Genomic DNA, 72,089 nt, shown 5'->3' on the forward strand with positions numbered 1-72,089 from the left:
TTTCAGGTCTTGTTTGCATAGACCTGGTTGCTTGTTTCTCTCGCAAAACCTGGCGACACAGTAAAAAGGCTAGTAACTAGCTAGGCGGCTTCCACCTCTTCTTCCACGTGGATGGACGCTGTTTTACTCCAGACCGTAGATGTATATATTGCTGTTATATTACCTCTTTGAGGTAGACCTCGATATGAATCGAGAGGTGTAAATGGATTACCTCGATCCCATAATCAATTGTTGCCTGACATATGCTGCTTCTTCGGCCCGTCGACAGACAGTGACGTGAGCCTCTGTAATACGAGCTAACAGTGGTGGAAAAAGTACTCGCATAAAAGAGTAAAAGTACAATATTTGCCCTTTGAGATGTAGTGGAGTAAAAGTACTGAAAACTGGAAACAAAAAGTAAAAAATACCTCAATTGTACTTAAGTACAGTACACCACTGGTAGCTAGCCTAGTTAGCCTCTATCCCCTTGTCTAATATGTGATTTTAACTCCACAAATGTAGCCCTGCCCTACTGGACCCTTTGCCGCATTTGTACCCTCTCAGAGTTGCAGATCAGTTACTGTAACACCGAGAATTTGGAGCGGTTGTTTAATGTAAAGTTTTGTAGGGATGTAAAGCACAATGGACATTGAAATATATAACTAGAATTCTCTCTTTGCAGGTCAGTTACCTTCTCCAAAAGAAACAATCAAAGGAAATATCAAAACCATTACTGAGTATAAAATAGATGAAGATGGAAAGAAGTTCAAGGTAATTATCATTTTGTAAATCCCATCAAATCAAAGTAGAATGTCAAGAACGGTTTTGTTATGATGCACTGAAAAATGTCCATGTATTTGACCGCACGTATTTCCTGTTTTCTAGATTGTCCGGACCTTCAAGATTGAGAATAGGAAAGCTTCAAAAGCTGTTGCCAGGAGAAAGGTCTGCTTCCTGACATTCATAGTAGCAGCACTGAGTTTGCGATTGGCTTACTTGTGATTTTGTCTGTTGGTGACATTTAGCTATTTTGGCTATTTATTAGACATCTCACTTGAACTTCATGTAATTTCAGAATTGGAAGAAATTTGGCAACTCCGAGTATGATGCAGCAGGTCCTAATACCACTACCACCACTGTCAGTGATGACGTCTTCATGACTTTCATCTCCAGCAAAGAGGTGAGGATCTGTGGCATAATGTGCTCCTACTAGGGCTGTCACGATTATGACATTTTACATGACTATTAATTGTCACACAAATAATTGCGATTAACGATTTCATTGTGTTTTTGTCGTTGAATAAAAATCACTACTTGGCATTTAGGCTTTGAAGTTGAACAGGGCAGATATGACAAATCACCTAAATATTCAAAGACATTTCTGATATATTTAATAACTATATTTAAAAAAATAAATAAATGTGGAAATAGCCGATCTACAAGCTCACAACGTGTCGCGGCGCGTTGTGAGCTTGTAGACCTGCTATTCCACTATATTATTATTATTATTGTGATTATGTAATAATTGTGACATGCCTACCCCACCCCCTGCGATTTCTTTTAATGATGTATACTAGCAATGTCGACTGATTGTTCCTGATTCAGTCCAAACCTTTGGTTTGTCAATATCCTTCTCTATGCCGTTCCAGGACTTGAATGCCACAGACGCAGATGAAGATCCCATGAACAAACTCAAGGGACAGAAGATTGTGTCTTGTCGTATCTGCAAAGGTGACCATTGGACCACCCGCTGCCCTTACAAGGACACCCTGGGTCCCATGCAGAAAGAGTTGGCTGAACAGCTTGGGCTTACAACTGGAGATACGACCAAGACTGCTGGCTCAGGTACAGTGACGGTCATAACTCTGATCAAAGGCACTTTGGTGTTATTGATTTTTTTATTTTTTTAAAAACAATGGATTCATGTTGCATTCATCCCTTCGTTCACCAGGAGAACCAGAGCCTGCAGCGCCTGCAGCAGGAAGCAAGACTGGGAAATATGTTCCACCCAGCTTGAGGGATGGAAGCACGCGTAGAGGAGAGTCCATGCAGCCCAACCGCAGAGGTGACGGTTAGGTCTCCATTTTCTTCTTAGTGTGTCCATGCTTTCCTATACATTGTAAAACCCTGAGTTGTCCATTTCTTTTTCACAATCCTAGTTAAATTAATTCAAGATTTTACATTGTGGCAGTATGGGTATTGGAAGTAAAGCTTGAATAACTTGGTCATGGTGTCTCAAAATAAATCAATTTCCCGGGACAGCTGATGACAACGCCACCATCCGTGTGACCAATCTCTCCGAGGACACTCGTGAGACAGATCTTCAGGAGCTCTTCAGGCCATTTGGCTCCATTTCCAGGATTTACCTGGCCAAGGACAAGAATACTGGACAGTCCAAGGTCAGTGTTGGACTGGGATCAATTGGCTTTGCAGGTTTTTGATCCGGTCTGGGTAGTTGTGTGCAAATTACCAGATATAATAATGTGAGCGCTAGACCGGATCAGTTAATTCAGAATATAAACCAGGCTTTCCATAGGTACTGCAGAAAACCTGGTGACATGATGTTAGGCCAGTGTTCATCTCAGTGTTTGTCTCTAGCATTTTTTTCAGCTGCAGGTTCCAATTCTGGTTTGCATTTGTTTCTGCCAGGGCTTCGCCTTTATCAGCTTTCATCGTCGGGAGGACGCAGCAAGGGCCATTGCAGGAGTGTCAGGATTTGGATATGATCACCTAATTCTCAATGTTGAATGGGCCAAGTAAGTAGTACTTTGGAATACAGGAACTAGTCATTCATATGAATTAGCCTGTACTTTTAATGTGTAACCTTTTGAAACCCCTTCTTTGTCTTTACAGGCCATCAAACAACTGAGCACCATTCCAGGGGGATGGCTGAAGTACAATTTGGCGATTATATAAATAAAGCAGTGATGAGAAACTGGTTGTCATAATTCAGCTTTTTTTATGTACCATGAAAGTAACCTTCACATTGATAGTTGGCATGTAGTTATATCCCATAAAGGTATGGCTGAAATAAACCTTCTAAAAACATCTAGCTGTTGTCTGAAATGACCTGAAAAGGCATTTTAAGTAGCAGTATGTTTCTAATATTGCAAAATACTGAAAAGGAGCACTAATTTTGCAGACAGACTTGAAAGAAGCTGTACAAGAATGACTAACTGCTTAGCTGTAAATTGACTTTCAGGTGTTCTCGGATATAAATGTATGGTAACACTATAATACGTATTTACGTTATGTTCATGTAATGTGTTAAATGAAGGGCAAAAGTTATTTTTTGGACCTTGACCTTTCTATATACATTAAAAACAATGTTCACAATTTCAACTGCAGTGTTTCTTTGGTATGATATAGCACTCAGAACAGGAAATGGGTGGAATAAGGTCATGGTACAAAAACATTTAGCCCAACATCAAAAACTTGATCGTAGTAGTTGGGTGACAAGAGGACTGGTGTAGATGTTTCTAGTACCGATGTCAGAATAACAGCTTGTTTGTGATCTAAGGCAGTGGTTCTCAACCTTGGAGTTGAGGCATTACATTTTGTTGACTGTTCCACAGGGTTCCAACGATAAATAGTGAAAATAGCACATCTACAAGCTCACAATGCCTTGCAAACGTGAGCTGTTGTGAATTTGTAGATTGGCCCTTTTTATAGTATAGTTTGCTTTTGATGAGTAAATGGTATTTTTAGGCACAAGGTCTCGAGTCCTTAAATTGTCACTTCATTTGTCACGGTCCTCTGCGGACCCCAGATTGAGAACCACTGAACTAGGCATAGTTTTTGCATAACCAAACCCATTTATAAGGGATAGTTCCCAGGTTTCAAATTAGTTCATGATCTGCAGACATCTTGCACTGAATGTACCTATACAGTAATCTGAACCAGAGCTGTTGCATTTCTGGACCACGTTGAAGATGACAACTTGGTCACTCATTATCTTTGGGTATAGAATGTGGGCAATTATACAGTTCTGTGTAAATCGCTTCTGCCAGTGCAGCCGTTACCCATTGAAAAGTGAGCAACTGAATAGACAATGCAGCTTCATTACCACAGCCGCCCGACTGCTTGTCATGGGTAAAAGGCAGTTTGAAATAGTTCAAATATGCATGGTGCACAACTCCACTAATCAAACCAACTATAGAAATTGGGGGAGTTATCATTGGGGTACAAGCCATCTTCATGTCGTTTGTTTATACATTTGATGGATATCAATTGGAAAAAAACAGCAGATGCATTGTTTACAGTGTATGTAGCACGAGTGCTAATTTTCAACACTTGTCCACAGGAAGCTTTTCTAAAATGGAGTAACCCCAATCAGGTGCAACAAAAATATATATATACACACTCTAATTAACATCACCAAAATCAGACCCATTAACTAGTGAAAACAGGACTCAATCATGAGCAGTTGATTTGATTGCAACCATAATTTGAGTCCTCTAAACACATTACCATCCGTCTCTAGTTTTAGAACCGTAGGCAAAGAGTTCCAAAGCTTTACCCCCTTAACTGAGAAGGCAGACTGTCCTGTCCGTATAAGTTCTTGCTTATGGGAACGATGCAGTCATTTGTTGATGCTTGTGTAGTTACTCTACCAACCAGTCCAGAGAACAGAGGTGAAACATGATTATGTTTAATTACACTTCACTCACAATTTCTGTTGAGATCATGATATTAACCAGAGCTGAGGCAAGGATCCATTTGATAAGAGCTTTATTTGAAATATTACAACATATAAAAACTACATACAATTTATTCCACATTGTGTGAAAATTTCCAAATACACTTAAAACCACATTTAGAAACTCAAGCATGGAATGGTACTGCACAGAATGTCCAACAAGGTTCAAAGCCATCTCATTAAAAATTATTTCCTGACGCTTCAGCATCAGGTTGCGGATTCGATTCTTACTGGAAAGGGAACAAGGCCTAATCCAAGACCTCCATCTCCTGCTTCACGATTTCTGTTGGGGAAAGGTGGTACTCATTAATATGTATGTTTACATGTAACCACTGAAGAGAATGAATTAGGCGTAGAAATTATTTAACATGTAATCAGCATGCTAAACATTTATGGGCTCACCTGAGGCACTCTCTTCTTTAATCCTCTCCAAGATGCATCTCCTGATCTCTAGTCCTATGGCTCTGGAAAGCGGTGGAGGCACAGCATTTCCCACCTTCGAAAGTGACAAAAAAAATAAAAAAGGCTATGAGTAGTCCGTGGCTGAGTCCATGGCAACAGTTGGGAGTGATTATTTGAAATGTTTAAATATAAGAATTACAGGAATAGCAAGAGAGACACGTAGTGGAAAACCTGTCATTAGTTAAAACAAACAATTACAAATCATATGATTTAAACATCTCCATAATATACAAAAAGGTGCCACTGAACACAGTTGACATATTAAAAACTATCGATTATAATTAATTATAATCTAATCATCTTAAAATCATGCTTTTAACTGTCAAATGCGCTCTACTGTCGATTATAATTAAAATGATCTTAAAATCATGCTTGTAAATGTCAAATGCGCTCTACTACCATTGAAAAATATTTATGTTCTCAAAAATGAGATCAGTGGACCGACGGTACCTGTCTGTGTTTGTCAAGAACGTTCCCAAAGAAGCGGTAGGTATCAGGGAATCCCTGAGAGCGTGCACACTCCCTCACACTAACCACTCTGTGCTGCTCAGGATGCAGAACACGGCCCTGGAATCAACACCACATGTTTAGTCAACTCTGCCAAGCAGAGGGATCCCTAACACACCGACTAGGGATACAGAATCAGTGACACTGTACAAGCTTACAAACTAGGACTTATCTTAGTTATTAACAGAATTTCGTAACTGGCACTATCACACTTATACGATAGACTGCTGTTGCTGTTTTTTGGAGAATGTGCTGTTATCAGCAAAGGACAGATTTGTCTGAACTGTAGAATCAATTTTAAAATACAAAAGCAGCTTTACCTGCATGTAGCATCTCTTAAATACTTTTAAATGTCTTCAAGAAATTTGCTTCGCATCAGCATTGTAAGAAAAACATGCTAAATAGGACACACATACCTGCTTGCCCATGGGCTCAGGGTTGGTGACAGTGGTGCTGAAGAACCCATCCCATTCCAGACGACCGTAGAGTCCAGCCCAGTGATTGTGGCGGTTCCCAGTATGAGGCAGACACCATGGGATCAGGGTGCCGAACTGCCTGTCTGCAGCGTCACATGGCACCCCTGAAACGATACATAAAAAACAACTTCATCACCATCTTTCGCTCATTCAATCACTGCAATGTCATAGTTCATCAGGGAGACTAATTTCCATACCTCCCGAACAGGTGCAAACACCCCTCAGTGCACCAGTGCTGCTGCGTCCATTCTTTTTATCAGGATGCGAGAAACGAAGCTTCTTTGTCATGGTGCCATCTTTGAGCCGAACCTCAAGGTTGGGCAGGTCCCTCCAGTCAGAGCCAGGGGCCAAGGGGATGTGCCGCATGCGGCCCTCAACCAGAGAACTCATGTCCTGAGAACACAGAGCGTCAGTCATTACCCTCTCAATAAAAGCACATTTGCACTACTTGTACCTTGGCGGAGTGGGAGGACGCCAACCTTGCAGATGTGGTCTCGGAGGATGGGTTGGTACTGTGTTCCTCTGATTTGCCTCTGGAACCAAGACTGCGGCTCCCCGTTGTAGGAGATCTCCAAGGAAGCTGCTCCGTTGCGGATCTCGGGCAGGTCTGACATTGTGTCTCGGACGGTGATGGTTCTGTATGGTCCTCCATTGCCACTGTAGAAGGACAGATGATTTATGAACCACTTGAACAACTAGTGGCCCCTTCTGGGGCAAACAGTCAGCAAAAATAGCATTTTTATATTATACAGTAAAATCCAGGTAGATATTGGTTACCGTGTAACGTTGCTGAAGTATTTCTTGTCATCCACTACTACGTTCAAAGAGCAGGCTCTGGGAGCAAACACATGCAGAGGCTCGGGGTAAAGAGGAAGCTTCTCCCCAGGAGCTGCAGCCAGGAAGATGGCCCTGCGGCGGGTCTGGGCTACTCCGTATTGACCAGCCTGAGGGGACGACAAGAGTTAATCATATTGGTATGGGCTAGTAGTGCCTGTTGCAATAATAGAAATACAATTCAGGCATGATTTAGCAGATGCTCTTACACAGAACCACCTATAAAGTAAAACCTGGTATGAAGTGAATGGCATGAACCTAGTCAAGACCGTAAATTTGTTACGTAAATATTAATACAGTGCAAAGAAAACAATCAAGTGCTATGAATTAACTAGGATATTAGGCAGACATTGAACCCAACAACTGTCGTATACCATCTAAAAAAATACTTCAATGTATGTCGTTTACTTGTCCAATGTCCACAGATGCCATCAAAATAATAAGTGTACAAGCAACCAACATACATCTGGATAACACAACTAGTGTTTCTCGATAGGCATCAACTACTGATATAAAAGAATACAGACTGCTGGGGGATGAGGTAGTGTCAAGAGTTTTGAGTCTGAGGAGGGAGCTCATTCCACAGCTTGGGAGCCAGGAAGGGTCTAGGATGCTTGGAGCATTGGCCAGGGTGTCATAGGGAAGGAAGGGCCAGATGTCTTGCGTTTTCTAATCAGTTTTGGAGAAGGTTGGTAGGTACTTGTCACCACCAGGAGGTGTATAATTCAGACCCACCTGAAGGACACCAAATGTACACTGGTAACCCATGGCCACCAGACAGCGTAGGGTAAGCTTCAAGACCATGGAGCTTTTGAAGGAGACAAAGTTCCTCACGTTCTCAAGCAGGAAGAACTTGGGTCTGTAGTAGTCACAATAACTGCAAGAAAGAGGAAACTTAGCATGGCATGCCGTTTTTTGCTAAACGCTTTCAGACTAAGTGACTATAGTCACTGTTGGGTGGAATCCTTGCATGTCCTAAACCGTTACTTTTCAGCAAATGGAAAAACAATGTGTGTTCCAGTGGCTCCAATGTAGTCATTTCATCACAAGTTCATTAATACTTTATTGGTTAAGTATTTATAAAACCCACAGCCAGACAGATTTAATCACCTGGCGTATACAAGCTGAGCATTTAGTTAATATCCAATAGCATATTATGCAATTTTTGCTACTTTGTGTGACACAATCATTAATCGTATTAATTGATAGTTTTTTTAAAAAAAAGGGATTACTAATTGAAATTATAAAAACAAAAAAAATGATCTACAAGTTTTCTGCCCAACAGCGAAGATATAAATTTGACGATATATTCTTGTGACTTAAATCCATGTTCTAGCAACAAACCTCAGATAGGACACCACCAGGGAGTTCTTGAACATTGAGTAAGTGCGCGAGTTGAAACGGTTCATTCCACTGAAGCCCTGGCATGGGGGGCCTCCACAAAGCATCTCCACTTCTCCCTTCTGAGGCAGCTTCTGGCCCAGAGAGTTGGTCTTCTCCCCAGACATGACCAACTTGAGCAGGACGTTGCAGTCCTCAGTGAACACTGTGGTGCCGGGGTTGTTGAGCCTGAAGGCCTGCGCTGCAGGCTCCCACATCTCTATGGCCCACAAAGTCTCAGAGATACCTGAGGGCAGATAGCATTCATCATTACACATGCCAAAGATGGTATTTCTTTTTAAGACGCTACGTTGCAGCCACTCTGATAGAAATTTTGGAGTAGGTGTGCAAGAGGTTAGAGCTCTGCGTTCTTTTATTTCTGCACGCCCACCCCTATCTCAATATTTTGATCCAGGGACCGCCAGAAGCAAAGATTTCAGTAAAAAAATTTAGCTTTAAAATATATATTCAAAGATTTGCACACATTTAAAAACTAGAAAAAGGTGCTTCTCGGAGACCCCTAGTGGTTGAAATATGAATGGCCGGACTTCGCATGACGTGTGTGCAGAGGAAAAGAGGGACAGACCGACCGACCCCTTGGGTCTGGCAACAAAAAGAAAAAAAGCAGATCTACAAGCTCGTAGCGCGGCACATGAGCTTGTATATCTGCTATTTTTGAATAGCCAAAGTGTAAAATAAAGATTTTTAGCTAAAAAAAAAATTACCGATGCGTTCCCGGTCTTAACACATTGCCTGCCAGAATTATTTCAGATTTTTTGCAGTTTTATGCCAGAGATTTTTCATTGAGAAAAAAAGTACTCAGGAGCCGAGATACAGAATTTTTAAGTTAACAAGGAAGTGGATAGGAGTCTAGATCTTTGAAAAATCTCCTTGGTCTTTGGGTCAAAAAAAACAAAACAAAGTAAGATCCGAGGCAAGCGTGGTTACCTCTGCCAAATACGGGGTCAAATATTGGGTCTGCGGCCAAATACATATCATTTTGGGGGTCCTTGACATGAAAAAGGTTTGAGAACCACTGAATCACATACTCAATTCATGGAGTGTGCGTTAAGCTCAGGATTTCCGTTAAAATCAGGTGTTCAGAAACACGGGAAAATGGAAGATCATCATCGCTCGACTAGGCTGACGTTATCTTTATTATTAAAGCAACATACGCTTTTTCAAAAGGTAAGAAAATCGAAAAATCGCTGACAGTGGGTGCACGCAGCCAGAAATAAGTCTGGCAGTGAAAGAGTTAATGGGTTAAGTGTCTTTTGCCAGAAGAGGAGCACTCACCAGCTTGGTGGAAGCCTTCAGACAGCCCGCCACAGCCTGAGAACACATCCAGCGTGCGATACTTAGGCACTTTAGGTGTCTGTGATTCTTGAGCATCTGGTTTCTCCAGTGCAGCAGAGGACTTTCCTTTGCCTTTACCTGATAGGCAACAGTTTGATTAACATTTCAGGAAGCAAAACAGTTTGACATTTCAGGACACTTGACGACAAAACCAATACTTTTTTTTTTTTCCTTTACCTTTTCCCTTGCCCTTCCCTTTGCCCTTTTGAACAGCTGAGCGGGCATGGTTTGGTGGGTCTTCAAAGTTCTTGGTCTTGGCATTGTAAGCCTGTGGGTGATCGACAACTTAATTGACCGAAGGAAATATTTGAATAGTGCCATCTTCCAGGTATTTAACTTTCATATCATTGATATGGTGTAGCTACTTATTTTAAACCATCTACCAAAATTCACTTTGGAATACAGTCAATTCCTCTGCAATTCAAGACACATTGTCCGCAAAAGCATACATGCACTCAGACCACCTAACAGCGAAGAAACCCGATTAAAATATCATACAACACGTTATCACTGGAGAGCCGGATCCTTACCTCAAGGAAGTAGAATCGGTCAGGTCCACCGCTGGAGAAGTCCTGGACGGACTCATTGAGGTCCTCTGCATACTCGACATGACAGCGGCCCAGCAGATCCGACATGTTGACGGTCACCTCCTCATCGCTCCAGTATAGCTGGTTGATGTCAGTGTGATAACCGGCTTTCACGCCTTTGTGAGTGTTCTCAGGCCTGGAAGTAAGACGACACAATCGGCAAGGTTCAATTTGCATATATGATCATCCAAAAAAATTATGTGTGACATTTTGTAGTGGCATAATAAATTGTGAGCCGATTACTAAAGTGGAGAAACTTGCCTGTAAAACTTGTAGAGTCGCAGTTTGACCTCCGACGTGTCAGACTTGCCATTGCTGCGTCTGTGACAGAAGATCTCCTTGATGCGACCGATGCGGAAGGGCTCTGGAGCGTCCTGGTTGGATCCCTTTATGTAGTCTGAGGACTTCCTGTAGTACTCTGGATACAACTCTTCATCCACATCCTCCTTCCTGTGAGTACGCTTCACTGGACTAGCTGCTTTCACACTGGAAAAATGCATCAATACGTTCAATTACACTGTTGCAGAAACAGCCAATAATTAATTGATCCCCACCCATGGGGAGATGTGTCCCATTCTAACTATTAAGAGGAGTAGGCAGTGGTTCTGTCACCCGAGGACCAGCTCCAGCTGAAATGCCAGTGCTTTAGACAAGGGCATCTCCCCAACATGCATGTCTTCACAGGGACAACCTGCAAACTTAACAAAGCCCCCCCAGTCTAGTTTAGAACTAAATTCTAATCTACCATTTAAAAAAACACTGATGTCTGCCCCACTCACCTGAAATTAAAGGCCTCGGGAGGCAGGTACACACTGTCTCCCTTCCTGAACTGATGTCCTTTAAAGAGGGCCAGGGCATACAGAGCCTTGGAGTCACTGTCATTGTCGTCCAAGGGTTCAAATGCACGAGGAGTCTCCTGTTCTTCCTTTTCCCTCGTTTTAATACAGCTGCCACAGAATCTAATAAAGAAAGAACATAAACTGATACACGTCGCCACCAAAAAGACCAATGTGAACAGCAAAGCTGATAAGTTCAACAGTGACAGAACAACACTGATGCTCACTTGAACTTGGACTCTTCGGATGGCGTGTAAGTGGGCGGAGTCTCAAAACGGGAACACACTGGCTCATACCAGAACTGGTAGAAGAAGCTCTTGCCATCGTCCTCGGTCACCTTCAGGTCCTCCTCCACTCCCCCCTGTCGAAAACAAACTCAATATAAGGCTTGGTATACAGGTCAAATGCAGGTCTTCAATAAGTCATGAAACACATTTCTTAAATAGTCATGCAACCACGTTGCTCGACAAAAGTTTGTGCGTTGAAAAACAGTCGTACTACAGAGTATAAATTAGGCTTCACAAGCGCTCAGCCTTCAGTGCACCCGTACCTCCATGAACCAGTTGTTGGACGGAGCCTTGTACACGACACTGACTTTGCTCATCACATAGCTGAGCTGCATGTCTTCACATTCCTCCACAAGCATCAGCTCCAGTGGATCAGAGGACTCTCCGAGCACAGTGTCAGTACCACGAAGGAACCAGTGGGCGTGGAACATCTTGCCGTTGTTATCCTCCCACAAGGAAGAGATTCTACAACCAACAGACTTAGTTAGAAATGTACACACACACACAACCTCAAGACACAAATTAGCCTAACCACTTTCAATCTGGTGTCCATATTTGGGGCATGTAATTATAGGTGAACATAGGGAAAATTCTAAACTATCGAAAATAGCTGATCTACGACGTGCTGTGAGCTTGTGACGTACGACTAAGTATAGAATAGGGCTTACGTGGTTAATCATGGAGACATTTCTGAAAAATTAACATACCGTGCCAGGTAGAGGGGAATGGTTGGGTCCTCTGAAGAGACTGAGACGCAGTCACCCACCGCCAACACCTCATCATTCAGACGCACTTTGTTGTAATACCGTGTCTTCCCCTCAGTCTAAGGGACCAAAAGGGGGAGATATTTATTATACCAGATTCCTGGACAAAGCAGGGAAATTTGTTGCAAACCAAAACTGAGGAAACTAAGCCATTACCTCAACCGGCTCTCCAATCCATGCTAGCTTGCTCTGGGTCTGCTTCTTTCTCTTGGACTGGGACACCTTTTTCTTTGGGGCTTTTAATATGGGCACGTCCTCTTCCTCAATGTTCTCATCATCCTCAGCCTCCTTCACAGCAAGGTTAGGACATCTACACACAGGGGGGGGGAAACAGTCTTTACTTGCTCCAAGCCACAGATAACCCCATCTTGAGAAGGTATGGTCTGAGAGATTGTCTAACCTTCTCTGCCGACAAGCCTGCTTGCTTTTCCCACCTCCTCCAAATTTGATCATGTCCTTGCAAGCTGTACACTTGCCACAGTCAGGAGCTTGGCAAACCTTAATAGCACAAAAGAGATGAACAGGACTTTTCCCCCTCCACTTGCAGTCAAATCTTTTAAAAAGTGGCTAAAAGGTTGCTTTAGTGGTTAATCAGGCTAATTGATTTGGTGTGTCGATTCATTGATATAAGAAAAAGTGCTTCTCGATTAGCTGACAAACAACAAACGGAACTAATTATGGCACTTACCTCACAGACGCCACAGCGTTGCCTCTTAATGCCTCCACCCTCTTTCTCATCAATCTGATCAGAGAAGAAGGTGTCAAAGATCTGGCGGACCAGTTTAGTGGTGGTGGCTCTAGTGGGCCCTTTGGCGTCCTTCTCTATCTTGGTCGGGTGGCGAATAGCCTGTCTCCTTGCAGCTCTCCTGTAGGGGTAAATAAAAGGAGGCGGTTTAAAGAACGAGCCAATTTGGCTCATAATATTTGAGGGTGGTCCAAGTTACGGCTATTATGGAGCCCCTCACCCTAAACAAGCCACATCAGCTGATGGAGCCATGCAACATGAGTAACAAGCAGACAAAACAAGACAAAGTACAAATGTATACAATACAGAGTTCGCGTTAGAAGTCGACTGACAGTTCGACACCAAAAACAAAAGAACCCACACAAAAGACGCTGAAAAATAACTCACTGTTGAGTACCATTACAGTGGAGGAAGAGCATATGCAAATGTTATCAGTTTATGAACCATTTGATAAAATATTTAATACAATGCATGTATCAGGGAGACCAAGTAATGAATTTGAGAACTCAAGAATTGCCCAGCCATCTCAATAACTTGAGAAAAAATAATCTTACCTTCCTTTCCCATTTACTTTTAATTGAGATTATCTTCCGAACAGAGGTATGTGCTGGTTTATCTTTTAATCCATGGGTCATTACAACCCGTTCACACCATCTGATTATAGTGTACTATAGTTTCTAATGAGATTTCTGATCATAATAAATTTCATTACAATATTGGTGTGCAATGTAAATGTATTTTTTTTTATGGTCAGTCTACTGAAATCCAACACAAACAGTAATAATGATGTGCATAAAATAGATACATCTTTTTAAGTTCTAGCACGAACTCTGTAGAAATGTTCCTATTTGACTAGACAACCTAAACTTTCACACTTAAAAACACAACCACAAACAAGTTGAGGATGCATTCGCAGTGAGGCCTACCTACCAGTACAACAGCATGCTGCATTAGGAAATGTTAGAGGAATGTTAGACGTTAGGGAGAACAAGAAACAAGCATCAGGAATACATGTACAGAAAGAAAAAAAAACTAAACGAAACTACATTCGAAACCCTGAAGCAACAGTGTTGCCAAAAGAAGTGTCACTGGATAGAGTGGCTAGTTGTTTCTGTCAGAGTTAACTACATACACTGCTAGTGATTTGAGCAAAGTATGATGATGATGACCAACACAGAATTTCATTTTCTGGTGCAATTTCTAACCATCAAGAGTTTAGATCTTTTCTAGGCCACATCTCATTGGAGGGAAAAATCTCAAGGTGGTCAATGTTAGGGAGGGACAGGGAGTGCTTTTACATGCACACCAATCCTGATTAAGGAAAATACTATTGCTATTCAGATGGTCATGTTAACGCTGTCCGTTATCCGATTTCCCCTAAAAGAAAATTAGAAGTTTTTTACTTAGGGTAAGCAAACCCCATCTTATTTGGCCACATCTTAAACACCTTCAGATTTCTTTCAGGTTTCATGTGCATGTCTGGATATGAAGTCATATGTAACAACTTATCAAAATATGAAGTTAAGAGTAAATTTATGTAAACCAGGAGTCATAACCGTAATTGCACTAGGCATGTTAACATAAAATTTCTGATCTGATTATTTTCCGCACTATAAGGCGCACTCCCTTATAGTGCGGATGCGCCTTATAATCCGATGCGCCTTATATATATGTATCAATATTGGTTCCCTTGGTTTTCGCACTATAAGCCGCACCTTCAGTGCGCCTTATAGTGCGGATGCGCCTTATAATGCGGTGCGCCCTATATATGAAAATAATAAATTTATTGAAGGTGCGCCTTATACTCAGATGCGCCTTATAGTGCGGAAAATACGGTACACATTTTGTACACAGTTGTGTATGCCACCCTAATATCCATGAGCCCCACCTCTTGCCAAGAGTGACTCCAGCCAGCTTGATCAGATCTCTCATGCAGGGGGTAACGATGACAGGCTGCTCATCCGAGTCTCCAGCCTCGTCATAACTCTCCACCTGCTCCACCACAAACTGGGCATGGCGCAGCAGCGTGTCTTCAGTGAAGCGGTTGAAGTTGAGCCCTGCGGGGGGCACTGTGGTCTGTAGGCAAGAGGAGATCAGAGTTTGGTCAGTGCTGTGGCTGAGCTAACATCAAGTTTGACAGTTGTATTATTCTGACCAATCCTAGTCTCGTGAGCCAGACTGTTGCCTCCCACAATTTTCAAATGCTTCAGTCATACAGTATGGAGCACGGAAGCTCTGAAAATGATCAAGCGATAAAGATGCCTCCTCCCCACTTCCGTTTTGTCTTTACAGTTGCGCAAATTTATCTGCCTTTAAATCAAAATCATCTAAGCATATATAGCTTGCTTAGAAATGAAAAAGATATATTTTCATGAACGGAAATGAGGACCAGATGACTGCTTCCTCTCCCGGATTTCGGGAGGTGTAGTTCCAGACTATATACCATTCGGGGGTTGTGCTACGCCAGGATAGATCAATCCTAACCTCAATCTTGTTAAGGAGGTCCTCATAAGAAACATCAGGGTTCTTCTGCAGGAATTCTACCACAATCTTGCTCATGTAGATCTTTTCCTGCATCAGTGCAAAGATGGAGGAATACTCCTCACTGGACTGCATCAGGATGTAGTCGGCAAAGGCTGTGGAGGACAAGTATTGGCACATCAGACACAGAAAGGCCAACATAATAACACAAATTTGAGAGAACTGGCTTGTGTTACTACCTGTAGTGAAGCCAATTAAGGCCTTTTCGCCACCATCAAAGCCAGTGATCCACCAGGCATTGATAGGTCCAAGCTTCTTGGCAGGAACTCCACCTACCACAAAACACATTTGTATTTTCAATTAAACTTCATTTTGGCTGTACTGATCAAAGATAACTTTGGGTCAATTACAAAGAGTTTTGATTCATACATTAAAAAAAATAATAAAAGAGTACCATCCAAGCAGGGGTTGTCATCATAGATGGGTTTGACGACACAGCTGAAGTAGAGCTCCACATTCTTCTCAATCAACCCAGCGTCAAAAGGACAAAGATGGCCACGCTTGTCATACACACTGCAAGTACAGAACAGTTCATATGCTAGATAGAATGACCACAGCACAGCAACAGCACAGCCCAATCGGTAGCGGCGGAAAAAGATACAATCACTATCCACTTTGTTGAGGGAAATCACCCTTGTTGCTCTAGCAATGGCATAGTGAAGATAAATCCTACGGCACAAATGTAAATTATTTTACTGAGACAAGAGGCAGCCCACTTCTGCAACCTCAAGATATATTCAAGTCAATTAAAAAAACTTTAACAGGCAGCTGATGTGACATATGGTTGCTTGTCCTTTCTTAGGTGACCCAAGTTTTTAGACTGATGATGTAATGTGAGGCAGTATCCACCTGAAGTTTGTGATTTTGTGCTGTGGCAGCTCTTCATAGTTCTCAAACCCATCTTCATTTGCGTCAAACAGGGAGAGGCGCTCATCAGTTAACATTTCTGGTTCATCCAGCTGTAGATGCACAGAGTTACAATTCCACTAATTATAAGATAACATTTTACAAACGTTTCACTCGTCAGGTTGGACAGATGCATGTATGACGGCCTGATTTGACACTCAAGACAATTAGGAAAAAATTAATCTACTGCATCTCTGACAAATCATCCATCCAAGTGACAAATGATCAATTTTAAGCATTCAGGTTGGCTCAGATATATTGTAACTGACCATGAATGTAGAATATGATTTCTCACCGCATTATCAGGATCACCCTGAAATAACTTGAGGTCAGACTCATCCAGGTACTGTCTGCAGTCTGGACATTTTGGGGGTGGTGCCTGGGGAAGGAAAAGAAAAAGAGAATAAGCCATGACAGTTTATGTATATAGCATTTTTTATAAATATATATATATATATATGCATAGTGCGTTACCTTGGCTGCAGAGACTGGCTTAGTTGCTACACTCTTGGATTCTTCCAAAACCGTGCTGTACAGATAATAACGAGTTAGTTTGTGTAAATGTCTTCGAAAACTAAGAAAATAATGAGCCCGACCATGTTCAAAGGGCAGGAGACTTACATTTCGTCTGAATCCACTTTAAGACGTTTCTCTTCCCGAGAACCATCTGACTCATCCACCTTAAGACGTTTCTCTTCTCGAGAATCACCCGAATCTTCCACTTTAAGACGTTTCTCTTCCAGAGACTGAAATATATGAGCCAGCTTGTTATTAACTCTCAATGCTTACAGTGACCTGGTATCAATAACTGCCAATAGTTCCTCACCTCTTCAATAACTTCTTTAACCTCTGCAACTTCTTTTTGTCCATTTGTAGCCTCTCCCTTCACCTCATCCGACTTGCGCTTTTGACTGGAAGGAATGAGATAAGTTTTACTCTAAAAACGGTAAGACATTTTTGTTGTGGATCTCAGGAGCCACATGGGAATGGCATGGCTCAATATGGATCTCAGACTTCATATGGCCAGCCTTTGACGTCAATAATCTATGCCGTCAACTTATTAAACAGATATACTCACACTTTGGCGAACATGGACAAGATGGTGGGCTGTTTCCCGCTGTTTCTTGTGACTCTGGCACTGGCAGGAGATTCTAGAAGAAAAAAGGACAACGCTCCATGTTATTTTTGTTCTACACCTTCCACAATGCACTACAAATGGCATAGGATGGTGTAGAACAAAAATTCAGGGGAGCTTACTTTTGGGGTCAGAGTCTGCCTTGCTCCTGCGTCCGCCCTTCCCTTTGGGAGCAGAAGGGGACTTCATGGTGTCGGCTTCCTCCTGGGTGTCCATGGTCTCCTCCTCACCGTCGTCCTCATCCTTATGGGAGCCGTTGGTAGCGAAGCCATTCGTCTTCCCGTTCTGCTCGACGCTGTCAGCATGTGAACCGTTCTCCAATGGCAGCTCTTTCCCCAGTAAGGCCTTGACTTTGGAGAGGTAGCCCTCCTGTCAGGTACACACAGAGCATGTGGCCAATGAGCACAGGATGGATCAGAGAATGTGAGAATATGAGAGAATGTACAGACAGTTACTGACCACCGAGATCTCTGAACTTTTCATCTTCTCCTCCAGGCTGGTCAGTTGTTCCTGGGCATCCACATGCAGGAAGTCCTGAACCAACCTGATCTTCTCTTTCACACGATCCTGAAATTCGAATTTATTAGCAAAAGACAGCATGTTGTGACTAGATGGCAAACAATTATACAATATTAAAGTCGCTATATGCAGCAGAGACATTTTTTATTTGATAGCTATTCAGTTTAAGACAGAACCCAGTTTGCAACCCAGTACGGCTGAGAAACATGTTGAAAATCACAATGTCAAATCATTCCAAATCCATCAACTTTACTTTTGACAGTCTATTGTTCAATTGTGGGTCCTTCTTGAAAGATAATTAAAGCTATCCAAGCCCACTAGCTTTCATTTATTGAGACATATGAACTCACCTCGTCTGAAATGCCATCCTCCTCCTTCAGCACCTGCAGCCTGTGAAAACATTTTAAAGTCGTTTAAGGCTAGCAGCAGTGGTGGACTGCTATGCAACTTTGGGCCCCCCCCAAAAAAATAATAGCGATATATATATATATATATATATATATATATATATATAGCATTTTTTAACTCCATCAGCCACTATATAATTATGCTGGAGTGTTGATTGAAAAGTGTCATAAAAGTGTCAAGCTCATTAGTACTCTCTAAGCAATGAATGCATTGAGTATAACATTGCCTCTGAGATGTAGTGAAGTAAAAGTAAATTGTAAATACTCCAGTAAAGTAAAAAATACCTCAAAATTGTACTTAAGTACAGTACTTGAGTACAAATGTACTTAGTTACTTTTACACCACTGACTAGCAGTCACGTCGGAAACTATCATCAATGAGCATCAAGTTCATTAGCAATGTTGTTTTCCCGGGAACCAAACTTCCTGCGTGGCGCCAAATCTCCCACGTAGTTTCATCCTTCATAACAAGCTGCCAGTTTGAAAGATCCGATCCCACTGTTATTGTCATCTCTCCGTCCGTCGCAACACTTGTCATTATCAAGCAGTGGTGGAAAAGTTACTCATTTATATCAATACTGCAATGTAGAAATACTCCGTTACAAGTAAAAGTCCAGAATTAAAAATGTACTGGATTAAAAGTACAAAGGTATTGGTATAAGTAGAAAGTACGTATTGTGCAGTATGTCGCTTTTTTAGTTATCAAATGTATTAAAAAATCTTTTGAAAATAGCAGATCAACAAGCTCACAATGCGTCGCATCGCTACGCATTGCGAGCTTGTAGATCGGCCGAAATAGGTACAGTACCTGAGTAAATGTACTTAGTTACTTTCCACCACTGTTATCAAGTGGGAGTAGGCTAACGTTAGCTACAAACGGCTAACTAACGCATGTACACGCCAACTTCAGAAGCATCACTTTGCTAGAACAGTTGTGCAACGACCCTAGAGTTCAAACACAGTGTATGATAATAATCATGGTAATGATAGTTATTTGCGTTGAACAATAACGCTGCGTGCATGCTACATGATGGTTTATTGTCATTAGCATCCAGGTTACTGTACCTTTTCCTAACATCCTCAGGCAGAGACACGCAGGTCTTGCTTTGCATTGTGAATGTCTATCTAAACGTGGCAGAACAAAAGATAAAATCGTGTTTTTAAAATCCGTATAAAACGACGTTAAAAGCCCGCCCGTGTTGACAGCAGTGTGATCAGCGTCAGTGCTGTTGTTGAATGCCAGAGATGCTATATTCGCGCGCGGGCCGTCTTTTCGCGCGGAAACCAGTGTTGCCATGTCGGCTTATTATAAGCGACTTTGGGCTTATCTCATTCTTTGTGTGAAGTTGCTTGTAAATGTCGGTTTAGTGCGGGTTGCGGGTTTTGGGGATTTTTAAATTATTTTAACCAGTGGTTCTCAAATATTTTCATGTCATGGACCCCCAAATTAATACGTTTTTGTCCGTAAATCCCCATCTAAAAATGATTTGTGCCAGGGTGCCCCCCTACCAGATTTGTGTTATTAGAATGTTTCAAAAATCTTACAAATATTCCACATTTTATTTCAAGATTATTTTGGAAATAGCCGATCTACAAGCTCACCTAGATCGGATATTTCCAGTGAGTTTATAGGTTTAAAGTGCTCATAATGGCCTAGTGCCCTAGTTGCTTCTTTTGGGCTTGTTTTCCTAGACCTTGTTGCTTATTTCTTTCGCAATATCTGGCAACAGTGGCGGAAACCCGGGTATTTTGGAATGTACCACTGGAGAGACAGATGGGGGAGATGTGTAACTATGTGCTGGAATATTTAATCACCGACTTCAAAAACTACACCAAAACACACATTTGCATTATTCAGCAGTGTTTTTTTGTGAAGCGTGATTTGTAAAATGTTAAAGCTTGAGCACAATAGCAACTTTATTGACTTAATTACGCATAACAATCACCCCTGTATTTTCTAGCCGATGTGGTAGGCAAATGACCAGGCGGAAGCAATCTGTTCATTTGACCAAGAAATGATAATGCATCTTTACTTACAAGCACATTGACCCATTGATGTGTTTGTTATTTCATTTATTATCTACAGCAGTGGTTCTCAACCTTTTCAGGCCGCAATCCCCCAAAATAATCATATTTGAACTGGGGACCCACCAAACTAATCATATTTGAACTGGGGACCCCCCCAAAATAATCATATTTGACCAGGGGACCCCCACCCTAGCCTCGGAAACCCATGCCTTGTTTTACTCCACCCTGACAAGCACTTGGGTAGGAGTTGAGGCATTACATTTTGTTTGACTCGGTTTCGGATTAATATTGTGAAAATAGCTACAAGCTCACAACGCCTGTTGTTGACAGCTTGTAGATAGAACATTTTCACAAATGTCTCTTTCTTATGTTATTTGACAATTTGGCCAATGTTTGACCAGTTGTTGTTAATTGAGATATTAAAAAGATCTTAAAAGTTCTTAAATTGTCACTTCACTGTCATCTGGGGACCACTGTGCTTTGTTAAGGGTAGTACAGTTCTTGGCTCAGGCTCGCTATCCTATTTTTGGTAATATGTCTGACATAGATTATTAATTTAGAAGCTGAACCTCTTTAAGACCCAGAGAAATAGATCCAGACTAGTGAATTAATAATGAACCAGTGAACTACTGAATATGAAACAACATGGTGTTGGACTGTTGACGAAAAATAAACTAATTTCCATGTTCAGCTGCTTCTATCTTCATTCAACACAAGGTGGCAGCATGTGCTCATTATTAGACATCTGAAAACTTGAAGTCAGTTGTGGCTTGATCACAGAAAGACCTATGAGTAAAGTGAGAAATGCCATAATCTTGACTCATTTGATCATTTCATTACAATTTCATAACATGCAGCCTGTAGATCGTAGCCCTGTCATGTGAACCATGGCTAGCCTGATTGTAGCTACAATCTGACCCCATAATTCAATTCACTTCACTGCAGTCCATAAGCCCACATTACTAATTGTCAATTTGTCACTGATTTCACACAGCTCATTGTCAAACACCTCTTCACTATTGTAGCTGTGTGTGTGTGTGTGTGTGTGTGTGTGTGTGTGTGTGTGTGTGTGTGTGTGTGTGTGTGTGTGTGTGTGTGTGTGTGTGTGTGTGTGTGTGTGTGTGTGTGTGTGTGTGCGTGCGTGTGTGTGCGTGTGTGTGTGTGTGTGTGTGTGTGTGTGTGTGTGAGAGAGCTAGGGATGGGACGATAAGAAAATTAATTGCGATTAACAATAACTTATCGCGATGATCAAAATATGCTTAAAACGTAAAATGCCACTTTTGTTAACCATTTGAACCCATCCCTATATTCTGGGGGGAACGTTTGCCAAAAATAGCAAATCTACAAGCTTACAACGCGTTGCATTTCAATGTGTTGTGAGCTTGTAGATCTGCTATTATTGGCGAATCAATTTGTGTAGAGTGAAGTAAGAGTGTACCAAATGTGCTCTTTAACAGGTCACTTTGATCAAGTATAAAGGGTTTAAGTGGTTCTGAATTTGCAGCTCAACAAAAGCGAATTCATCCTTGTGTATGACTGAGGACAATTTCACAATAAATTAAAATCTCTGAGATACGATTATTGTGAGCGTTTTTTTATCACGATAAACGATTATAACGATTATCATCCAATCCCTAGTGTGAGTGAGTGAGTGAGTGAGTGAGTGTGTGTGTGTGTGTGAGTGTGAGTGTGAGTGTGAGTGTGTGTGTGTGTGTGTGTGTGTGTGTGTGTGTGTGTGTGTGTGTGTGTGTGTGTGTGTGTGTGTGTGTGTGAGAGAGAGACAGAGACAGAGATTATGATATTATATGCTTTAAAAGTTAAACATTATTAAGGATATCAAGGCTTACACAAGCTACTTAAATGTTACCGCAAGTTTGTTCTGTCTGTGTTTAAGAATGTTTATTTCTGAATGTGCCCAAGGGTCTGTGTTTATGTTTGGTTTCATAAGATGTTCCTTAAACTGGCCTGTAGCCTACCATATATTATATGGCTGCAGCTCGCATGGGTCTGATGTGTTCTCTTGCTATGGACGTCTTTGTGTATACAACTTCACCTACAGGTTTCTGAGTGTGACGTCACATCCTGCAGGGCACTGGGAAAACTTGGCAGACTTCCCAGCAGCGCAGCCTCCTGGGGCTGATTCAGCCAATGTTCCCACCCAGGAATCCTGGATGTCTGACAGCAACCAGGCCCGACTCTCCCAAGGCCACTCTCTGTCAGCCTTTCCCCTCACCCCAAGCCTCCCCATAAGCCAAGGAGACGTCTCCCAGGGCCTTTATTCAAGTCTGATTTATACTTTGCCGTACAGCAATGTCGAATTCTAAAAATAGCCAACTTACAAGCTCACACCGCGCTGCGGAGGCAATGTGTTGTGAGCTTGTAGATCTGCTATTAGGCCTCAGGCTACTCCCAGACATAAATTAGGCATCAGGCTCCTCCCAGACAGCACCCTACCACACCCCACTTCCACGCTCACTGCTGACAATCCTCTGCCCACCCTCCCATCATATAAATTCCCTTTTTTCACACAAGCCTTAAAGCAATTGAACATTTTTTACAAAAGTGAGAGGGCCATGATTAATGGGCTGAGACAAACTTGCATGGAGCGTTTCACGCTGTTCATGTTGAAGCCTGCGCTTTTCTGACCGTGTCAGAGCACGTTTGTATTGAACACCGCTTTTTGATTACCTCTTAGATCCAGGCACATTACGAAGGCATCTGCAGACCCTACCCTGCAGAGATAATAAGCTGCCGTTTAACTCCACAGATGCTTTACCATTCTACAACATTCTCTCTGAACACTTCAGTCACAACTTGGATTCTTTTGGCATTTCATTTATTTTATAAAAAGGGAATGCAATGAACAATACGCTTATGTACCTCTATTAGTGTTTAAGATTGTACCGATTTATCACAGGCAGCGTGCTATTGAACAAACAAGACTATTGCACACAAGACATTCCATATAATAACACATTTCATACATACTATACATAGATACATACATACATACTTACAAACATACATGAATATTCATATAAATGACATTAAAAAAAATCATACAAAGTTAGGCAACACAATGAAGTGATAGGTACATAGAATAAAACACATCTCCATCTGGAAAACCTTGGGGTAAAGCAGATATCAAAGCTGCCAAAGTGCTTTGCACCATTTCTACTTGACTGACTGATGTGAAGAAAAAAACTTGCATGTAAATATAGTGAAATATAGTGAACCCAAGTGTGTGTGCGTGTGTGTGTGTGTGTGTGTGTGTGTGTGTGTGTGTGTGTGTGTGTGTGTGTGTGTGTGTGTGTGTGTGTGTGTGTGTGTGTGTGTGTGTGTGTGTGCGCGTGCGTGCGTGCGTGCGTGCAGGAAGAAGGTTAGTCTAACCCAGAACATCAGAACATCTAACCCAGAACATCAGAACATCTAACCCAGAACATCAGAACATCTAACCCAGAACAACAGGAACCGGACAATGAAAAACAGGACTTCCTATGGATGAAGGAAGCTGTGTGTTGTAGATCTTCAGAGAACGAGGATGAAGCTGACCTCCCATGAGTTGACCCGCCACCCCCCTCCCTTGCTCCTTTGAAACCAGAGACCTCCCCCCTTATTTGTAGGGGAAGTGAGGGGTTTTCAGAAAGATGAGCCGTGTTTACTCTGAACAGATCCCACGTCTTAACAGGTTTTCAAAAAGGCATACTGGTATTGTAAAAAATCAAACCAGGGTGCTCACAATAGACTTTTCTTTACATTTGTGGTGCTTTTCTTCACAGTGAGAGTGAGAACCCCTGTTCATCCCACTCTCTGCATGTCAACGGCAACTTAATGCTGCACAATGATGATAAATAATACTGTCAACAGTGGAGCTCTTGCCCCAAACACTTCATATTTAACATTCAGCCTTGTTTCCCCATGAGGAAGACGCAACCAGCGAACACGCTGTCGCTATGCTGCTACAACACAGTCGTCCCGTTAAGTCCGGACAATTGGACAACTGTCATCGAGTGAAATTTATCAGTGCCGAGTCACTTCAGGAAATGTGCCTTCTGATTGAGCCTTCCTCTCAGGAAACTGTTAACATACAAAAGACAACAGTAAAAGCAAGGGGGACAATAAGGAAATAGAGTGAGTGAGGGTGTTGTTAATCATGAGGCTGTGGCTGGAATATACCATATACATCAGCGCTTACAAATGAGTTAAATTACATTTCATGCAATATATGTAAGCAAAATACTTTAGTTTGTTGCAGTTAATCAAAGGGTTCTATGCAAGGTTACAAGGGGCATACACAGCCCTGGATTGTGGGGGTTTTCTTTGTATTTTTCTTGTCTGGAGTGCATTGTTGAGTGGGGCAGTTCATTGCCCCCTATCAGCAATGAATAGGCATGCCTGATGTATACTGTACATACATGTACTGTATTTGTGGGTTAGCCTGGCAGAGGGTAACAGCCATTAAAAAGAAAATCACTTATTGCCTACAAGTCTACAAAGTGCAATTCTGCAAGCTTTGCATTAACGCAGACCTTGAAAAGGTTCATAAGAAGTCGCCATAACTGTGATGTTATGCATTTGATATTTGTTAATTGGCTATTTGGTTGGTCAACATACATCTTAAAACAAAATCTGTCGCGCAAATACATCAAAATGTTTAACAAGTCAATGTTAAGATGACATTTGTACTTGGTGAGAGTACCCAACAAAAGGCCATTTTCACATTTCTGAAACATCTCACCTTCAATCGTGAGTTCATTTAAACGATTCCCTCTAGAATGATTGCGCTCTCACATGCTTGCAAGGGTGGATCCACTGAATGTTGATTGTGATTTCACACATTTTTGATTGCATGTGTACACTGTAGTGTTGTGTTTTAAAACAAGGCTATGTTCCAGCCAGGGCTGAATGCATGTTAACACATCACATCCGGTTTCTTAGCCACATGTCTCGTTCTATTACACACACTTGCACGCACATTCTTCTTTCTCTCACTCAGGCTCTCCCTCATGCACACGCACACATAACACGTCCACATGTGCGTGTTTCCACCTCATTAGACGCAGGTGGTGCAGTTTTGCATGATGGGCGTATGGTGTTCATGTTTGTTGGTGCAGTGATCTAGAGAGCTGGAGCTTTTTAAAGGGACCAGACACCGGTCAGCCGAGCGTCCGCACTTAAATATACCCCAGCAGCACAGCACACGCAGAAACTCTTTCCTCATGTCCTTGCTGCGCAGTGTGTAGATCACTGGGTTTAGCGCTGAGTTCAGGGTGGCGAAACCAAAGAATAAGTCAGCCTTATTGAGCCATTTGCAGTATTTCATCTTGCAGGATGAATCCACCAGGAGGAGGGTAAAAGCCGGCAGCCAGCACATGATGAAGACGCCTAGGACTATAGTGACAGTTTTCAAAAGGGAATAGGTGGGGTAGTTGGTCGCCTCCTGGAAGCTGGAGCGTACAATCAGGTAGATCCTCACATAGAGGATGACAATGGAGAGCAGTATGATGCTGAAGATGGTGACCACGAAAAGGATGTATTTCTTGGAGTAGAGAGGCAACACAGCAGAGCATTCATCGATGTTGTTGATGCAGTTCCAGCCAATGATTGGAAGCCCTCCCAGCAGGATGGACATGACCCAGCAGGCTCCTATTAGGAGGAACATGCGGCATGTTTTATTGGCACCATACACTTTGACCTTGGTGATGGCGATATAGCGTTCAATGGCGATCGCCAGCAAGCTGAAGACTGAGGCCGCCAGTGCGATGAACGCTGTGCCCTCCCGTATGAACCACTGCACCGGCACCAGCTCAAATGTCCTCTGCCCCGACAGGAAAATGTTGGCTATGTAGGCGGAGCCTGCCAACAGGTCAGAGAAGGCCAGGTTGCCGATGAAGAAGAACATTGCCGAATGGAACTTCTTGTTGCGAAAGACCGCAATGAGGACCAGCAAGTTCTCCAGGATGATGAAGCTGCAGAGGACCACAATGACGATGTTGGGGGTGCTGAGCCCTTTCCGATCCTTGCGATCATCCAGTTGCTGGCTGGTCATGTCCTTGGTAATTTCATAGTAGTGCCGTATCAGAGTCGTATTGTAGTACTGGGAGTACTTGCTCTTCATGTTGACAGGGTGGCAGAGCACAGTGGCTTTACGGCAAAGAGTCATTCACACAGCAGCGCAGCAGAGCATGTCTGGGCTTATGATCACTCCCTCTCAGCGGGGAGACGGAGTGAGGGTGCAGGCTGGGAGGGAGACTGCCTGTCCCACAGTCACGTCTAAGGGGCCCCGTGCAGGTCACCTGCAATGACAAACACAAAGAGAAAGAAATGTTGTGGTTAGCGACAGGAACACATGCACTGAAAGGGCTCGTCAGAGAGATTGTCATCCTCGAGCGCCAAAATCAATAGGGGGCCATCCTCTGAGATTCAGTAGTTTTCAAGATGCATTCAAACCAAAGACCTAAGTATAATAAAACATAGAGATGTTGTTTCCTTTATTTCAGATTTTTTTCATATCGCTATGACAATAAATATGTATTTGCATTCATTAGAAATTAGAGATCCTCAAATAGCAAAATGTTAATAAAAAAAAATGATAATGCATTAATATACGGATTTTCCATATAATTGCTTTTTTGTTTTGTTATTTTTGGGGGCTTTTCTGAGCCTTTATTTGACAGGCCAGCCGGATCCAGGAATCAAACCGGGGACTCGTATGCGTCCAAATCATTCGGCTTCACCCCCAAATAATCACTATACTATGTTGTAGTCAAATAGTGAAAATAGCCGATCTACAAGCTCACAACGTTTCATTTTGCGACGCGTTGTGAGCTTGTAGTTGGTTAGCCTTTTTGGGGCCAAATGTGTGTGTGTGTACTTTCGCCTATCATGACATGCCTAGAATAGGGATGCTAAGGATTAATTATGTGATTAGACTTTGGTATGTTTAACCCATTAAAACCTGAGGCCGGTTCTACAAAAGCCTTCTTTTCTTTTCCTGAAAAATATATGTTGCTATATCAGTGGTGCTCAAACCTTTTCATGTCAAGGACCCCCAAAATGATATGTATTTGGACACACACTCATACATAGCTAAAATCTAAAATGACACAGAAGCTTTCCCCGATTGAATGGGTTAACAGGAAGGTTCAGCTCTTTTAGAGATCGGTCCTACAGATCAGTAGTCGAAACACCTCTTACAACGACCAAAATGTCAGGCTAGTAATTTCTGAGAAAGCGACGCGGGAAACTGCAGGAAGCAGGTGATCATTTGTTTTTTAGTGTGTGACAGTTACAGTAGAGTGCCTTACTGGTGCTTATTGCTAAAATAAAATAATTGCTAAAGTAAAAAAAAAAGCTGAAAGGTTCAAAATAAAGATCTGCTATTTTCTGTTAAAAGCAAAGACTTCTTATCACAGAACAAGTGAATGCACTGTATTGTGCGGCCACATGTTCACAGAGTTGTGAATACACAGCGTTGTCTGTGTCCATTTGCAACCTCTCTATCCACACGCCCACACAGACAGACAGTTGCAGACTCAAGCTGTTTGAAAGAAATGGGATGGAAATTAAATCAGCAACGTAGTGACTCAACACAATGGCTTCTTGTGAGAGACATACAATCCAGTTTGGAGAAAAAACAGCCTGATCAAATATTTTCCTCTTTGAGATCATTAGAGATCACAATAGCGCATGCTCTGATGTGTTGAGTGGAAGCGCTCCCAGACAAGAGCTTGGTTTCAGACCAAAGGGTACATTCCACCCAACCCGTCCAAGCACTCGACTGTCAACACACGGTATTGTTTGTATGGAGCACACCATTCCACTCCGGTGAGCCACCTCTGTCTTCAGCATAGCTCATGGATCAGCCGGACCTCTCCATCATGAACCGTCAGTTCCGGCTCTTTCACAAAGCTAACAACAAAGCAAATAGATACCTGAGAGGAAGAGGCGGGAACCTTCCAGGTGTGTGGAGAGAAAAAAACGTCTCTGTTTTAAATCTACCTGCAATTATCATGCTTATCCAAATTAGAGGTTGATTTAAATGACTGTTACAATGCAGTCTTAACCTGTATGCAAAATACACTCAAAGCCTGTGGTTTCTAAAAGCTGATACCTAAGCAAAACACACACAGGTGAAAAACAACTTACAAAGGAATGGTACAGTTCAGTTATCTATAAACGAACCCCAAACCAGATCAGATGGACTGTTGCTACTGGGTTGAAGGCAAAGGGGCGCTTGCTTGAACAGAGGGATGTTGGAGCTTCTGGAAATCTAATTAGAGTTCGAGCTGATGTCTTAAACCTGTCACAGGTAATAAGATCCTTCTGGAGGTCAGCTCCAGTGGTAACTCAATACTGATGCCTTCACCCACTGCTGGCCTGGATAGCTACCCACTAAAACCTTTACTGGAAACTAGAAGCCCAGTTACTGCTCTGTTCTGTCGGACTGTAACCCTAAATCCCAGAGAGAGACTGGGTGAGAGACAGAGGATGACAGAGAGAGAGAGAGAGAGAGAGAGAGAGAGAGAGAGAGAGAGAGAGAGAGAGAGAGAGAGAGAGAGAGAGAGAGAGAGAGAGAGAGAGAGGAGAGAGGAGAGAGGAGAGAGAGAGATAGAGAGAGAGATTGTGTGTGTGTGTGTGTGTGTGTGTGTGTGTGTGTGTGTGTGTGTGTGTGTGTGTGTGTGTGTGTGTGTGTGTGTGTGTGTGTGTGTGTGTGTGTGTGTGTGTGTGTGTGTGTGTGTGTGAGAGAGAGGGAGAGAGACAGAGAAAGAGAGCGTCCATGTGGAAAGGCATCTGGACACAAAGGCAGGAATCTGAGACATTGCAGTGACGTACACACTCACATGCACACACTGAGTGCACAGATGCGCGCACGCACACCCACCCACACACATACAACTACGTATGCGTACATACACAGTTCAAAAAGTTCATTAAAAAGCATAGCACACATGTGCACAGATCTCTACAAACCCCAAATTGTGCATTCAGGAAAGACATCGACTGGTCCAGTCCAGCTGCACACAGACAGGTTCAACACACAGCTGCTCTCGGTTGCCAATAATAACCAGCACACTGTTTCCTCAAGCAGGAACAAAGAACAATAGTCTCCTTCAGTGTGGACTGTGGAGAGAGCGCTGCCCTTCAACCTCAAATCGGGACAGACCACACTTCCATTAGGCTACTGCAACACTGTAGCAGAGGAGCTGTCCGAACCAACGCATAGCATCTTGCAAGCAATGGTCAGCATCGATCATAAAAAGACACAAATGGGTTCTTGAGGCTGAGCACGTGTGCCCGGCGTACCAGCGTGATTAGATTAGCTTACATTACTGCTTACATTAACGATATCATGAGTCAGCCAGTCGAAAGCAGTCTTACTTCTTCTTTTTTTTTAACAGATAAGACAGATAAGATTCTTTCAATGTCTACTGTGTGTTTCCTGTTATCTTGTTTCACGTCCATCTCAGTTCCACTGATGTTTCTCACTTTTACTCTGACGGTTTTCTGTGTTTTGGCAAATTAGCGAGACGGCTCAAGGTCCCTCTGTCACCAAGGAGCCCGTGGCGTCTGTCACCGAGGGATTTGACAGCGTGCCAAACCTGACGGGCTGGTTCACCTGACGGGCTGTCTCGCCGCAGACCTGCCTGCTGTGTGTGCCATCCAGAGGTTTCCACGGAAAACTAGTTGACAGGAGAGTATAATTCTTGTTCCAAAGGCCCCCCCTCCCTCCTTCCCTCCCTCAAAGTTGTGCCCTGAATTTGACCTTCCCCGGATCACTGTCATGCTGTCACAGACAGTAGACATAACACAAAGCCACAAAAAATGTCTCATAAACCCCAAAACAATGGTATTGCACCAGTGTGAGATCATTTCTTTTAACAGTATAGTATCCAAAGAGAACAACATACTGTATTTTAAGAGAGGAATATGTTAAAATATTAGATTACACACAGATATTGCATTCCAGTGTGTTGCATCTAAAGGAAACAACAATTCTTTAATGTTTCTATCATGTGTAAAGTGCATGCAGTATGTGGCTGAAGCCATAACAGGGTTATAGGAAGTTGATACAGCCAATAAGCTGGCTGGCCTTCTCAACAAATCATTAACATGAGAGAGAGAGGCGGATGAGAAGAGGATAACAAAGAAAACTGAGCAAATAAGTAAAATAGACTGTAAGAAGACAGAGGAGGTCAAATGAGAACAGTGAAAGGAAGTTAGCATAATCAACATAGAGAAACGTACTGCATCATGCATGCGTTTACTGGAAATTTACCTATTTATTTGTATGACTTTTTTTGAGGGATGCATTCATGTTCAGACTTTGAGGCAAAGCATGAAATAAACCGTCAAAAATGCATTTTTGCTAAAGGTACTGATACTGTAAACTATATCATAAGGACTGACGTTTAGGAAAGCTGATCATTGCTTCCTTACAATCCTCAAAAGACTTCCTCTCTGTCATGTGACTGACGGCTACACAAAGGCTCCAGGTGATGTTTGGATTTCCCACACACCCACCTGAAAAGCCCCAATTAGCAGAGTGGCTTCTCACAAAACACCACGGCAACGGCACTCTATTACAACACCTGCTACCTGTCACACCACTTTCTCCTGAGGAAAGCACTTAAAACCTGGACGAGGTGCCTAGAAGCCGTGACACAAGGATACTCACTTCTACACAAACGTCGCCCCCCACCAACACACACACACACACACCCAATCCCACACCAACATTTTGGCTTAGATAAGCAGCATGGTGATTAACCTTGTCTAAAGGACCGTTTACATTCGTAGCTTATCTTGTTTGCTTTGTAATGTGTTTACTGTTTGCTTTACCTGGACGTATCTGTATGTTTACAGTTGAGTGTATGTGTGGGTGTTCACTGGGCTAAGGAACTTCCTTCTTTTCAACTGTCCTTCACACTCTCTGCACAACAGCTGGTGCGTTGGCAACACCAGGACACAAACAGGCCAGATGCATTACCAAAGTGTGTGGGATCTGAGAATATTTGACCAGAAACGCTGTCCAACAGAAAAGTAATCTTTGTGCTTGCTATGATATGTTCTAGTCTTGACGTGCTTAGCCTTTATCTGTTTACTGATTCCCTCTCATCTACGTAAGCATATAGACCTTGAATGAGCTCTCTTGTTGTGATCCATGGTTACGGCATACTGCATGCCCAATGATAAGAGATGCAACTGTTGAAGGACAACTAATCTACATTGTAGACCATCATGTTTTATTGTGGTGTACTTATTCTTATCATTACTATTCCTTTCGATTCTTTTCTATATCTGTTTCAACTCATATCTTCTGGTCACATAATGTGAACCATACAATTCTTAATATATACTTAATCATCTTCAGAACATGTCATGTGATACTGCCTGGTGTCATCTTGTTCTCTGAGCTTGCCCCTCAACTGAATCATCACTCAACACCATTAATTAGAGGAAGACTCTTAGGACAACATCAAGGGCCTCCTAGATTCACAATAGAGGACACCATTGTTTCCTCTGGAGTGGACCCTTCACTGTGTTTAAAGCATGGATATACTGTATGACCTGCTGTGATTTTCCTGTTCTCTTCAGTTTTGTCCCCCTAATGGCAGTCTGAGTGGGTGTGTAATTGCGCTCTGAAAGTGCTCTGCTACGCCTCTCATTTTAATTATGCCGTACTGCCACTCCCTCCCCTCTGCTCCCTATCCAGCATAACCCCTCCCCTGAGGCAGGGCTGGGTAATAACTGGATATTTTGTTGATATTGTGATATGAGACATCTGGTATTTTGGATATTGTACTATTGTGACATGGCATAAGTGTTGTCTTTTATTGGTTTTAATGAGATACATGTAAGTCCTATTTTATACTTTTAAAAATGTTCAAAAATAATAAAATGTTGTGACTGTTCTAGCTGTTCTATTATTATTTGCCTTTACCCACTTGGATATTACATAGGCATTACTGATGATTATTTATCAAAGATCTCATTGTGTAAATAATTGTATCAAAGCAAGCAAAATCCCCACAATAATATCTATATATTGCGGTATTTGGTAAAAAAATATTGTGCTGTTTGATTTTGTTCATATCGCACACTCGCCCAGCCCTACCCTGAGGTAAACAATCTTCAACCGTGACTCCCCTAGTCTCGCATAGCCAGACTTTCAGAGAGCTAGGTGGAGCAGGCGGAGCTACGAAACGTCTGGCTATGCGAGACTAGGACACCCTTGGCGCTGCTGACACGCATGGTGTGAGATGGCAAGAGCAGAACTGAGGGAGGAAGAGGAGCAATGAGGTGAAGCTGAGATAGGTGGAGAGCAAGCCCCTTACTCCAAATGGTCCGCTAAATCATGACGACAGCAGCATCGATCAAATCACATGGCAAAATGTCAAAGTGTGTCTTGGTAGACCATGGGTAATGGTCTGTCTAATCACTTACCTACATGCTATTAATACAGTGCCCAGGAAGCAGTTAGGGGTTAAACTGTCTTGCTCAGGGACACTTCGACACCTAGAATGGGCGAGCCGAGGGTCGAACCTTCCAATTCCCAGACGGCCTCTGTGCCCGCTCAGCTGTGGCGGCCCCCGGACAGAGAGCTGTGCGGTGTGAACACTGGAGCATTTGTAGTCATTTATACATAAATGACAGCCTGTAAGCATCCTCTATCCACCTGTGTCAGGATGTGTAACTGTGTCAGGACGCATGAGAGCCATAAAGTCACACAGGGTTCACTACCACAGGTTCTTTCACACTGCTGCTATACCAGTTACCAGATCAAGAACAAAGACATCTAGGCTACAACAACCACAAACATTCTCCGCATTGTTATGTCTCACAAGTGACAAACTGGCTTGGTTGTCTGTACGCTCCCAACTTGATTCATCAAATAGATCCTTCATTTCTATGACACAAGTGAGTCATCTTGTGCATCAGGTGGTTGAAGAAGGCCTTTTACACTAGCCCTAACCCTGCAGCCAAACTGCATGCGTACACAGCAAAAAGTATGAGAATCTGCTGGATAGAAAAACACAGGCACAGGCTGTCTGCTGATGCCGTATTGCCGTCGTATGTCATAATGTGCATGTGGCTGCGTGTTTTTCTGCCTTAGGATCCAGGGCTCCATCCATCTGTTGTAACACCAGCATGGGAACTCCGTTGATTACCCACAGTCACTTCCCAGAGGCAGAAAATCTATGTTAAGAAAACTGATGAGAATGTACACACATTGACTATGTCAATCACATGCCAAATCTTTATTTCTGAGAATCATGAACAGCCTCTTTCACGGGGGTGGTGGTGGTAAATGAGCACACGGAGGGTTGTTATGAGGTCCTCAGTCATGAGATCGCTAGTGCTTTATCTGGGAGAAGAGGAAAAGGCATTGAGAAGAGGGCAGCCCTTCTGCACCGCTATCTCTGTTACGCGCCTCAGTGCCGACAGACTGATAGACCTCGCCAGCCAAACAAGGAAAGCCTGATTTATACTTCGCTGCTCACCCGTGTCTCTTTCAGAAAATAGCTACCGTAATCTACAAACTATTGGAGATCTACTATTTGGAGATCTGCTATTTCCGTAGCACGAAAACAGCAATCACAGCAGCTTTGTCTGCAACCACATAAACAAAAATAAATCTGTTCTTGAATGATGATCATACTTCTTTACTGACTACGTCAGTAAATAAGTATTTACCAGGCAGAGGGAATACAAACATAATCACTCCCAGACAGTCCCTTATCTCTGCACTCTCCAATTGACTGGATGTTCACTTCACAGCTCTTTAGCGCTGCTTTTCTAAACAAGGGAAATGGCAGTATGTGAAGTGAAGGAGAGGGCTGACGCATGCTGGCAGTGATTTGACTCTTGACATACTGTTGCACGGCGCTCACTGTGCTCAGGGGAGCGGTGCGTGGGCTGAGGATGGAGGAGTTGAAGCGAAAGCGAGAAGAAAAGTACAGTAGAAGCTCTGTTATGTCGAAAACACAAAAAAAGCTAACACACAGTGAAATCCTCAGCGCTAATTCAGGCCTAACTTGAGTGTGTGGACCTTATCGGTCCACTTTGGTCCATTTCTTTTACACTCTTTTACACTCTCTGAGTTTTTAAATTAAAAAGACATGGAGGGGAATCAAGGGTAAGTGCAGAGAGAGGAGAGAGAGGGAGAGCGTGAAGGGTGTTGGTTGTTTCTGTGTCGCTCTGTGACTCGTACCATCGAGAGGCAGCACAGGCTGGAGATATGAGATGGAGGCCTGCGATATCTCACAGTGTGGACCTTTTAAGAGAATTCCACTGGGGGGGGGGGGGGCAGCACATTTAAAAGAGAGAGAGAGAGACAGGGGAGAGAGAGAGAGAGAGAGAGAGAGAGAGAGAGAGAGAGAGTGAAGAAAGAAAGAAAGTTAAATTAAAAAAACTCGGCTGAAAAATGTCTTTCCTGCTCTGTGTAAACTTGCCAAGCCGTGTCCCAGACATACTGAGACATACTTTTTACTTGCTTTTTAGAAATGAAAATAAAAAAGGAGAAGCTCTGGTTGCATTTTCACTCATGTGTTCCTTAATAGTATCACAGGAAAACAAGTTCCTTTTTAAGCAGTCACTTTACTCTCCAGTGAGTCTGTGGCTTCCTTTTTCTATTTTTCTATTTATATTTGTTGATGATATTGCATTTTGATGTTATTTTTATGCTATGTTGATTAATTGAATACATAGGAGCACAATGGAAACAAGTCCCCACGACTTTTTTGTGTTATCCTTTTAGTCCAAATGTCTGACTGTACCCTGTGCTGTTTATATTTCTGCCTAATTAAGCATTCAATCAATCATTCCATTTACTAATGTAAATATGGTTACTGAGTGAGTAACCATATTTTTAGCCGCAGCATCTTCCTGGCTCTTTGTCCGTTTTTATGGTAATTTCACCATGATGCGTGGAGCATCATTAAAAGCTTGTGTAAGCTGCTGGATATTTAGGGGAGTGGGTGTCCCCAATACGCAGGGTTTAATAATCATATAATTAGGGATTACCCTTTCACTCGTCAGACGGTGACAGTTTGAGCACAGCCTCCTCTGGGGGCCTGTCGACACAGTTCAGTCAGAAAGGCAAAGATCTTTCATTTTCGTTGTGTTGTTCTCGCTCTTTATCTCTGTCTCTCTCTTCGGGGATCATCAATGTTCTCCGACTTCCAGTCAGTCCGTCTGTGTGACTTTGCTGTGCTTTATTTATGGCAGCTGTTTATGTGCTGTGAAGCTGTTAGAGGGAAAGTGAGAGGAGCTGTGGACAAAGGACTGTATAAAGGCGGAAATCATAGAGCCTCAGGAGAAGTAACCCATGACCAGCAGGCATTAGCCCACCCCGCCGACACAATTTTCCCCACGGGGGGTGAGGGTGGGGGGGGGGGGGGGTGGGACTACTCTCAGTTGGGGGCGTCCTGGAGGTAATTAATGTAATATATTCAAGTAACCTCAAACTGTTCCTGTCAATGGCGGTTGCTGGGGAAATCCAAACATTCACATTCTCATTTTTCATATTCCTATTCTGCATACCGTACGACGTACGTACATTCTCACCCTGCTTCTCGAGTCACATCTTCCTTTCTCAAGCAACCCCTTCTCCCCATACAGTATTTTAATCATCACTACTCAGATCAAAAGACGTGGCCACAAAGAGGTGATTAAAAACACATCAGGGAGGATTTATTTAGAACACATCTGAGGCCGTCGTGCTCTTATAATGCCCTATTAAAGTCTTCATTATGGCATATTCTGTAGGAACAGATCTATTCTGGATTAAAGAATCTCTGCAGCAACGAAACACTCTATGGTTAGGGCCATTGCCTCTTATTCGTTTACTATGGTTACAATACTAAACTAGGACAGAGGAACAGGACAGAGGAACTGTCTCTAAGCATGGTTAGAGCCATGGTTTAGACTTTCTCTGGTGGGTGGTGGTGGTATAGAGCCATGGTTTCTATGGTTTCCGGGCAAAAACAATAAGTGTAGTAATAGGCGGTACAATCTTAAATGACTAAACTTGGATGAATATGTGCTGGATTTACCTACAGTATAGCCTCTGCAGTAGGCTATATTGGAAGAGAGATGGATTATATAGTTTTCTAACACTAATAGAAACTATTCTAACTTAATTGTCTCCGCCGAAGGTGGAGAATATGTTTTCGCTTTGTGTGAGCAAACATTGTTAGCCAAGCTAACATTGGGCAAGCTCCACGTGACACGTGTCAATTTGTTGACACCAATGCCTCTGATTGGCTAGAGGGACGCGTGACGAAATAAAATTCTATAAATAGGTGTGTCACTTCAAAAAGCCTCTACTTTTTGAAGTGAGGTAAAACAGGATCAATCAGACTTGATTGGAACAGTACCTTCAGTAAGTCCAAGTCACCCGTCTGTGCGTGTGTGTTTCCCTCTGAGAACACCTAACATTGGTCAAGCAAAGGCGCAGAAGGCCAAAGCTAAGAAAGCATACTCATCTACAATTGTAACGTAGAAGAGGACTAGAGTTGAAATGATCCCACAACAAAGCCGAACTCTTAATACGTGTCAATATGTTGACATCAATGTCTCTGATTGGCTAGAGGGACGCATGACGAAATACAATCCTATAATAAAAAGGTGTGTCACTTCAAAAAGCCGTTTACGTTTTTGAAGCGAGGTAAGACAGGATCAATCAGTCTTGATTGGAACAGTATCTTCTAGTCCAAATCACCCGTCCGTGCGTGTGTGTGTCCCTTTGAGAACACCTGACATTGGTCAAGCAAAGGCGCAGAAGGCCAAAGCTAAGAAAGCATACTCATCTACAACAGTAACACAGAAGAGGACTAGAGTTGAATTGATCCCACAACAAGACCGAAATCTTAATACGTATTAATATGTTGACACCAATGCCTTTGATTGGCTAGAGGAATGCATGACGAAATACAATTCTATAAATAGGTGTGTCACTTCAAAAAACCGTTTACGTTTTTGAAGCGAGGTAAGACAGGATCAATCAGTCTTGATTGGAACAGTATCTTCTAGTCCAAATCACCCGTCCGTGCGTGTGTGTGTCCCTCTGAGAACACCTAACATTGGTCAAGCAAAGGTGCAGAAGGCCAAAGCTAAGAAAGCATACTCATCTACAACAGTAACTAAAATATATATCTTTTACTCTACTGTATCTCATTAGTTATTGCTATGATAATATAATTGCTATAGTCTGCTGGCGGAGACTTGTGCTCCGAGGAGCACATTTTCTAGTTAACTATACATCTGAGAGCTAGTACTGTGTGTGTGTGTGTGTGTGTGTGTGTGTGTGTGTGTGTGTGTGTGTGTGTGTGTGTGTGTGTGTGTGTGTGTGTGTGTGTGTGTGTGTGTGTGTGTGTGTGTGTGTGTGTGTGTGTGGGGGTGTGTGTGTGTGTGTGTGTGTGTGTGTGTGTGTGTGTGTGTGTGTGTAGATCTTAAGCCATACTTTCATCATGGCCTCTCAGTGTGGGCAGTTTGACAAAATCACAAAGCGCTAAGAGCTAAGTCAGAGAACAGCATAGTGTGAATGAAATCCCTCCTGACATCTGCTCTGTAGTAGCAGAAATCTCCCCCCAGATTGTGCGTGTCTGTACCACAGACCAAAAGGCTGGAACTATTTTGAGGTCTGCTTGTGTTCAGGTATACGCTCGTTTTACCTACTAAAATTAGATATCGTTCCACGTGAGCCAAGAAGACTGAGTGTTGGCTCATGTGCATCAGCAAAGGGACAACTCTCTGCCTTGCTGGATTACAGCTGGTAGGTAGGGCTGGACCACAACCACCCAGACTAGAACTAGTAGGGAGTGGACCATTATCATGCTGAGTGAGAGGACTGAGGAGTTTCAGGTTTCGGCTGACCTGCAGTGCTAGCTTCACACCTTCCCATGTCCTATACATACGATACAATGAGGTATCCCCCTAATGAAAGCCTTTCAATCCTTATTCACTTCTCCTTTGTCCTGGCTCCCTGCTCCTATTCTGCACCGTCTCTAGAACTTGAACTCCACCCCTTCTCATGTTCTGTTGCCTGGTTAAAGATATCGTGAGGGTGTCGTGAGAGAGCACAGCGTACGTATGAGTGAGTGTGTGGTTGTTGCACCACAGTGTCAGTGAATGTAAGACATCACCGTGTGTACAGTCATGTATGTATAGTGTGTGTATGTCTATGCGAGTGCATTTGTGGATTAAGGAAACAGAGTCTAGACCAGACAGTGAGACCAGACAGTGAGAGCAGACAGATAGACAGTCCAATTTTTTGCATTTGTGGTTTAATGAACCAGAGTCTAGACCAACAGACAGACAGACATACACACTGTCTGTCTAGACCAACAGACAGACAGAAAGACAGACACACTGTCTGTCTGTCTGTCTGCTGGTCTAGACTCTGGTTCATTAAACCACAAATGCAAAAAAAACGTCAAGAGGTAGCCTAGGCGTAAGGACACAGAAAAGGGCTGCACAAGTTCACAACAAAAACTCATAACAATGGAACACACACAGGAGCGCAATGCCAACCTGATTGCCTCTACACACTGATAAGATGCTAAAGATAAATTCATAGAGGTTCCTCCATCTGCCGCTGTTGTACAATAAAAAATAAAAAGAATTCCAGACTTCTCGAGAAAACACAGGCCCATCTAACGGAAATCTGTTGTTGGAGAAAAACATGGTTGCCTAGAGAAGAAACATTGTTGTGTCCACATTCACAGCAGTTGTTCCCTTGAGTTTTGGACACATTTCGGCTGCATTACCAAAATGTATCTTGTGAAAAAGAACTGTGATTTCACCATCCACAGACGTCTCTGATACACGGACGTTTTACCACCAGACTCCAGAGTGTAAAGTATCCACAATAAAATAATCTGCACTTTCTGTTGAGGCGCCACATATAAAGACTGTGCTACCTCAGGAGGATGTAGAGTTATGGGGTAGTGTGGCTGTTTTACTTCTTGAAACAGCACTTGAGCTGAGATTCTTTTGACGACAGTTCTACGGTAATTAATTTAAGTTCCTCTGTCAAGGGATATTTTCTGATCCAACAACCAGACAGATCTTAAAATACTCCATCTTACTACGAGGCAACTGCTACTTGACATTAAGCAAGGCAGAGCCGGTCTCTAAATGGACATGTTTGAGCAGTTGTCACATTTACTTCACACAAACAGCATCCACGTGCATTTTATCTTGTCTGTTTCAGCGAAGTTGTCTGAACTGCATTGTGAACCCAGCGTTGTATTCAAGCTGGACATTCCATCATGTTTTTAGACAACTCAAATGGAGGTCAACAGATCAAACAAAACAGGATACACAATCAAATCCAGAGTGTTCATATCATTCTGACAGTATAAAGTAACCCGTATGGGTGCAAATGTATACTGTCAGATGTATATTAACACTTAGGATTTTGATCCATCTATCTTTTCAAGCCTGTCTGCCATTAGATAATCTGAAATGGTTTGCTGAGAGGACAGGCAGACTCCCGAGTCTTAAATTCCAAGCTATATAAGCTGCTTCGACACGCCCCTCAGACACGATCTAAGCCCCACTGACTGGATGGGGCAAGACAAAATCCAAGAAGACTGCTGCATCTGGCTTCTCTTTCTCCCTGATTCTGCAGTCAAGGAGGAGGGGTGGGGGGGCGTTGAAGTAATGCTGGTGAGCTTTCCAGCTGCACAAACAAAGCCAGAGAGTATAACAATGGCTGCCAGGAGGACAGAGAAGAAGGAGGCCACAGCATCTCCACATGTGTACCTGTTCCAAGATCAGTGCAGAGAGAGTACTCAGGATTGACCAGACGTCGGGAAACCACGACACGACCGCACTGATTAAGCACGCCGCTGTAGCAGACAGCAGGGAGCTTGTTCCGCTCCCGTCCATAAATCACGCTGAGCAGCAACCTATGCAGAGTGCGCAAAGTGTTGCTTTGCTGCGCCCGTCCCAAAAGCCACAGCACAAACCCATAAAAACCTCATGTTAAATTCCCATGTCATTGTTTCTGAAAGATCTGTAGCGTTCATGTCTGTGGGCATGGATACGTGATGAAAAATGCCACTTTGGGGTTCAAAAACCTCATTCGGCAGGACTAAACTCAACTCAACTAACAGCATAGTAGATTTAAGTGTGGCCCATGTTCAAAATATAATAAGCAGAGTGGCATTTATCGGCACAAGACCATGCGAACGCGCACCCCCTTCTCTCTCCACAAAGCATCAGGAAATCCTGGCATGCTGCTACAAGCATTAGTTTCTGGCCATGGGGGGTCTTAATAGTTTGTCTTAAGTCACAGGAGAAGGGAAGGCATGTAACAGGAGCTTTTAAAGCGGATGGATTTTTTCCCCTCTTTTCACGATAGATGGAAATGTTTCACACAGTAAAATGGAGAGTGGAGATTTAACTCTGGGGGTTAAACACTTACAGGTCTGTTCTTGCACTCTCAGCGTTAAATAGATGGATAAGAACCTAAATAGATAGAACCTTTTCTACATAAGCTGGAAATAAGCCGCCAAATATCAACTTATGCACACGGTTGCAAAGTAATCTGAAAATCTGCGATGACAGCCTCGTCTTGCACGCTAGAGATTAACACACAAACAGTGTATCCACAGAGTACAAACTCAAGATTTTCACTCTACTTCTCTCTCTCCTCCTTTCTCTGTACATCTGTGGTGCCTGTGCGTCTGTGTATTTCCGTATACATCCGTATACATGCTAACAAAGAGAAGTGACGACTTACAACAGTCTAGCCGTGGTTGTGTTTACGGACAGGGGATGGCGGGAAGATAGAGAAGTAGGCCATATTTATTTCTCCCATCAGAGAGTCACTGCCAGTTCTTGGCTGTGATTCTGAGAAGCTGCATGCTGTCGGCTGTGCTGTATGTTGCGACTTGCACTTCCAGCAGCTTGCGAACAGAAGGCGTTTATTTTGCTCCAGCTGCCACACCCAAGAAAGTTTTTTTTTTTTGTTCAGGCAAAAGGGGAAACACCAGTTAGAACTCAAGAGCTTGTGAAGCCCACATGGCCGTGGCACCACAAAGCACTATTAATATCACAGAGCAAAGCCCCAGCAGCACTTTCTAAACACATTTCTTACATTGATCTCTGTGATCTGCCGGGGGTTTTAGCTATTCTTTCCCGAATCCTATATGTATTGACCTATTAACTCTGACTGGTTTCATTTAACCAGGTGAAAGTCGTGCCGCCTTGGGCAGGGAACCTTGTGTTCCCTTCTCTGATCTTTCCTTGTTTCGTACCCCTCTGATATGGCCAAACTAAAGTGGTTGTGTGTAGACAACAAAAGAGATGTTGCTGTCCCTGAGGAAAAAAACCTCTCACTGCTTCCTATTAGGGCCTCTCCCAGGCCTACACTGAAACCCGAGCATCCTTCAGGGATCACCACACCCCACCCCACCCCACCCCACCGACGCATCCCTCCCCCCTACCCCCACGTGACCTGGTCCTGAAAAAAAATCCCTCACTTCCAGTTCCCACCGCTGAATTAGCACGCATTTATTTTTCCATCCAGTTCACTTATACATCTATTTATTTATCCATCCCATCTATTTGTCTTCATCCCTTGTGCGCCCCTTTGCACACAAGGGATGCAGAGAAGAAGTGTCAGGTTACAGCAGTTGCCGCTGGGCCACATCTGGGTGATATGGAGGAGGAGTGGGCTACTGAACACTGAGCGCTGGGTGGGTGGGCACCGGAGAGCTGTGCGGGCAACTCCTATAAGTGTGATGTCATGGTCTGCTGGCGTGAGTCCTTCTCCCTGCGCTCTGACATAATGGATTTTAAAGTCCCTCTATATGGTCTGGTAAGTCCAAGAGCATGTGTGTGCCAGAGACCTGTGAGTCCCTGATTCTGCCCGGAGCCGTGGAGCGTCTGAGCTGACGCGCCGTTGACACAGCAACACTCCAGGTCGCTCTCCTCTGAGCCAAGGATGGAGTGTGCTAACACTGTGAGAAGAAGCCTGGCAGCGGTCAGCGGTGGTGGCGCGGTGGGCTTTTGTTCTGGTGTAATCAGCCATGAGGTCACATGGCCCCAGTGCAGACGGCAGGCCGGCCATATCACGTTATGTGTGCAGCCAGCACACAGCAGCCGGTCAGCACATACATACACACACACACACATACACACGCAAACACCCACACACACGCAAACAAACCCACACACACGCAAACACCCACACACACGCAAACACCCACACACACACACACATAGCACCTGAACCTGTAGCCAGGCACCCACACGTCCCCAAACAAGTTGCGACCCTCTCTCTCAACATCCCCACCATTAAACCTCCTGACAGGGCCTCTTTCAACACATGACACAATATCACCTACCGTTGTGGGCCACACTTCCTCCACACAAACCACCTTCAACTATGTTAGCACAAAGACATCTTTGCTAATGTTTATCTAGTGGATGTCGCGGCTTCAAGTCAATGCCTTTGAGGAATCTGTTTCCACAACATGCTATCACCAGCAATGCAAAAGAGTTGTGTCATCATCATGAGCTTTTATCATTTAAGAGAACCCATTAATAAGCACCACACCGTGGAGACAGAGTGGTACCCACCACAGAAGAGAGGATGATGGATTGAGGGGTTTTATCTGGGTAATAAACATTGGTTCCTCAACCTTATCATCTTATCTCACTGTGATTTCAGTAGACTCTTCCAGTGAGGCGCTTTGTGGCTGGACTACTGACACCTCAATTATCCCTCCTGGCAGTGTTTTTTTGGCATAATTATATATACAATCGACCACAAGATACCATGTGCTCTTGTGTCAGCATGGAATAAGCATTATAAGGTGCCCTAACCCCCTCATTCATCTTAAGAAATCAGGATAATGTACCATACATGTACTTTTACTGATGTTTTCTGAATACTTGATAGATTTAACAGGACGTTTATCGGCATGATTATATAGGTGGTCCATTCGTGGGCTTGTCATTACTTCACCCTCTAAAATGCACAGGATTTTGCAATCAAAGAATATTCAAACTAAGTTGTAGTACATTTCTTTGTACTACAACTTTCTCTTGATTCTTTTCTAAAATTGCTTGCAATTTTAGATGTCTGCGGCCTGGCTCTGGGGAGGGTAACTCCAAACCAAGAGATTAACTGCAGTAGATGGGATAATGGGAGCTTTTGTCTTATTAATACATCCTTTCAGCACAATGCCTCCTTTGGAGTGACGGATGAACAAGTCCCAAAAACCTCGGAGGGGGCAACACAGCAGGCACTGCATGGGCCACCAGAAGCGGTGGACCCCCCTACGAGGACTCCGCTGGGGCGCATACCCGCTATAGAGAGCTAATATCCTCCATCATACAGCAGTGGTGTAAAAATAACTAACTAAGTACATTTACTCGAGTAGGCTACTGTACTTACAGTGATGATTACTTTTTAGATTTTTACAAAACATGCATTACCCACTTCAGCCCTTTACATTCAGGCCATTTGAAAATAGCCAATCTACAAGCTCACAATGCGTTGTGATGCAACACATTGTGAGCTTACATGTAGATCTGCTATTTTCAAAATATTTTTATGCATTTTATACATTTGAAAACTTGTGAAATGGGACCTTCTGCATAATGAGTACTTTCTACTTTTGGCACTTTAAGTACATTTTGATACCAATACTTTTGTACTTTTACTCAAGTAAATTATCCGGACTTTTACTTGTAACAGAGTATTACTTTCAGAGTATTGATACTTTTAGTTAAGTAAGAAATGTGAGTACTTTTTCCACCACTGTCATACAGTACTTTCCCATGATGCAGCTGTAGCCTACTCCATGGACCCCTCAGCCAAATGACACGGACGCGTGTTAATATTTAAACACAATGTAATTCATTAATACAAGACACAGAGTTCCACAAACACAGCTGTCACACGGCGAGTCCTAAAACCAGGTTAGCTGCTGGTCACACACACACACACACACACACACACACACACACACACACACACACACACACACACACACACACACACACACACACACACACACACACACAATGTGTCACCAAATGACACGGTGTGGGTATCGTGTGTAGCAATGTAATGTCGGTGTATCTATTTTGAGATTACATGGCATTAAGGCTATGATAGATCTAACTGGAATGTAGGCTATTGATCACAACGCGTTGAGAAACTGATCTTTCATTGAATGAAGGAACACTTCTCCGGATGCAAAAAAGTATAGATTATACACAACGTAGGCTAGCAGAAATTGTGCTTTATATATATACTGAATATATTAAAAAATATATATGTTTTAATTACGCGACATACACCATATTAATCACCATTTTCGTTGCCTTCGTTGCAGTCGGACTTGCAGACGCATTAATACAGCAATATTTCTAATCTAAATGTTATTTCAGGCTAAACTTACCCCATGTGAGTGATCGTAGAAAAGAGCGTCTGTGTGAGGTTTGTCCTTAAATGTTCTAACATGTGGTGACCCGGTTCCACGGCTCTGTGTTGTATAAACTCGCTCCTTCAATGAAAGACAAATAAAGCAATGATGACAGTCACAACTTTCCCAGAGGACTGGATGAGGATCCTGGTCTACTACGAGTCACTGGTAGATCCATACTGTACTGTGGGAGTCACCACAGAATGACCCGAATGCGACTCTTTCTTCTTGCAAAGAAAGACCCTATAATTGTCCCCAAGCGTTAAGAAGCATTAAAGACAATGACTGAAGACTTTTAAAGAACTTTCTCTTTTGTCTCTCTTCTTATTCCAAGCGTCCGTCTGTGATGTGATTGTCCGTCCGTTGCTGCTATTCTGAGAAGAACAACAGCTCCACGGGCTACGTACGGGTCCGGACGTCAGGGGAGCTATGGGCGCGCGCACATTACGCGGTCGCACACACACACACACACACGCACGCACGCACAGTCGCACGCACAGTTGCATGCACACATGCTGAGACACTCACACACCAGTGTTGTTGCCATGCCGGCTTATTATACGCGACTTTGGGCTTCTTTTTCTGTAAAGTTGCTTGTAAATATTGGTAGTTGTCACGCAGTTGCGGGCTGCGGTTTTTGGGGCTTGTTTTGAAAGTGTTATTGTATGTTATTAAATCAGTGGTTCTCAAACATTTTCATGTAAAAGGACCCCCAAATTAATATGTATTTGTCCCCCTAGCCTAACCCCCAACTGAAAGTGTTTTGTGCCAGGGACCCCCGTACCAAATTTGTGCTGTTTAGAATGTTTAAAAAATTATTCACATTTTTTAAACATTCTAACAACTCACTTTTTCTCCTAGATTTTTTGAAAATAGCAGATCTACAACGCGTCCCGTTGTGAGCTTGTAGATCGGCTATTTTCAAATAGCTGATGAATATAGATTTTAATTACTCATGACATGTGGCTTCTTTTGGGCTTGTTTTCACAGACCTGGTTGCTTGTTTCTCTCACAAAATCTGGCAACGCTGCTCACAAACACATTTCCACACTGGAAACCGCTGCTGTGAGCCCAGGTTTATTTGGCCGTCCACAGACATAAGTGTCAAAATGTTAGGATCATCCAGCTCTTTAGATTTGTGGATAGGTCTAATATGAAAATATATCTATATTTCTGGTCTATTTTCCGCTCTCAAGGATAGAAATGAAGTCCAGATGTTTTCATCCTTTCTGTTCCACCTCCTCACTTCCTCTCTCTCTCTCTCTCTCTCTCTCTCTCTCTCTCTCTCTCTCTCTCTCTAAGTAGATCCCAGGATGGTCCTCCTTATATTATTCCAAACTCCTCAGTTTCTTTAAGAGATTAATTATCTCAAACTAATATCCATGTGTTTTATTCTACAGTATAGCTGGCAATGAAGGTATAAGCAGATGATCAAACCACTGTTAAATCTACTATAATTTGCAAGACTATGCAAGTTTTCTTTCTTTCTGTCTTTCTTCTGGTGATTATTAATTCTAGTATACTTTTTCACATTAATTGGATTGGGTATGATGGCCTTTGGCACGTGTATGGAGACGTGTTGCAGTATGGCATTTTTGTCAACAGACCCATAGACATACAAAAGGACAGGTTGTGTTGTGTGCCTTAAGCAAGGTGAGCAACTCAGCAGCCACCACACCACATGGAAACTTGAAGTCACGAAGCTATGATCTAATATGACTGCGATAAATATCAGTTACTTTTTGTCGTGACGACGTGTAATTACATAGACAACAACATGACCGCTTCTGACAAAGTGGGTTGTTTTCATCCCCTGCACAGCATATTATACAATGGCTATTAGGCTATTATAAGAAAAAATGCAGGTCAGCTAAGGCTTAAGTATAAGGCTATGATTTTGTTGTGGGGCTATCTTTGCTGTGTGAAGAATGGGTGGTGCAGATTTATTTATTTTTGATGACAGCAGGCAAAACATTCTTAAATCTTGTCACTTTAGGGTTTGATTTACCACGAAAGTCATCAAATGACTAGCAGTTAAAACGAATTCTGAGTGTGGTGATGCAAGAGGCTGCTGTTGTTGTTGTTTTTACTTTTTACAGTCATTACATGGGAATTATAAGCTCACCAGAGCTCAAAATAAACATTATTGATCTGTAAGTTACATGTGTAGTACGTTTTACTTTATTATTATTATTATTATTATTATTATTATTTAAAAAATCAGGGAACCAGAACCTGAGCACACGCAGCACCTTATCGGTCAGTGCATTATGGCAATTGAACAATCTCAAACGTCACAATGATGCAATCTGGCACCACATCTGTCTGACGACGTCTGACACATCATTTCAAAGGTGCATCAAGCCTCTTCAAAAGTGCTCGTCTAACCATGACTTCTGTCATGTCTACATAAATGAGAGTCCAGTCAGTGCAGTCCAGCTGCACTGGCTGGGGGTGGGGTAGTGGTGATTGGGTAATCCCCTGTACTCATCTCTGCTCCTCTCCCAACCGTCTGCTTTGCGTGTGACGTGTTCACTCGGAAAAAGGAAGCAATTGTGAAATTGTGAAAACTTTGCAGTGTTTCGTTTTCATTACCAATTTTCATCTAAGCGTGTGTGTGTGTTTTTTCTCAGAGAAAACTTGAATCTTTGTGCACATTGCAGGCCTTTGTATTTCCTCCTCCTTATGTGTGCCATTGATCACTTGACAGTTGGGGGTGTCGAATGGATACAGTGTGTCATCTGGATGTCTAGCAGACAGGCTTTATGTACTGACTGCTCATTGTCAGCGGGTTTATGATGAGATGTGTTGTTTAGGGGCTGCAGCAAGCTCCACTTAGGAACCCCACCGCTGTGTCTCCCACTTAGTTTAGGGGAGGGGTCAAGAGCCCTGACCTCACTTCCTGCAGGGGCTCCTCATAAGCATTCCATTGTCTGTGAGAATGCACATGGGCTCAGGGGACTCCCACATCTGGCAGCTGTTATTAGCTGCCTCTCTTATCCCTCCCCCCAGGAAGACCAGGGTGTGTGTGCTGCATGGTGAACGTGCACACCGGGACACCTTTTCAAATTAACACTGTAGATATTGCCATGATATTGGTGGTCGTGGGTGGGGGTGGGTATTTTCTTAATCATAGTATAATGCTCACCCTATATACTTCTTCATACAACAAATAGTGAAAATTGCAGCTCTACAAGTTGCGTTGTGAGCTCAAATGTATCTTTTATTGAATAAAAAGTGACAGTTTTGTCAAATTTGGACACATTTGCCTGAAATAAGGATGCCAGAGTTAATGTAGGCTAGTTAACATACATCTTTAATTAAATTGTTAAATTGTGATGTCACCAAACATCAATATCAAACATATCAGACAGTCTATATTTCCCAAAAGAAAATGCATGTATTTAATTAATTCTGACCAGAAGCAGGGTTAAAACATATCCCCACCGGTGATAAAAAATGTATGACTGGAGGAGGGGGGCAGAGCAGAGGACTCTGGATATTGCTATTGTTTCACAAATCGATGTTGTCTGGCCTGATAACATCTGATGGAATTGTATTTGTTTATCTCACAGTTCTGCTTCTGTGGCGATTGGTTTTCACCATGGAAAGCCGACCGCACGAATGTGGAAGATTAGAACTTTACACAAAGAAAAAGTAGGCCTAGATCAAAGAAATGTTACTTCAGCACTTGTATACAAACACACATTCTTGAGAGGCTATGTGGTTACCTGACCTTGCTCTACCCCCTTGTGAAAATGATACGGTAAGCAGGTCTTACTAGACATAACCTCTCACAGACAGAGAAACGGAATTTGGCTCAGTGACGGAAAATATGTTTTGTACAGTAACAGAAAGTAAACTGAGTAAGACCTGATAACTCTTATCAGTCATCTGAAGAGCCTTACTCATCTTTGCACTAAAGCTTAAGACCCGAAAAAGGAAAATGGTCTTTGAAGGCAGCCTGCCTGAATTTCCTCTGCTTCTACTTTTAGATGCAGGCTTACACACTGGGGAACTCATTAACAGTGAACTATAGCTGTTCTCAGGCTCCATATTATGGTCGAGGGGTACTTTCCGTCCCTTTTGGATGATCCTTTAACCCAGTTGCTATAGTATGCATAGTTGAACAATGGATGGAGCACAACACAACAGGATATGTGGTGCTTGCGCAGGAGAATAATCAGTGTTAATTGAACTCTAAGCCGTAAGGGACCCGTAAAGGTCCATTTTCACACTCTTCAATTACCACTGATGATTTTTTCTGTGCAGGTATTGTTCTCGTAACAGTCGTTCGTGACACAAATGGCAACGTTTTTATGCAAATCTCCCAGGAGAAGTACGTTGTCTATTCAAAAGGATATCAAATAGTTTGGATTTGAAATAAGACACCCCTATTCAGACAAAAAGGGAGATGAAGGGGAAACCACAAGCCCATCACTTCACTTTCCTCTTTAAATCAGAGAGTCCATGACAGCAAAAGGCGTGGTAGAGACCCTACTCTTCACTGTAAAACCCAGAGTGTTAATTGAACTATGAGAGTGTAATAATGGACCCTTATGAGTTAACTGTTAGATGAACACTTGTGTTTTTGGAGCTGGACCAGTGTTAGATAGCCTATGTATTTTTAGCTGTGCTGCGCTCCTCAGATCATGTGCAACAAAGTCATGGGTTTGCTATAATCAGAATGCATGGTCCGGACGACATGATTCTCATAGAGTTGTTGTTCACATCAAAGGAGAAGGAAATATGCTCATTTTCCGTTTTGTGAAGATGTTGCCACTTTTTCATGACAGAGGATGAGTCTGCTGCTAACAGCTCAGAGTTATTTTAAACACTTCTATTTCTCTTTTCCAACTGATTCACCAAACTTTTTTTTTCTTTTTTCTCCAAAACAGATGCACGCACACACACACACACACACACACACACACACACACACACACACACACACACACACACACACACACACACACACACACACACACACACACACACACACACACACACACACACACACACACACACACACACACACACACACACACACACACACACACACACACACACACACACCCTTTACATAATCTCTGAGGAAATGGACAGGCAGGGGAAGTGTTTGAAATTACCATGATGTCCTGTCTCACGTTTCATAAATGGGCATGCTTTGTGTTTTATCTCTTGAATGAAATTCATGGTTTATTAACCACTTAAACCACACATTATATACTTCATTTACTGGGCTCCCCCAGTGGTCTAAACTAGGCCCCCTCCTTTTTTCCCTCTACACAAAATCTTGTGACCTGTTGTGAGCTTGTCTGCTATTTTCGTTGAATGTTCGCCCCCAGAATTGATTGATTGATTGAATAGTTTATTAACAGTTTGCAAATAGTACAGAGGTACGATTTTACAATGATTGTTAACAGGATAACTGTGTGTTCAATTCATCAAGACATTCAAAGGCATACAATAATATACAATAATAAACAAGACATAATCAACAGCAATGAACGTATAGGCCTATGTACAGTAAACATTGGGGGGGGGGGTAAACATTTCTGGTGTTACAGTACGTTTTAACAGCGGGCGGCTCTCCGGACGATCACCGGACGACATTGTCCAAAAGATAAATAAAATCCATCTTTTCAGATCAACATCGTCCCACCACCCACTTCGCCTCTTCGCCCAGCTATCGCCAGTAGTTGCCGGCTCTCATAGACATATAATGCACTTCCGGAGAATACTCTCCTGAATCGCCCGCTGTTAAAACGCACCGTTAAGCTTAGAGGACTTTTCTAGGACCAAATTGAGGATAGGGCGCTAGGGTTCCTGTGGTTAAACGTCAAAGGTGTTGTGAAAATCACTCAACACTCTGGGGGTGGGGTGGGGGGGGTGCTGAGCAATACAATCAACTGAGCCATGGGTTGCTTCCTGCACACATCCCTGAACAAAAACAGTATAAACAATGGTATCTGGAGGTCAGGGTGTCTGATCTCTCTCTCCACAGCTTAAGTGGTGGTTCTGCCATTTGTCTCTGCTGTTCACAGGTTGAGAGGTACATCTGTTCTCCCCAAATCAGTTCTCCCCCGCCTGCAGTGCCCCAGACTACAGTAGTAGTGTTAGCTTACCCCTTATCTCTACTCATTTATTGCCTTTTCCCCCTGCTCAACAGGAGACCAGTTCTAGTAGCAACATAGTTTTTTGGCTTTTCTGCCTTTATTGATAGTTCAAGTGAAGATGGACAGGAAAGAGGGAGAGAGAGAGAGACACGCAGCAAAGGTCGTCGGGAACAGGACTCGAACCGACGCGCCGTCAGGCTGCATTAGAGGCTATATGTAGTACATGCCTAGACCACTAGGCAATGCGCCCCAGGTTGCTACTGGGGTGCCCCTAGTAGCAACATTTAATCTGTTCATTGTGATATGGACTCACTCACTGTCCACCTTCAGGTCAATGTACATATCTGCCCACACGCAAATGCAACATGATGTGACACTGACTCTGTGTGATGTGACAAGTTAACAAAGTTGATTATAATTATGATTACGACACGTTTAAGTGTCCCCCACTAAATCTCACCTATACAACCCAACCTAATATTATGCTGTTGTTACAAAACTGTTTGTAGTGTTTTACAGCTTACAGTTTACAGTTTAGGCATTTAGCAGTCCAGAGCGACTTACAGTAAGCAAGGTGTTGAGAAAAGAAATGCGACACATGATGTTTTGTTGGGGCCCATAGTGTTTGCACACTTCCTGTGTGTTTCCTGTGATTTCATGACATTATTTCCTTACTGATCTCTTTGTGAATAGACAATATCTCTAAGGTGCCATGAATCGCAGTGCTTGCCTAGTGTTACAGAACTCCACCCTCCCTGCTCAATGTCTCACAGGAGTATAGGATTACCTTATTATTACCGTCAAGCCTGAAAAGATGGTTCCCATGGTCCACTTAGGCAAGTGTCCATGCATTGGTAGCTGCTGGAGTATTACAATTACTCCACTATTGAAACTATTGCAAATAGCCTATATTTGCAAGCTCACCACCCGTCGTGAATGTGTTTTGAGCTTGTAGAGCTGCTATTTTTGGAAATACATTTCTTTATTATTCACCTATAATGACATGCCCAAAATAAGGAGCCAATCTATATGCAGAAAATAAATAAATGAGGCTGTGCTGTTGTGTGAGTGGTCCGGTCAGGGCAGGGAGGTCCAGAGAACTGTGCAGTGGGTGGAGCATGGATGGACACACTGGTTGAGGATGGCCATGAGCCTTGTGGCTTCCTGCAGATTAGGCCAGTGTTTATAGAGCCTTGCTCAAGTACCCTTAGCAAAACACATTGTAATCCACACATCCATTATTACTCTCCAGCCCATTAACATTTATTACAGAGCGAAAATGTTTTCATAAGCAGAACCGGTCATATGAGAAGAGATACAACTCTCGTCAGTTCCAGGGCACCCCGTCATGGGACTGAACGGTGTTTGGCCGAAGAAGTGACTTTGGTGAAGCAGAGAACCACTCAAAGACTGGAACGTAGCAGTCAGTAGCACTGCTGATGTGATCATCACAGCTAGGAGTCCCACCTCTTAATCTGAAGAGACATTCACTGAGGGCTAGATACACATCTGTTGTTTTGACCTGAAACCATATGGCAGCTCTCCGCGGCCTCTGTTGTCACACTGTAGAGAAGAGAAACCCAACCCTGAGTTTTTTGGCTAATACTTTTACCAGGGAATGAGTGAGCTTGAAGCTTGTGCACACACACGCGCACACACACACACGTGTGTGTGTGTGTGTGTGTGTGTGTACGTGCGTGCGTACATGGGTGCGTGCGTGTGCATGCGTGTGCGTACTGTGTCTGTGTGGTTACTGGGGACAGGGTCTGAGGGAGGGATATGTGAACCAATGTTCCATTCATTAGTGAGAAAATACATTGTTTTCTCAGTCTAAGTACTCACATTGTGCATCTTATAAAAAGAAATAGCCTTTGTAGTTTTATTGTCACATTCATGTGTAGTATGCCGCAGTTCCATCTGTAATACATTATATAAGATCTGCATGCTCACATTCCTTGACCTTAGGGGTTGACTGTGTAACTGCTTACTCATGTTAAATAAGAGAGAATTGGCTGACAGATGTTCCACTACAGAGAAGGCTGTACCTGTTCTGTGCTTCAACATGCACTAATATTATAGCATACCTGCGCTTCAGCATGCACTAATTGCAGCATGTCACCACATGGAGGAATTGAGGAAAAGTTTTATGCTCTGAAATGCCTTTTTATGGCATTTTTATGACATTTTTTTAACCTTGCCTTGCCTTGCCTTAAAGGATTTTGTCCTGCACAAAGAAGTATCTTTAGAGTGTGCGTGGGGGCACATAGAGGTATGGTAAAGTGAAGTTCAAAAGGGAAAGAGGAAGAATGGATGGCTGCAAGTGAAGGAAGTGAAGTGAAGTTAGTCAACAGAGGGTGAAATAAGCTTTCAGTAACCAGGTCGAGCGTGCACCTATTGGAATCTTGCCTCAAGTAGTTTGCACGTGGGCTGGTGGTTGTATACCAGAGACAGGGAGACCAGACTGAATGCGTTGATCTTTGTGTATTTTTGCTTGAGGCAGAGCGCACAGTATTTGTGTGTAAAGAGTGTGTTTACAAAAGACCGTTTGTACTAACACATGCGTCAAACACACACATTTGTCTCCTCCTCACCACAGCTTATCTTTGGTTTCCCAAAGGGTGATGACCAATTGACTGCTGAGGGCAGTGTTGAGGGTCATCAGATAACATGGGACTAGGGTCAGGACATTACTTTAATCTAACTGTTCTTTCCAACCTGTCTCATGGCCTGTGTGTCTATACTCTATACCGCATAGTTAAAGGAAAAATAGTAACAGTGCAATTCTGATAATTAGCTGATGATTATCACAGTATATAGAAACAACATTTATGACGCGCTTTGTCAGGGGTGACTACAAATCCCATAATGCATTTGGCCGGCAAGCACTGACCTGTCACACCCATATGGCGTGTACGACCTCCATTACATCAGCCTGATTCAAGAACAAGATTGATGTTTTGCTGCAAATGTGGCAAACGAGAACATCAAGAGTCCAAGCAGAGAACATTTAACAACCAGGAAGTGAGAGCTGTAGTTCCATAGATGACATCTCTACTTTTCAGCACAACTTCTGCAACGTTCCAAGGGACACAGTAGACTGATCAGTGTTAGGGCTGCGAGTGATGCTTTCCCTTTAAACACAAGAACCCCTAGCGTCAGAAACTTTGATCCTCTATTAAGGAAGATTTCCTTGGATACTGATAGGTGGTCTACACTGTTTTTATCCTTGTGGGGCAAAGTTAATGTGTTAAAAATGAACTGCGTGCCTACGTTAAATTACCTTCTCCAGTCTCTCCCTGTCAACATCCCTAGGAAGTACTTCAAGCAGTTTGATAGAATCTGTACAAAGTTGTTATGGAATGGGAAACGTGCTCGGATGCGACAAACTTCAACTCCCAGTGGAAAGAGGGGGGCTGGGACTTTCCCCTCTTCCACCTCTTACCTGTTTATCCACAAAAAAGTCTCCCCGAGCTCAAGCGCACCCTGTCATTTCCCATTTACAAGACACATGGAAAAAAATATGTAAAATTTTCAATACAAACCCATACCTTAACTCAGAATCGAGCATTTGGCGGAATCCTAAATTACACATTAACAAAACTCCATTTTTATGGAAGGAATGGGTTAATAAAGGGATTCTTACATTGGGCGACTTATACAAAGAAGATTCTCTTAAATCATTTGATGATCTAGTTACAGAATTTGACCTTCCCAGATCTACATTTTGGCAATATTTGCAACTGAGGCACTTATTATGTGGAGTATTTGGTTCACCTAGAACTCTGCCTCAATATTCTGAACTGTTGAAGGGCACCACCATGGTGTTTGGTACAGGGCACGAGGCCTCATTCTACTATTCTAAGATATTTATGGAAAATACCAAGGTACCTAATGTGTTGAAAATATTATGGGAGAAGGACTTGAACCTAGATATCGGAGTGGAGGAGTGGGATGGAATCTGCAAAAATTCAACAAGAATGTCTAAAGATATCAGAATCAGGTTGATTCAATTTAAAATTCACAACCGCTTCTATTGGACACCCTCACGGTTGCACAGACTTGGTCTTAAGGACACAGCTGAGTGTTGAAAGTGCAAGGACCCATCATCGGTGGGCACCCTAGTTCACGCTCTTTGGGACTGTCCCGTAATTGAGAGGTTTTGGAAGCAAATACATAACTGTATCTTAGAAATGACAAAGGTTGATTTTCCCTTCTGCCCCAGGCTTTACATACTGGGTGACCCAAAGCAGGTTGCCCACTGTGATTATGTGGAATTCATCCTGACTGCTATCATGATCGGTAGACAGGTTCTGATGAGGGGTTGGAAGGAGGCTGGGAGTCCTTCATTCCAAGAATGGTTTGTAGAGATTGGCAAAGTTGCTGCTTATGAGCAGATAACCTATAGGAGGTCTGACAGACTGGATAAATACATCCGCAAGTGGGGAGGTTATATAATGTACATTGCTAACAGGACTTGAGATGTGGTGGTAGCGCAACATACTGTTATTCTTTTTTCCCCCTATTACCTCATGGAATATAATGTATGTAAAGGAAATACCCAGGATCACTTGGCATTGTTTTTTTTTTGTTTTTTTTGTGTCTTGTTCTTTTTTAATTTGATTTATTGTATTGTATTGTACTGTATTGTATCGTATTGTATTGGTTTTGTTGCTTTTGTTGTCTATTCGTATGTATGCTTCTTGTGTTTAACACTCTCCTTTTGTTTATATTCTAATTTTTGTGTATAACAAAAAATGAATAAACATTGAATCACAAAAAAAAAGAACCCCTAGCGTCCCTATTCTGGGGGAAAGCATTCGGCAAAAGTCTACAATCTACAAAAATCTACAAGCTCACAGCTTGTAGATCGGCTATTTTCAGAGAAGAGATTTGGTGTAGAGAAAAAAAGGAGGGTGGGCCTATTATAGACCCCCGAGGGACTCGGGTCAATGAAGTATATAGGGTTGAAGTGGTTATTCACATATAAGTGACTGAGTTGGGGACAGGTACTACAGAGTAGACTACTGTATTTGTAGACATGGTGGTAGACAGAGTGGTAAATGTCTGCACCATAAAAACAAAAGCTGTAAAAGGTAGGGGGTAGTAAGTTCTAATTCTCACGCTCCTGCGATAGAGCCTGAAGGGCAGTCATCTGTGTATACACCTGCCCAGATGTACAAACAGCATGACAAGAAAGAGCTTAACAGCGGTTCTCAAAGTGCGGTCCTGGGACCCCGGATTACAGGGATCCCCAGCTAAATTATTGATAGATGGACCCTTACAGTACATGTCTGTAACTCTGAGAGTTATGGGGGTTTGTGGCCTAATGCATACCAAACAGGGGGCCCCTGAAATTAACACGTTTTGAAACCACTGCTATAAGGTACACCAGCCCAGTCAAAACTACAACTTTTAGACATTTACATTTCCGTTTTTTTTAAGGGTTATTTTTTACGTGTTTGCCATCAAATTGCACTTTTCCTTGTAGTAGTAGTGAGGTAAATGTAGATACATCTAACTGAAGATCAAGGCTCCTTGACAAGAGATCTTATCAACAACCTACATACTTCTACCTACTACCTACTTAACACCTCCAGTTCTGTCTGCATTTACATCCGGTGTGTGGAAATGTTGTAGTTTTGAAGGTATAAAGGGCATTATGGTAAAAGTCATTCAGCTGCAGATGCTGCAAAACAGCCTACACAGTCACATTGACAGTGGAAGGGAACTGGCATTGACTTTAGTGTAACTGCATCAAATTGAACATGTTGGATATTTTCAATCAATAGACCAACATTTTTGCCATCAAAATGCACTTTTCCTTGTAGTAATGAGGTAGATGTAGATTTTCCGATTTAGAATTGCATCTAACTGAAGATCAAGGGTCCTTATAACAGATCTTACAATTTACAATTTACAATTTAGCAGACGCTCTTAATCCAGAGCAATTTATGGTAAGCAAAGAAAAACACAAGGTAATACATAGTAATCTAGGATCATGGGTAAACCAATAACCTACAAATTACCTGGCATCTGTCTACACATAACATGCTATCTAAGTTGCATTTTAGCCTTTGCATACGCCTGCAAGGTCGTCAAGGCTAGGGCAAGTACTGCGGCAAGTGCTACGAGATCTACGGGATCTTATCCACAACCTACATACTTCTACCTACTACCTACCTAACACCGCCAACTCTGTCTGCATTTACGTCCGGTGTGGGGAGATTTTGTAGTCTTCCAGGTATAAAGGGCATTATAAAGTCACATTGACAGTGGAAGGGAACTTCCATTGACTTAGTGTAACTGCATCAAATTGAACATATTGGATATTTTCAATCAATTTCACCAATTTTGTTTAAAGAAAATATTCCAAAAACAGCATTTCATTGATTGCTAATACCAACTGGCAATCTCCTGTTTTTTTATATATATATATATATGTATATATATTTGGTCTCATGTCATTCTAAATCACCTGGGACATAAAGGCAAGCCTACACAGGTTTGGACCGCACACTGTTACCTCCCCTGTGGCTGACTCCCGCATGTCCCCTGGGAGCTGATGCTTTGATGTGAACACTCAGACTTTCTTCTCATCCCCACCGCACTTCCATCTCCAGTGTTTATTATTGGCTGTAACTGGAAAGCCTCTGGTCTCTCGCACCTCTCTCTGCCAAGGTCGCACACTGGCAAAGTCCTACTGCCCAAACAAGTAACAGGCCTCCTGTATTTGGGCTTACACTTCAGTTTGTATCCAATCACAGGGACGAGGAAGGAAACATTTTGCACAGGTTTGGATCAAAAAGCATTGTTATCGCTCCCTGGCCGGGCTCTGACATGTGTTGAATGGCTATTGTCATTGTGAGAGGGACCCTTTTGACCCAATACAGTCAATACATTATACAGTGAGGGAGATTATTATTTTCTCCCTTCCTCTCTGAAGAATACAGTTTGCATCTGGTGGTTCTGCATGGTGCCTCCAGCTCCCTTGATGCTGTGCCTTTTTCCATGACCTGTGGCCCCAGAGTTGAGACAGTGTTGTAGGCAGGAAGGACCCCGGGAGCACAAGGCTCCAGTGTGCAGTCGCGCTGCATAATCCTGAGTGTTCATTTAACTCTTCAGAGTGTACAAATGGACCCTTTTGGTTCATTCGTACACAGTTAAATGAACACTCTGGATTTTACTGGGCAGGGAGACCAAGGGTGGAAAATGTGGAAGGGGGAGTGGAGTTTTATCCAAGTTTGGTGATGTTGTTACAGCTGTGCCGCCGTCGCATTATGACCTCACCGGCCACATCCAATCAAATCTAAAAGAACACATTGGCTGCAGCCAATCAAAACCGTAACAATTTGGACAATTAATTAAAAGGCCCATACACTGTAGAGAACCAAGCATTATTTATCTTGTTTATTCATTATTATATACATAAAGAAAACCACTGTATATTACACAAATAGTTTGCGTATAAAACAAGATGTCATTACATTATCATATCAATGAATGATCAGGAAAGCTAGTTTAAGTATGTAGCTGCTGAAGTCCAGATGGAGCCATAATGCTGCTCCAACAGCGTGAAGCATGACGTCTTATATGAAATCTAATTTTGAAATAGTTTCAAAGGAGTCATAATGTCAAATAAGCCCATCGGCCTTGGAGTTTTCACGTGATGATGACTGTTAACAGTTTGTGAGCTCACTCTGCTTCTTGCCAACAGCCCTGGTTCTGCCTGGTGACTCATGCTATTAGGGATACAATATAGGCTCAACATCAGACCAGGGGAGCAGATAGACCTCTGGATCGCACAGCCAGTAACAGACTTAACTGTCAGACTGCTAGTTAGAACCAGCAACACTGAGGACATTGCTCTCTGTGAAAAGCACATGAGTAGTCTTATTTTCCCAAAGGGATCACAAGAGAGTCTTCCTTAGCTTGGGCCTATGAGCAATGGGAAATGTGAAAGGCAGGGCTGCGTTTACTACAGTAAAGCCTGTCTAATCTCAGAGCACATCTCATGTGTGTGAGTGTGTGTGAGTGTGAGTGTGTGTGTGCGTGCGCGACGTGTGTGCATAGTCTGCGTACGTGCATGCGTGCGACGTGCGTGCATATTTTGTCTGCTCCACTGCCTGTGGGGGTATGTTTCAAGTCCATGGACAAAGTCTTGCAGTCTTGGAGAAGATCCAGTGTTTATCTTAAAAGCCAGAATCTGGCGTTGCAGCTGCCACAGGGAAAGCTCCATAAAGTGATGAATAACACGAAGGAAAGCTGGATTAAATTAACGGCTCTCATGAATTCTCCTATACGACTGGCTGTAATCATGTTAACTTAATGCAGATTGGATGAGATACTTTCATATACGGTTTAACACCAATAGAACCACAATATTTGAGATAGTTAGCATTACGCTTAGTGAGGATTGTCATTTAGAAACACTGACAATAATGCGTATGGACACCATTTGTTTTGCATGGTTTAAGTGCTGTATTGTTTTATACTGTATGTCTTTCTGTCCTTTTCACTGGGTTTTCTATTTCCAAAAAGGGCATTCCTAATTACCTCAGCATTTGCACTGCCGACCCCGACAAGTTCAAATAACACAGCTTGATTGTGAGTTTCCAACTCTGAGAAGCAGTTCAACCCTCTGGGGACTCTAAGGAGACCCTGTAATGGAGAATGTGCATTTGCTCTCCAGCTTTGGTCCTTCTGGAGGTGAATTGATTTAACGGCCACAGTGAAATATCGCTCCTATCGTGGCCTTGGACCACACTTGCCCCCTAACCCTCTCAAGCCCCCCCCCCGGCCCCCCACCCCCTGCCCCCTCTAAAAAGCCCTGGATTCCAGGAAAAGTTGAAGTGAAGTTCTGGCTTCCATAAATCACAGTTCTACTCCCCAGCCGCTCCCTGCAGAGCACCGAGAGTGAAACATCATCCTCTTTCCCTTTTTCCCCGCCCCTCTCTCCATCGCCACCTCCATGCAGACTGTGTGGAGCTGCACTAGAGAGTTTCTTCACCACATTGCCACAACCTCTCCAGGTGTCTTTTCCACTTTCAGCCGGTCACTCTGTGCTCTGATCTTTATGGCCCAGTCTGTCCCACCTCAGTGGCATCAAAGTCATGCTGCTTTAATCTGTCCCCCTGTCTTTATTTACTAATTAGTGCTACTGCATGTGGTCAAACTGTGTTTATTCCTTTATTGCCCCTCCAATCCACCGCGGTGCCGTTCACTAGCTCACTGACTCACTGACTCTTATCTCTGACAGTCACGGTATTTCACAGGGCGGACGGCCTCAAATCTTAAAGACCTTGAGGGACCACTGCTGCAAAATGTTTTTAGGAACACTATAGCGTAGCTTATAATGAATGCTTTTAAAGAGGTCACAACTTGAACATATGAGCCTGCTTCCTGTACGTTATATAATACAAGACCTTCGCATCGGGGAAAAAAAAGGTTACACAAGCTCTGTTTTTTCTTTTTTTCTTTTATTCATTTTACCAGGAATATGGCCACTGAAATTCAAAATCTCTTTTACAAGGGAGTCATGTCCAACTCAGCAGCACAAAACGTTTCACATAAAAGGAACAGTCAGCTCTGTTTAACCCATTTAATCCGGGAAAGCATCTGTGTAATTTTTTGATTTCTTTGGCTATTCAAAAATAGCAGATATACAAGCTTGTGTAGCGTGGCACAGAGTGCCGCGGCCCTGGAACAAAATATTTTGAGATGGGGGGGTCCGCGGCCAAATACATTATCATTTTGGGGGTCCTTGACATGAAAACGTTTTGAGAACCACTGATATGATAAGCCATTTTTTACAATCGGCCTCAGGTCTTAATGGACTAATTGTGTGAGTGGAAAAGTGTTTTATTGATTGGCCTGTGATTATGTTTAAAAGGAGAGTGTGGCCCAACCCCTGTGAGCAATGGCTCTGTCTGTGCATGCCCATCTGACGAAGCCAAAGCTGATTAATAAGCGGGGATAGGTTCACATATGAATGACATGTCCCACAAAGGGCAGAGGACAGTCAGGCCGAGGGCTCTGACAGGAACTCTCGGCTCAGCTCTCATGAATAGCACATAAACAGAGAACATCCGTAAACAGTTTCGAAGACCCGTTTGGAGTTTGTTCCAAATGGGTGGATGGGTGGGAAGGAGGGACGCAGTGAAGCGACAGCGACTGCCTGGAGGGGTGAGAGCGTGAAGCTCTGCAGCTGATCTTCCCTCCATGGCGGCCCGATAGGGAGGAGCAACATCGGCCCTGCCTCTGTGTTCCTCTGGGACGCTCTGCCTGTACAAACAAACCGACTCCGGGCCTCTGGTCTAATGGGAACCAGACCTGCTCACGAACCAAACCCCCTCTCTCTTTCCCTCGCCCTCCTCCCCGCCTCTCTCTGATCCCCCTCCCCATACACATAATACTCCACCAACACACACTCCAGCTGATGGACGCACTTCAATTATCCCAAACAGACCTGAAACTATTCCCTCTGCTAATTTTCCCACATAGCAACGACTCATGACGTTCCAACTTTTCACTCCACACACTGACCCCAGTGACCACAGCAACCAAACTCTAATGTACTGACCTTTACTAATCTCCTCAGACAGGCTCCTCCTCTCTCTCTCTCTCTCTCTCTCTCTCTCTCTCTCTCTCTCTCTCTCTCTCTCTCTCTCTCACTCTCTCTTTCACTCACTCTCTCACACTCTCTCTCTCCCTCTCTCTCTCTCTCTCTCTCTCTCTCTCTCTCTCTCTCTCTCTCTCTCTCTCTCTCTCTCTCCATCTCTCTCTCTGTCTTTCTCTCTCAATCTCCATCTCTCTCTCTGTATGTTTCTCCCTGCCTCTCTCTCTCTGCATCTTTCTCTGTCTCTGTCTGTCCCTCCCTCTCTCTCCATCTCTGTTTTAAAAAAATTAAATAATAATACACAATATTAAAATGGAATAAAATACAGACAATACAATATTTAACAAAAGATACTATAAAAGAAAACATACTCAAACATACAACAAACAGTGTGTGTGTGAGTGTGTGTGTGTGTGTGTGTGTGTGTGTGTGTGTGTGCGTGCGTGCGTGCGTGCGTGCGTGCGTGCGTGCGTGCGTGCGTGCGTGCGTGCGTGCGTGCGTGCGTGCGTGCGTGCGTGCGTGAGTTTTCTTAACCTTTTTTGGGCCAACGCCCCCTGTCCAATATCCAGGTCCCTTACCGCCCCCCACACCCAATAACAATGTGCTTCATTTTTATTGGGTATTGTGTTGCTTATAATATAATCTAGAAAATATACTAATTGATTTCCAAAAATCTGATTTTGCATTAACTGTATGGGAGAGGGAAAAAAGCCTATTACGGTTATAAGTAGAATAGCATATGGATGTATACAATTGTGTGTATAATACTGACATCATCAGTATCATGTCAGTATCATGGTCAGTGCCATGGTCAGTATCATGGTCATTATCATGTCAGTATCATGGTCAGCATCATGGTCAGTATCATGGTCAGCATCATGGTCAGTATCATGTCAGTTCAAAAGAAAGCTAAGATTTGCACATCCAAACCCTGTGTTGGGCAGGTGCTGAGCGAAAAGTAATAGACTAAACAAAATGAAAAAATGCTCGCACACTGATGGGCTCCATTTAAAGAAAAAATAATTTATTGTACCCTAAAGTGCTGTGACGTTTCAGGCTCACATGCAGTCTGATGAAGGTCATGTGAGCCCGAAACGTCACAGCACTTTAGGATGCAGTAAACTCGTTTTTCTTTAAATGAAGCCTATCAGTGTGCAAGCGTTTTTTCATTTTGTTCAGTATCATGTCAGTATCATGGTCAGTATCTCTCCCCCCACGAATCCCTCTACTGAATGTGTTATTGTGTCTTATTTTCTTTTCTTTTTTTCTTCATTTTATTTTTGCTTATCCAGATTCATAGGATCCCTTTCTGGCATGTCAGATAATGTCACCAGACAGTGAGTTACACGCTTTGGTAGTAACAGCATAATTAGATCTCCAAACCGATGACGGAAACATGCCCTAATCACTGTTTCTGTAGGGGTCCGAGACGAGAGGCACCGTGATCTGCCTTGGGGTGCTGAGTGAGCACAGTCCTCTCCAGCTAGCAATGTGAATGTTCTCATTGTGAGGGTTCAGAGTTTATCTGTGAATGTCCTCCCAGTCTCACTGCTGTCTCTATGTGAATGTTCTGTTTCACTCAAGTATGAATACTGGCATGGTGTCAGTAGGATGAGAGAACAGCCCTTAGCTTCCACATGGAACGTGCGTACAACACAAAGAAAACTGATTGTGAAAGACAACCAACATTTGATTTCACTTCATCAGAATATTCTTCTTAAAGCGTCCCGGGATGTACGTCGTTTCACATAAATAACAAAACAATATTTAACCAAAAAACTAAACAAATACTACAACGTACAGTATATTACACCAGACATTCTGAATAAATAGCTGCAGTGTATCAATTTAATCACTCCCTTTTTACATCATTCAGTGCTTAGACCACACAGGAACACTGAGGCCTACTTAGAACAAACAACTGCAACAAAAGAGTTCCATGGTATGTTCAGTTGAGCCCGTGGGACTCTAAATCTTTTGTTTGATGGCAAAAGATGATATTCTTCAAATAAAATATGAGCGGGGGCGGATGTAATACCTGCCAGAGACAGAAATCTTTTAGTATACCAAGCTTTAAAACCTGACTGAAGCGTTTGACCCACAATCTTGGAGCAGTAGCCAAGTCTAGCTTTAACCAGTGCATGCACTGACTGATTCCATACTGCATAACACTGTATTATAGATTGGAAAACCAATAGCAGGATCTGCTTGTTTGCTTCAGATGACCTTAGTCTCCTGAGAAAGTAAATGTATGGTAGCACACCTACAAATATAATCTATATTTGCACTTCATGATAAAGCAACGTCCACATAGATACTTAAATATTGATAGGAGAAAACGTGTTATTTCTGTGTGCTATGGACAGTAACCGGTAGAGGATATGAGCTCACTGCTATACATTCACGAGGCGGCGTTCTAATTTTGATCTCTTTCTCACTCCAGCACAATTAAGATTGTGTTTAGCTTCCTTCTGTTACTCTTCCTCTTTCTCCACATAATGGTGCATGTGTGTACACTTGGTCACACGTATGTGCGTGTTCTTGTTCTCCCATTGTCGTGGGTGACATCGCTCCTTTATCGATGCATGTCAGGATGAGCTCAAGCTGGTGATGAACTGCCTGGAAGTACAGTAGTACACAGATCTGTTGAATAGAGCCATGCCTCAAGTGATTGGAAGTGAATCACAAACACTGCATATGACTGTTGAGCCCTGCCTAATGCTCACTCACATCTGGGCACAACAAACACGCCTATGTCCCTGTGGGCAGACAGCAGTGATGAGCTGAACTTAGCAGCTCAATGCATATATAGTCACAGTCTCTCCCTCTCTTAGCATGGCGAGCCCTCTGGGATATTCAGTTTTTCTCCTTTTCCATACATTTACTGTGGGCCTTCTGGCAGAGCTGATGTCTTAAGAAGAGACCGACCAATGTCAGACTGCTGAGTCCGATGTGATCCAGAGAGTCCTAGACCACAGACTACCGATGGTTTGATCGATATTTTAGAAAAAAGAAAAGACTAGAAAAAAAGAACAAACAAAAATAATATTTTCAATTTGAAAAAAACGTAGATTTGATTAGCTATACTACATTAAACTTCAATATATGAAAAGAACATTTAACTTGAATTATACGATGAACACGCAAACAAGTAAATATAACATACCTACAAACCATTATCAAAAATAGCCAATCAGCAATTTAAAAAACTAAATCTAAATAGGTAAAAATTGCATAATTGCTGATATCGTCAAAATAGTCAAATGATGGCCGATATATCAGCCAAACAGATATATCGGTCGAGCTCTAGTCTTTAGTGCCGTGCAAGCTGTGAGAGTGCATGATGGCCAAGCCCAGACGGGCTTCAGTTCAAAGCCCTCTGGAGCTGAAGGTGTGTTTCTGCACCGTCAGCACAAACCAAAACATGCAGGTACCAGAACGTGTTGCAACGCCGCTCAGCCTCGTATCATTTAAGAGATTAAGAAAAGCAGAGGTGTGTCTGGGAAGCTAGATACATTTGTTTGAAAGTGATCTCCAATGTACATATGCATGTGTGTGTCTTTTGTTTTTCTATCCTTGTGGGGGAAACCCCCCACAACGATAGTAAAACCAGAAACAAAAATCAACCTTGTGGGGACATTTTTCTGGCCCCCATGAGGTCTTTTTTGTTATGGCTAAGAAAGATTTCAAGGTTAAGGAGTTAGTTAAAATTATGAAAAGATTCAGGTTGGAGTTAGGCATGTAGGCGTTCTGTTTAGAGTTAGGTTGAGGGGTTATGTTTAGGGTTCGTTTTAAGGTTAGGGATTACCCCATCCCTAAGGTTAAGGATAGGGTTAGGTTGGGCCAAGGTTAAAGCCTCACTATGTAACTTTTTTTAAATGAATAAAATGCAACTTTGTCCAATCTGTATGGTAGAGTATGTTAATACAATACAACTTATACAATTGGGGTAGTTGTATTTTGTATCCCTGCTCTTCTATTGATTGATTGATTACTATTTGTATTGATCATGTATTAAAAACATATGTCACATGTCATATAACATACATGAGACATTTAGATTGTGTGAAAGGTCATGCTTCACCTAGACACAGGATCCAACATGAATTTTGACCTGATGGTCAAGATTCAATTTATCCCTCGAGCAAGCAGGCCGGCTCTATTAGCTCAATGGTAAAAAAGGATCAGCACTTAAGCAGGAAACCAGGTTCAAATCCGAGGTAGAAGATCTGTTTACATAGTGCTGCTAAAGAAGTAAAAATGTATTTTTAGATGAAAAATAGCTTTTTACATCCCTACAAAGATAGTAAGACAAACGTGTGTGTGTGTGTGTGTGTGTGTGTGTGTGTGTGTGTGTGTGTGTGTGTGTGTGTGTGTGTGTGTGTGTGTGTGTGTGTGTGTGTGTGTGTGTGTGCGCGCACACACGTGTGTGTGAGTGTGTGCATGTTTGTACATGTGCCTGTGTGTCTCTGACTGGATGCGTGTGTTATAATTATATATTACCCTGAGGATGCCTTTGCCCTTAACAGATCGACTGTATCTGTACTCACATGTCAGAGTAAGAATCAATACAGTGGCGTGGAAATTCACCACCGCCACCCTCACAACATTCAGTGGTTTCATGTTTAGTGATTCAAAGTTACTATATCGCTCTATCTGCAACACAGAAACCATGGCAAAAATGTACATTCCTTGATTTCTTATCATAACATGTTTTGTCTATTATTAGCAGCTTCGCCTGTTTTTCCACTTGCCAGATGTAGTCAAGTCTTGAATTGTAACAAACAACCTAGAAATTAAGTGTAGGTGGGCAGGTGGGTGTGTTCAGACACGTTGAATCAGCGTTGGCCTCGATCAGCGCTGATGTCATTTGTTGAAGTAACAGTAACTCTGGCAGGAAGAGGCGAACAAACATTGAAGGTCGTTGGCCCAGTTGAGGGAAATAGTCAATGGTCAGTTGGTCTGTGTCACTGATGTTTCAAAATAGGGATGACTCTATCGTGTGAGACTGGAGAAACATCAGTTTCTTTGTTTACAGATGGTTGAATATGCCCTATATATCTTTCATTGTGTGCAAAAGCGGTCTCCTTTTTCATCCTTCCTTTTATTTTTCTCTCTTTAAATCAACTTCTTCCTCCTCATTGTTCCATCACCGACATAGCAGCTCCCCAGGGTAAGGGGACCTCAGGACACCTGGAGCCAGCTTTCATTCTGGTTCAAGTACAGTTAATGCCACATGTCTACAGTCACAGGCTAATGATGACGACGACGATGAAGATGGTCCGCCAGCTAGTGAGAATCAAGTGAGCGAAGTGACTCCACACCCCCACGCGACCCCAGAACACTCTCCCCACTCTCTCGAATCAAAATATGTGGGGATGTGTGGGATTACTCTCACAGGAGGAACATGAACCCTCTGACTTCCTGCCCACTGATGAGGTCACCAGTCTCAGTGGGAGTGTCTGTGAAATGCCTGCTCGATAACGGCTCCGATGGCAGGGCGGTGTGGAGTGGGAGAGAGGAGGACGCCGGGAGGAGAGGAGAGGAGGGGTGGGGTGGGAGGTGTAGTGGGGGTATGCAGCAATGGAGGAGTGGATGACAAGTTGATGTGGGGGACGGGGGGATGGAAGAGAGAGTAGTAGTTGGAGGAGGAGGAGGAGGAGGAGGAGGAGAGAAGCCTGTCCAGTGTCTGTCTCCAGTGAGCCCCAGGCAAAGCACAGCATGTGTTCACGTTATGGAGAGAACTCAGTTCTCTCTTAAAAAAAGGACAGAAAAGAAAAAACAGACGGCAGGGGGGGGGGGTGAATACAGCACGGCCAGGAAAATCTCACGAAATGGCGGCGACCGGTCCAGGGCTGGCTGAGAAACGCTGCTGATTTTCATTTCTTACAGATGGTTCTATGAGTAATTGGCTCGTGCGAGGCCGTCCACGGAGGGGCTGGGGGGGGGCCCGCAAAAATCCCCTCCAGTTCTTGTAAATCGATCTATGAATTCTCGCTACGCATCAGTGCTCTGTCAAAGCAGAACGATCCACTTCACCCCCCTGAGGCTGTAACTTTGTTACATGGCCCGGCAGCGCATGGGATCTTCCGTAAACCAGATATGGTCCCGTGAGTGTTTACAGCGCGCATGCCGTCACGGTGATGCGGTCTCAAGGTCTTGAGGGCCTTCTATATGTGATACAAAGGAGAGTCCAGAACCCCGTGTGTCACATGCTGTTCCCTGTCAGCTGGTCTGCTTCTCATTTCACCGTGCTCCTGATTAACCACTTAAACCCTATATTGACCGGGGTCCCCCAGGGCTCTATACTAGGTCCGCCCCTTTTTCCCTCTCAACACCAAATCTCTTCCCCAAAATAGCAGAGAGATCTACAAGCTATACGGTAATATTACCGCCGGATGTTCATCCCATAATAGGGATGCTAGGGTTCATACTGTATGGTTAATGTCTTGAGGGCCTGCTACGATAGAAAGAGGAGTCTGTGACCCCTTGTGTCACATGCTGTTCCCTATCAAGCTGGTCTGCTTCTCGTTTTGAGTGTGCTCCTGATGAAGGGAGTGGGAGATGTGAAGGTCAGGTTTCTCTGAGGTGACTCCTGTTCCCCATGCTGCCCGGCCCTGGGCAGAAGGACAGATGGGCTGCTGCTGCTGTGAGCCTGGTAACCACCTGGTGTCCTGTGCCTGAGGCTGCAGGTATAACCATGAGGGAAGGAGGGGATGTTTCTCCATTGGCTGTATCCCTGCACACAAAGCCAACTTGTGTGAAGGGCCCAGCTCAGATGGAACTGCTCTGTTGCCAAGGATCCATGATCTCTACATCCTGCTGCCTTGTGAAAGACCCCTTCAAACAAGTTTGCATGAACAAAGACCCATATAGACGCTGCACGCACGCACGCACGCACACGCACACGCACACGCACACCCACACACACACACACACACACACACACACACACACACACACACACACAAACACACATGCTGTTTCACTATCCATATCTCCCTCCATCTTTCTTTCCGCATCCTTGTCTGCCACCCTCATTCGTACTCCAAGTATTTCTCAAGAGGTCAGGCTTTCATACCCAGACTCACACACAACAATGTAATTAAACCATTCCCAGTAAAAAACACACACGCACACGCACACACACACACACACACACACACACACACACACACACACACACACACACACACACACACACACACACACACACTCACTCACACACACACTCTCACACACACACACACACACACACACACACACACACACACACACACACACACACACACACACACACACACACACACACACACACACACACACACACACACACACACACACACACACACACACACACACACACACTCCCCCTCATCGCCTCCCTGTGTCTCACCCCTGGGCAGTAACAGCATAATGCCTTCCAGATGTTTAGCTGTCGTATTCTTCCATGCATTTTTTTTGTTGCCAAGCCTTGGAAGTGAGTGCCCCTCTCTCATAGTGCTAACGGTGCCCAGGGGGGTTGGGGGGATAGGAGGGGGAGTGGGGTTGGGGGGATCACAAGAACCTTTCAAGCCTCCTGCTGGGTTTGCAAAAAAAGACCCATGCATCCTTTCCCTTTCACAGGGTAATCAATGATCTGTCCCCCCCCAGGTTGGTGGGATTTCCAATGAAAAGCCTCATGAATGGGTGTGGCTCACAATCACATCCCGCATTTGAGTGGAGGAGGTACTGTAACTGAGTCCCTCTGCAGCTGTCCTCTAGCCAGACGGGCGGTGGGTGGATGGTGACGATCACATTATCTGGTTTCGTTTGCCTGGATAATCGGGAAATGCCTCTAGGCAGGGTTCGATTTGTTGAAAGGCACAGATGTGGGGAATTTTCTTAACCAAATAATTCCTATATACGACGTCATACAACAAACAGTGAAAATAGCCGATCTACAAGCTCGCAACACCTCGCATAGCAACGCGTTGTGAGCCTGAAAGATTTTGAAAAGTTTCGAAAATTTGCCCAAAATAGGGACACCAAGCCATGTTGTTAACATACAGTCTTAGATTTGTTTTATTGTCATGTATTTCATTCAGTCTGACCAGAAGCAGGGGTGAAACATATCCCCACCGACGATAACAATTAATGACCAGAGGAGGGATATCAAAAGCAAAGGCACAGATCCCCCCCGGTCGAACCCTGACTCTAGGTATCTTGTGTCAGCCACTCCTCTTTATAACCCCACCACTCTTCCCCTTGCCCTTCCCTTAGCATGCTCCCTGCGACTAATTCATACTTTGTCACTCAATGAAAACAGATCTTCAGCCAAAAAAAAATCCATGACACATGCAGCATCGCATCCATGACACATTTTCAGTTGAGGATCTGTTGATTTCGTTGAGGTGCAGGTCAGCCCATTAGTCTACTTCAGTGGCTATCTAGTGTAGAAAATCAATGATCGGGCCTCAAGAGGCTGCTTATATTACTGTCTCCCCTCCCTCCTTCCACTCCCTCCATTGACCCGTACTAAATTATCTTGTGTCATAGGCTCGGATTTATCGTCCCATACAATGTTTCAAGCTGTGGTCGATTAGTCTGTGAAATACCTCATCAGTATGTGCTGTATGCTCCATATCAGATCCTCTGGGACCTGCTCCCTACTATAGTAATCCTCCTCTTTAAAACCGGCATTGGTTTCAACTATGCACCGATATGTCAGCCGCATGTTGGTATCGGCCGACAAAAACAAAATAAAGAAAACACTGGTGTCTGTATCAGAATTTACATATGGGTGCATCCCTAGTTTCAACCTATGCTATGGGGCTCCGATTTTCTCTGTAACTCGTTTTGCTTGACAACCTAGCAAAAGGTGGTTAAAGCAGATCGGGTGGGGTGGGCGTGGGGGGGGGGGTCTGTCTTTCTTCATCACACTGGAAAATGGACCAGAAGAGAAACACACATACCAGTGTGTTTCTCTTCTGGCTGGGGCACAGGGACGCTGATGAGAGCCAACCCAACAACAGCATGGCAGGCCATGGGTCCAGTGGGTCCTGGGGCCATGAGTGAGGCCATAGCCCCAGACTGAAAACCAGAGAAAATGGGCTGCAAAAGAGTAGGAAAAAACCTCCGGGCTGAGCAGCACTGTGAGAATGTGTCCATCTGCAGCGTGTTTTGGAACTGGCCCAAGACAAACAAGTTAAAATTAAACCACAGAAAGACAACCGCTCTCCATGTTTAAAGTACTCACAAACAGGGGATTACCGTGTTACCATCTGTAAAGGTCTGAGAAATAGTCCATTTGGTGGTTTGTCTACAACCACAGTGGAACCAATTGTCACAGTAGGCCTACCCCACAGTCTGAAGATTATCAGGAATAGGCCTATGGAATTATTAACAGACCATTGATCAATAACCAAGCCTAGCCCCTGTCTGAATACATGCAAGTTCTTTCGAACAGTTAACAGTGAATTAAATGGCTTACTTAAGAGAAGCTGTTACATAAAGGAAAATAATCTTTTCCAAAATGAGATATCAACCATTTGAACATTTCTGCTGACAAAGTAAAACTGATAAGAGAAAAACTTTTTTTTACTACTGATTACAAACTGTAAAATGTTGAGTATTGAAATTCAAGCAGCATTTGCTGAAAATGGAAAAGTTACATTTGTCATGAAAGGCCACAGCCTTCAAAAAACACTTGAAAAGCACTCCATAATTGTTATTTGAGCTAAAATGGCACTTTGCACAAACAAAAATGTAAGTAGAAAAACCATACTGTGATGCAAACCAAACTTTGAAATGTGTGAAACTGCCTCTCGACCACATTTCCTGCCAATCGTCCCTAAACCCCTCTTTATTTAGCAAAACGGACCTGAGTTAGCTCTGTACTTGGTCTGCTCTTGTTTCCTTCTACACCAAATGTCTTGGCCAGAAATAACAGATCTACTAGTAGTAGATCAATCTTCTGGCGAATGTTCCCACCAGAAACAGGGGCCGCTATAAGGCTCAAGTGCTTAAAGATGACTTGCAGCTTAGTTTAGTTTAGACAAGTTGTGTGCTTGTTGACAACGGGGAAAATGAGCAATCTCCTTATGGTTTAGATTAGCGAGGGTGTAGGAACCCGACCACACGTGTGACGCATTCTCATTCCCGGCTGCCACTTATAATGATGAATCCAAGGTAAATGTGAGAAACAGCCTTCACATGTTCCCATCCAGTTCATTCTGACCTCACTAATTGTGTTTTCCCATGGGCTTAGTTGTGGCCTCCCAGTGCATGTATGTGGTTGCTGTGGTCGCCAAATCCATAGGACACCTATTTATAAATGCCCCCTCTCTAAACCTGTGCCCGGGAGCACAGTAAAATCCTGTGAACCTGGCCTCTCCTACCATCCTCCCTAGCCTACAATTATAAAGCAACATACACACCTCTGACTATTAGGGACAGGGGTGAGAGAGATGG

General features: G+C 43.2%; 3 protein-coding genes across 4 annotated transcripts in view; 1 reads left to right on the forward strand and 2 right to left on the reverse strand.

Moving 5' to 3' along the window:
• The window catches only part of eif3g (eukaryotic translation initiation factor 3, subunit G), a 3,589-nt gene extending 675 nt beyond the window's left edge, over window positions 1-2,914 (forward strand). Inside the window, exons 3-10 of the mRNA XM_080446252.1 lie at window positions 662-750; window positions 865-924; window positions 1,055-1,159; window positions 1,629-1,824; window positions 1,931-2,044; window positions 2,242-2,378; window positions 2,629-2,735; window positions 2,833-2,914. Of these exons, the coding sequence (XP_080302378.1) occupies window positions 662-750; window positions 865-924; window positions 1,055-1,159; window positions 1,629-1,824; window positions 1,931-2,044; window positions 2,242-2,378; window positions 2,629-2,735; window positions 2,833-2,848 (824 nt within the window). The 3' untranslated portion in view covers window positions 2,849-2,914. The remainder of the gene's footprint in view (window positions 1-661; window positions 751-864; window positions 925-1,054; window positions 1,160-1,628; window positions 1,825-1,930; window positions 2,045-2,241; window positions 2,379-2,628; window positions 2,736-2,832) is intronic.
• Window positions 2,915-4,693: 1,779 nt separating this feature from the next.
• On the reverse strand, window positions 4,694-19,677 carry dnmt1 (DNA (cytosine-5-)-methyltransferase 1). The gene is made up of 34 exons (XM_080447607.1): window positions 19,486-19,677; window positions 18,364-18,403; window positions 17,954-18,061; window positions 17,617-17,863; window positions 17,438-17,510; window positions 17,186-17,270; window positions 16,981-17,105; window positions 16,834-16,888; window positions 16,655-16,738; window positions 16,303-16,412; window positions 15,848-15,966; window positions 15,633-15,725; window positions 15,397-15,548; window positions 14,801-14,988; window positions 12,856-13,033; window positions 12,568-12,665; window positions 12,324-12,477; window positions 12,111-12,226; window positions 11,667-11,868; window positions 11,344-11,477; window positions 11,060-11,239; window positions 10,542-10,766; window positions 10,224-10,416; window positions 9,871-9,961; window positions 9,634-9,771; window positions 8,302-8,584; window positions 7,693-7,834; window positions 6,901-7,067; window positions 6,603-6,780; window positions 6,321-6,516; window positions 6,064-6,227; window positions 5,591-5,707; window positions 5,081-5,174; window positions 4,694-4,961 (listed from the first exon to the last, which is right to left on the reverse strand). The coding sequence occupies exons 1-34, from the start codon at window positions 19,530-19,532 to the stop codon at window positions 4,927-4,929; spliced, it is 4,611 nt and encodes a 1,536-aa protein (XP_080303733.1). The 5' UTR covers window positions 19,533-19,677; the 3' UTR covers window positions 4,694-4,926.
• Window positions 19,678-23,267: 3,590 nt separating this feature from the next.
• s1pr2 (sphingosine-1-phosphate receptor 2) lies at window positions 23,268-45,315 on the reverse strand. Of its 2 annotated transcripts, XR_013934253.1 has the most exons (3): window positions 44,880-45,315; window positions 25,187-26,744; window positions 23,268-24,525 (listed from the first exon to the last, which is right to left on the reverse strand). XR_013934253.1 is itself a non-coding variant. In XM_080446232.1 (2 exons), the coding sequence occupies exon 2, from the start codon at window positions 26,609-26,611 to the stop codon at window positions 25,502-25,504; it is 1,110 nt and encodes a 369-aa protein (XP_080302358.1). In that variant the 5' UTR covers window positions 26,612-26,744; window positions 44,880-45,315; the 3' UTR covers window positions 23,268-25,501. The 2 variants fall into 2 exon arrangements, 1 of the variants encoding a protein (XP_080302358.1); XM_080446232.1 differs by having other exon boundaries at window positions 23,268-26,744.
• Between the last annotated feature and the right edge of the window lie 26,774 nt (window positions 45,316-72,089).

This window comes from Gymnoscopelus braueri (genome assembly GCF_963280865.1).
Source record: "Gymnoscopelus braueri genome assembly, chromosome: 13".
Lineage (NCBI taxonomy): Eukaryota > Metazoa > Chordata > Actinopteri > Myctophiformes > Myctophidae > Gymnoscopelus > Gymnoscopelus braueri.

Bases quoted from the DNA above. Each gene is read 5' to 3' on its own strand.
- s1pr2 (XM_080446232.1), bottom strand. From the start codon at position 26,611: ATGACTCTTTGCCGTAAAGCCACTGTGCTCTGCCACCCTGTCAACATG.
- dnmt1 (XM_080447607.1), bottom strand. From the start codon at position 19,532: ATGCAAAGCAAGACCTGCGTGTCTCTGCCTGAGGATGTTAGGAAAAG. The intron at 12,666-12,855 runs GTAAGTGCCATA...TGTGCTATTAAG, and splicing joins AACGCTGTGGCGTCTGTGAG to GTTTGCCAAGCTCCTGACTG. The intron at 6,228-6,320 runs GTATGGAAATTA...GTATCGTTTCAG, and splicing joins TGTTTGCACCTGTTCGGGAG to GGGTGCCATGTGACGCTGCA.